This window comes from Lactuca sativa, chromosome 5, assembly GCF_002870075.4.
Source record: "Lactuca sativa cultivar Salinas chromosome 5, Lsat_Salinas_v11, whole genome shotgun sequence".
NCBI lineage: Eukaryota > Viridiplantae > Streptophyta > Magnoliopsida > Asterales > Asteraceae > Lactuca > Lactuca sativa.
This window is the reverse complement of record NC_056627.2, coordinates 339018734-339090822: the sequence shown is the minus strand read 5'-3', so window position 1 is coordinate 339090822 and position 72089 is coordinate 339018734. Positions and strand designations below refer to the sequence as shown.

Genomic DNA, 72089 nt, shown 5'->3' with positions numbered 1-72089 from the left:
TGCAAAGGGCTTCTCTCAAATTCCTGGAGTGGATTATGATGAGACCTTTTCTCCAGTAGCCAAGATTAAGTCTATTCGGGTTCTGTTAGCCATAGCTGCATTTCATGATTATGAAATATGGCAGATGGATGTCAAAACCGCTTTCCTTAATGGGAAATTGGCTGAAGATGTTTACATGAGTCAGCCAGAGGGTTTTGTCAGCAACGAGTACCCTAATAGAGTGTGTAAGCTTGAGAAATCCATTTATGGATTGAAGCAAGCACCTCGCAGATGGAATCTTTGCTTTGATGAAAAGGTCAAGGAATTTGGCTTTTCTAGGAGTGAAGATGAATCTTGTGTGTATGTCAAGGCTAGTGGGAGTATAGTTAGCTTTTTGGTATTGTATGTGGATGACATACTACTCATAGGAAACGACATTCCAACCCTGCAGGAAGTAAAATCCTGGCTTGGGAAGTGTTTCGCTATGAAGGACCTTGGTGAAGCTGCCTATATTCTAGGGATAAGGATCTTGAGAGATCGGAGTAAAAGACTAATTGGACTTAGTCAGAGTACCTACTTGGATAAGGTGCTGAAGAGATTCAGCATGCAGGATTCCAAGAAAGGAGAGTTACCCATCCAGAGTAACACCAGATTGAGTAAGATACAAAGCCCTAGCACTGAGGCTGAGATAGCAGAAATGAGTCGAACACCTTACGCTTCGGCTGTAGGATCGATCATGTATGCTATGACGTGTACTCGACCCGATGTAGCTTTTGCCTTGAGCATGGTTAGCAGGTATCAGGCGAACCCTGGCAAGGCACACTGGACTACGGTAAAGAATATCCTCAAGTATCTACGGAGGACTAAGGACTGGGTTCTTACCCTCGGTGGGAGTGATGACTTGAGAGTTGTAGGGTATAGTGATGCTAGCTTCCAGACTGATAGGGATAATTTCCGCTCTCAGTCGGGCTGGGTCTTTACCCTAAACGGAGGAGCAATTTCTTGGAAGAGTTCCAAGCAAGAGACAGTGGCAGATTCTACTTGTGAATCAGAGTATATTGCAGCTAGCGAAGCAGCAAAGGAGGCTATATGGCTGAAGAACTTCATTGGAGACCTTGGAGTTGTACCAGCTATTAAAGAGCCAATGGAAATTTTCTGTGATAGTGAAAGTGCTGTTGCCTTAGCCAAGGAACCAAGGGATCATGGGAGATCCAGACACATCGACAGAAAATACCATTTCATCAGACATCGGATCGAAGAAGGACTCCTCGTGGCAAAGAGGGTATCATCGGATGAGAACCCAGCAGATCCCCTCACGAAGGGACTGACTCGGGTTAAGCATCTTCAGTATGCTCGGAGCATAGGGCTGAAGGATGATATTAGATTTAGTAGTTAGATAACCCAGAAGTTTGTAAAGTGTAATTGACATTAGATGATGAATAAAAGGAGTTTTATTTATGAGTAAAGTGTTGCTATCTCTTGTCGATCGTTTACTATATTTCTTTTGCATGTTTTGACTTCCAGAATAATTTTGTTTGGTATAACATATTATTCAAACCTCCACAGTCGGTCATATGTTGGAAGTAGATATGAATCAAGACTGTCATGTTTGGTTGTAAAGGTCTTGGACAAGGCTACAACAATCATGAGTGCTCATAATTTCTGAGCATTGGACTCAACCCACGCTCACTGGAATCACTTCATGGAATTCTATCTCGAGTGATCGTGAGACAGTAATATCATATAAGTCTTCAAACCTAGAGATATGATTTGTTACTTACGAGTTGGTTATGCATTGATCGTACGAAAACGCATTGGTAACTCGATGTTATAAAACGTACTTTTGTGTGTAATTCAATGAGTGGTAGAACAAACATATGAGTCAAAGTTTATCTGTTCCTTCTTGGATTAGAAGCTGATATCTGGGCCCCTCGATGATTTTGTTTTGACCCATGTACCGGGCCCGGTCAGAACTAAGTTGATGTGTTCAATTAAGTTCTATGTCAAACGAATCGGAAATCGGGAAACAAATGTTGGACAATAAGCAAGACAATGTTCCATGTATTTGTCCGGCTGATATCTAGAACGGAGGATTATATGATCACTTATCTTAAATGGCGTACTATCATCTTCTCAGTTCCGAGAAACCTTGAAAGAGCTACGATTGCCGGTCGGTTCCTGAAGTACTAGAGATATAGTTATTAGACTTATCCAAGTGGGAGACTGTTGGATAAGGTGTCTAAGTCCATAACTATTTCGGGCTTGTACTTGACCCGACCCGGCATGGTCCATTTGGGTTGCATGGCACCATGCAATTGGATAGACTAAATGAGAGAAATAACACTTGGAGATTATTAATATATTATAAGTTCTAATATATTAATAATATTATTTGATTAGTTGATCAAAGAATTAATTTGGAATTAATTAAGTGATCAAAGGATAACTAATTAAATATATGGGTTGATTATGTAAATCATCTATATCTTGTATAGTGGGCTAAGAGGCTCCATGGATTATCAAGTTGGGTTCTACCCATAGGATACTCCATGGATGCTCCATGGGAGTTACAAACCCATGGGTCATGGAAATGAAGAGTCATGACACATTAGGGTTTACATGGTGTAACCCTAGATGTGTCAACACTATATAAGAGACCCATTCTCCACAAAATTGGCTACACAAGTTGAACACTAAGAAACTAGAGGGCTTGGCCGATTTTGAGAAGTGTGTATTATCTCAAGAGTTTTTCCAAGAGCTTTTGGTGTTGTGTGAAGCATTTGAGGCATCACACTTGGGGTGCTAGGCTCACAAGGTTTCAAGGAACACAAGCAACAACAAGGTAAGTTATTCTATCTATGATTCAAGTTAAAATTGTTCCCCATGTATGCTAGATAGGAATATAACCTTGGAATTCAACTTTGCATGATAATTAGACAAACATAGATCCAAGGTTATTAGGGTTGCATGTACACTTAGGAAGTGTTAGAATGCTCAAAACCCATCAGTAACTCCTAGTTCTTAGTATGTATTTCATTAAAGATTTATTCATTTTTATAGAAAGTTGACGAGTTGGAGGCCACAAACTCGTCGAGTAGGAATGGAAATTAGACACGGGTTGTAAAGTCTACTCGACGAGTTGAGAGCCTCAACTCGACGAGTAGGATGGCAGGGGTGAAACCCTAATTTCGGGGTTTTGCACCCTATTTAAGCATCATAATCCCCTCATGCTAGCCTTATTTCCAGCCTCCAAGTCCCAAACCCTAAATCCAGAAACCCTAATGCATTTGTGAGCTTGTGACCCATTTTTGAGTGAAGATTTGTGTGTGTTGAAGCTTGTGAAGGAAGGAGAAGCTTGGGGATTCAAGAAGAAGCTAGTAAATCCAGAGACTCCTTTTCATTCTCATCATTTCCTGGTAAGCAAGTCTCAAACTTGCTTAGTAACTTCTTATATCTTCTTATTATCATTTTATTGGGTTTTTGGTCCAAGAAGCATGACCTTTGGGAAATGGACGTCCCAAGTGAGTATACCATCAGATCTGGAACCATGGAGGGCTTTCATGGCATAAAAGTGCAAACTTTATGGCCATTGATGCCCCATGCAAGCTATAGGATGTCAATTTCGCCTTTTAAGCTCCAAAAGGCCATGCATGGAGAGAAAAGGTTGAAGCTTTACGTGTTCATGTAGTGTCTAGGGTCCAGATCTCAGTTTGTATGCTTTAGCTTGAAGTATTGATGGATTTTAGACGAAGATCTAGGTCCTAAAGAGTTAGGGTTTGAACTAAACTCATTAAGTAAAGGTATTAACAGGTAAAGTTGGAAACATTACCCTTAAAAGGACATTTTCAGTAAGTATGTGAAGTATGAAGCTTAGATTTGAAGATTAGGGGCTTAATCCATTGAGATGAAGCAACGGACTGAAGAACTCGTCGAGTTCATAGAGGAACTTGAAAAGTTGAGTCGATTTGTCCCGATTATGTAAAGGGTAGAACTCGATGAGTCTGAGGAGGGACTCGATGAGTTGACTCGCTTTATCACGACTACGAGTAGCATGGAAACTCGGTGAGTCAGAGGGATGACTCGACGAGTTGAGTCAACTCGGGGTGTTGACTTCGACTTTGACTAGACGTTGACTTTGACATTGACCTTGATTTTGACCAAGGTTGACCCGTGAAGGGATCTTGAGTATAAAATGGTATTTAAGGGGTTATTTCTATATAGGGTGTGAGTAGAGCCGGTTGCAGGAGCAGAGACGTTTCAGCTATTTCACCCGACATTTGAGGTGAGTTTCCTCTTGGTTTGAATGGGTCGAAGGCACCAAGGCTGGCCCGTCTATGTTTTGATTAATAGTTAAGTGTGGGCGAGGCTCGTATCTCATAGATAGCCGAGTGTGGGCGAGGCCCGTATCTCATAGCATTATTTGAGTATGGATGTAGGACTGATTGATAGATGTGATTATACTTGTTTTCTGTGTGATACTTGTATGTATGCTTAATAGCTGAGTGTTGGCGGGGCCCTATCTCATAATTAGCCGAGTGTGGGTGGGGCCTGTATCTCGTAGTTAGCCGAGTGTTGGCGGGGCCCGTATCTCGTAGTTAGCGAAGTGTGGGCAGGGCCCATATCTCCTAGTTAGCGGAGTGTGGGCGGGGCCCGTATCTCCTTGAGTGTGGGTGAGGCTCGTATCTCCTAGCAGCATAATTATGTGTATGGTATGTGGTAGATTGGGGAGACTCACTAAGCTTCATGCTTACAGTTTTTAGTTTTGGTTTCAGGTACTTCCGATATCAAAGGGAAGAGCTCGGGATGATTGCAATGCACACACCATTTATTTATCCTGGGATGTTTATAGTATGATATATTTGACAGATGTTTATGATATTTTGAGATTCACGACTTATGACTTTTATGTGATATTTGATAACTATGGTTTTCTTAATGATTTAAAATGAAATTTTTAGACCGTATTTTTGGGATGTTTCAGGCCAGCATTGGTGCCTTCGACTCACGAGTACAATGAGGCAAAACTTACCTGAAATGAAGAAAGCTAAAAAACTAAGACACGTTTCCCTTTCAGCACTGTGTGCTCCCGTGAATCCGATAATCACGAAAACCAAGTAACACCTTAATTAACAATCCAAAACCCTAAAGTTTGACCTAAAGTCAAACTTAGTCAAAAGTCAAAGTCCATGGCAACTGCATACGCCTAGCATACTCCTCGTACGCCTAACATAATCCTCATACGCCCAGCATACACGACCTGGTCTTATTTCTCCATTAAGTACTTTATCACTTAAGGCCTTTTGTCTAGAGCTTAGATCTAGTCTCAAAACATCGACTGAAGTCATAAATTTTCCACCTTTATGACTTTCCATGGCTAGAAAAGGTCCAAAAGCCAAAACCCTACCTTATTAATCCCTTAAGACATCATAACTCTTGCATGGAAGGGATAGAAAGACCAAGTTCACATTTTTATGGTTCCTAATAGTTTCATAATGGATAAAGTTTCCAACTTTATCCATTAGAATGGTCCCAATAAAGAATATCTAGTCTTTAAGTCTCAAAGGGAGCAAAAGTGCATATTTTTCGACTTAATCCATTAAGTCCAGGTCTCCAACCTTCAGATCTGAATCAATATGATGTTTAGATGGATAAATATTCCAACTTTATCCATAACAAGGTCACAAAATTTCAAGATCTAAAGTTTATGCACTTAAACTGACCAAAAGCTCATAACGCCCAAAACAAGTTAGATTTAACAAATGCATCATCAAGATTCAAACTTTATACCACTAGAAGAAATCAAGGTGAACAAGGTATGGATGTACAAGCTCCAATGCAAACAACGCTTCTCCAATAAGCTCCTTCTTCTCCAAGAACACTCCAAAGCACTTAAAAACAAATTCTTTTGCTCACAAGGCTCAAACTAAGGTTAGGGTTTCAAGGGAGGATGTTGAAGGGGTGGAGGCTGAGAATGGAAAGGTTTTGGGGGAGTTAAGGAGCTTAAATATGGCTTTAAACACTCAAATTAAGGTTTTGCATCTGATCGCGTACGCCTGGTATGCCCAGAGTACTAGGTTAGGCCTCCGTGATTGACCATGTCTAGTACACCTAACGTACTAGACTAAACCCAAACCTCCCTATCTTTGAACCGTCATAACTTTTTTGTTCTAACTCTGATTTTGACGATCTTTATATTCACAGAAAGGTGTTGAAAAGTTGCACAATATTATCTAAATATCTTGGACTAAAAACTTCTCGAACAAAAATGCATATTTCATGCAAGAACCCGACATATCATTTTTCCCTTTCTATCCTTCGACCCAAAACTCAATTCAAGGGTTAATTCTCTTAACTATCATTACCTACTTCCATAAGGACTAAACTTTTCCTCCTTAAGGCCCAAAGCCTTACACAATCAAATTTCGGCCAACCGCCTAGAAATGGCAATAAACAGGATGTTACAATTCTCCCCCACTTAAATTAGATTTCGTCCTCAAAATCAGCTATCACTTCCACTTTATGATGCAACCCCTCACATCAACCAAACTAACCGAAACATAAACAGAAAATACATATGAATACCAACACTGAAATCAGAGTAAAATTTTTATTTTTGAAAAACAACCTAATGACCACAATTGTTTACAAAACATTGTTTCAAAAATGATAGTTAGTAATCAGAGTATCCTAAAATCCAAATAACATAAAATTCGAAGGATGTGCACGATCACGCCTTCACCTCGCCATAATCATCTGAAGTACCTGAATTAATAAACTAAAATTGTAAGCCAAAACTTTTCATTTTTAAATTAATAAGATAGTACATCATCTCATTTTAATAAACCAAGGTAATAAAAGCTTTATTAATACATCATCATTATTAGAGTAATTCACAAAATGCGGAAACATGTGGTGTGTGCTCTACAATCATCCCGAGCTCTTCCATTTGAAAACTGAAGTATCTGAAACATAAACTAGAACCGTAAGCACAAAGCTTAGTGAGTTCCCCAAGATACCACATACCATACATACATAAATCAAATACTTGGCCCCCGCTGTCCATCAGGCCACACCTGGTATCGAGTCCCACTAGGCCTCGGGCTCCGCCCGGCAACAAGCCCCGCTAGGATTACAGATCTTTCAATCACCAGACCCCGCCTAACATCAGGCCCCACCCGTTACACACATAATCATATAACCATATAATCATATAAACATATAATCTTACTAGCATATGCAATAATCATATAGACCATAACATACCATTCAATCATCGAGCTCCACCCGACATCGGACCTTGTTTAGAAAGCATGAGAACACACACTAACAACTAGCCTACAATATACTTATCAGGCCCATCTGGCATCAGGCCTTACCGGAAAGCATACCATCACATAACACATGCAACAGTCACGCAGACATCTAGCATACAAACATATAAACCATGGGCCAACATTGGTTTCTTCGACCCACTAAACTCAGTGAGGAGACTCACCTCGCACTACCAAATCTCATAGAAATAATGTGTGGTTGCTGGCCCACAAGAATCCCCGTGCTATCAATCACAAGTTTATCATCCATCAATAACCGGATCCAGCCCACACTAGGTGTCCAAACTAGGGAAAAAGACATTTTTACCCTCTTCATAACTTGGCCCAAAGCCAAGGCCCAATTCAAAAATTCAAAATCCCAAATTCCAATTAAACACCTAAGGCCCAAATATAGCCCAATTTTCCAAATTAAGCCCAACCCTTTCATGGGCCTTAAACCAAGGTGCAAAAACATTCCTAGTCCAAAACACTTGAATTTTGAAGGCCCAAAAAGGCCCAAAGCATCAAGCCCACAAGAATGGCCCAAACTGAAGCCTAACGATCTGAGGCCTACTCTGCTAAGTACGCAGGGTGTACTCAGCATATACGTGCAGCGTACTTGCCTTAGGGTGTGTACACTAAGAGTACCTGCTTCTACACCCAGTGTACCCTCGCATATAGCCAACTTCCATTTTAAGCTCTTATTCCAAAAAGACTTTACACCAAAACCTAGATCTAACTTCCATGGACTGATTAATCACATAAAGTTACCAACTTTACGTTCGTGCATGGCTAAATGAAGTTCTTAAGCTTTAAAAGGACTTAACATATGACTGAATGCATGCATAAGACCCAATAACCTATAAAGTTGGCACCTTTATGCATAAGGAACTCCCAATAAACTTAGATCCAAAAGAATAAGTCCTTCAAACATCCTAACTCATCAATCAACCCAAAGAGGGAACCAAAGGCATGAAAATCAAGACAGGAATATATCTAAGCAATAGAAAGTCAAGATTTGAACTTCATACCTCTAGGAGCTTGCAAAGTGATGAATGATTCTTGATCTCTAAATTCCCCACACAGCTATGAACCTTCCTCCTTCTGCAATCTCTTCAAAATGAGCAAAAACAGTCACCAAATCCTCCTCAATAGCTCAAATGCACATTAATGGAGGCTACGGGGCGATTTCTAGGGTTTTGGGGCTTAGAGGCTATTAAGGAGGCCAGCCTTAAAGAGTTTAGGTGCTTAAATAGGGTACAACACCCTAAATTAGAGTTTCCACTAACTCCTTGTACGCCTTACGTAATCCTTGTACACCCAGCGTACAAGGTCACGCATCCACGATCAATCCTTCCTAGTACACTAAGCGTATACCAGTGTACGCCTCGCGTACCGACCCTCGAACTAGTAGGCCCTGCGTACCCCTAGCTACGCCCCGTGTACTAGGGTCTCCCTTAAACCCTAATATAATTTGAAGGTCGTAACTTCCTCAATATAAATCTGATTCCGACAATCCTTATATCCATGAAAAGGTAATGAGAAGCTCTACGCTTTTATCAACTCATACTTGCCATAAAATTTCCTGAACAAAATCTAATTTCCATAAAAGCCCGAGCTGACACTTTACCAAATCATCCCTTGGCTTTAAAACACAAACCGAACACCCGTATCATCTGAATTACGTCACCTACAGGGCTCTCCAACCCAAAGTTGAACGAATCCTTTCTCAGCCTAAAATAATCCCCTGCAAAATAACCATGCAGAATAATCACATCTACACATCCTGACATTTGAAATCTCGAATTGGTCTGACTCCCTGACAGAACGCCCATATTGAACCATTGCTAATTCCATTCTACTTATCCCCCAACCAACTACTCAACTTCTGACAACCGAGGGTTCTTACTATAAAACAAAATTACTGACCAAACGCTACTTCCGAAAATCTCTTTCATGACCAAAGGGATTAGATATTCCCTTGAAAGAAGGCTCATCCCGATGATAACAATTTCCATGAATACAAAGAACAACGCGAGACAACTGGGAGATACACCTTCAAGTGTTGAACAATACACTACTTCCTTTAACTGCCAAACAAACATATTGTTGCTGAAATTCCAAAACCCCACACTTTCCTGACCCCCACACAGATAGAACCAAACAAAAACTCAATCACAAGAGCCTGATCTACCATCAAAACTGTAACCATCCTTTAACCCTGAACCCTTTACCTGATACCCTTGGCATACACATTCCTTGATTCATAACCTACTGAAATAACGACCTTGCACAAAGACACCCATGATTTCCCGCGTGATCTCCCACCAAGAACCAACTCGGTACCCAATCCATAATCCGAGATCCAAAGATTTACATTTGTATTCCACCCGAAACTTTCTAATTCACGGAAACCCCTCACTAATCTGGCGTATAGAGATTCCTAATCCATCTCTGAGACTACCACTCTCGCACTTGGTCCAGCCACCAGGTTCTAAGAGTCCAAATGACAAGACTACCCAACCCAAACATCCCTCTGCACCACTCATTGACCACACACTCAATCCTACAACCCAAGATACAATACCTTGACCCAACAGTCTATACCAGGTCTCACTTGCATTGTCATACACACACGGGCCTTGCCCACGGGTCCCACCCAAACTATACCACGGAGCGGCCTTGTCCACGAGTCCCACCCATCTAGAGAAGCACAGGCCCGACTCTGCCTCATGCCCCAATGCTTGTCAACCTAAAACAGAAAATTGCTCCTCGAAAATCTTGTATGTCGTGCCCAAGTCACGAGCTAATCCTCCTCTAAACTCTTGTCCACCTCAACGATAGGCTACCTCGACTGGTGAATGCTACAATACCATCACAATCTTACGACACTTCTAACCAACCATGGTTACCACCCATGGTTTCATCACACCCAAACCATCTCAACCCCAATTATCCTGAATCGAACCCGCATTCGACCAAAATCAATCAGGTGTTCGGGTCTTGCTTCGAACCCGAAAGTCTTCATCAGACAAGAACAGGCAGCGAGGCTCTAGCACAACCCTCGACCTAGCTCCATCCGCAAGCCTACTTTGCATAACAAAGAAGACGCCGACCAGCTGTTGGAAGTTTCCTGAACTCCCACTCACACAACCTCTATCCAAACGGTCGCTTGGGTCATCTCTCTTCCTAGCCAGGATGTGAAACTTGCCCTAGTTCCACACCTGATTCAACTCCCAAAAATTTTGATCGATTCTTCCCCACGTAAATTAGAGGAAGCTCTCTCATCCAATAAATTTGATGGATTCCCAACCCATCAAACCTCATATGGCATGAACCGCTTATGACATTCGCTTACCAATACTAGCATTCTGTTACTATCCAATCTCAATGATCGTCGAACTTCTAAAATCCCAAAGAATATTCCTTACAGTTTTAGCAAGTCCTATAGTTCCAATCACATCCCATGATACCACACCAATTCCTTAAGTTCTTATGTTGAAAACTAACACCATAAAACTTGCTCTGAACTAGCGAATCTTTACCCCAACTTCCATACTCAAAGAATTATTGAATTCAAACCATCTACCACCCATTAGAAATATTGAGTTTCCCCCTGGCACTTCTAATGGCCAAACAGCTCCTTCAACTATCACCACCATCTTCCTACTACCGCTCCTCCCCTATCAACGATAGTGTTTGAACCCAAAATTTATTCCATAGACGACTGCCGATCCCACCAAATCAAAAGATAAAACAACTGAACCCTGACTTCACTCGAGAACTAAAACACTAACCCTGACCAAAGATTCTCCCAACAATACCCCCGAATTGATCCCATCAAGAACCGGAATAGCAGCCGAACACACTGAAACCCGCTCAACAAAATATGACCCACTAATGATTCATTAAAGACTCTCGGCATGCAGAATGGCATATAAAGTTCCTTGATAATATAGCCTAAGCAATAGCATAGATCCAAACCCGAGATATTGCTTACCCAAACCAAAGCAAAATTCCAAAGCAATATAAATAACCAAGAAGAAAGCAGACGATAACATACCCGTAAAAGTACCTATTGGAATTCTTGACCTCCTCCTCCTAGGTTACCTTGACCATCCTATTAACCGCCTGAAAATTCGAGGTATGACCCTCAAACCTGACGACCAATCTATTAATGATGCACCCATAGATGTCGGGTAACTTCTCGCATAAGGCTCGAGAAACCTCCTTGGAAATCCAATCATAGAGACAACCCTCCTGAGGAAATGGTGTAAAACCTACCTCCAATCCCAATTGGCAAGAACTAACAATAATATCCTCCTTTCCAAGAGCTCATCGCCATACAGAAAAACAACATGAAAAATGATCAGAACATGCCCAATAATCCTCATCCCATAGACTCCTAGATTCTTTGAAACTTCTCCTGATTCGAGTATGGATCATGTGCTTTCAATAGTACGGGCCCAATACTACCTTCCACACCTATCCATACTTTCCTCAAGAATCATCCCTAATCCTCTAAGTCACCTCCTTAAATTGATACCCAAATATTCGCTAAACAATGCATCTAACCCCACCGAAACACCTCATAGGCTTCCCTAGTTTCCCAACCTCACCCTGCCATCAGCTGCTGAAGAACTTTCCATAATGTCAGTTACGTACTTCATGAATACAATCACATGCAACAAAGCTCAGATAATCCTTCAAGTAAGGACCCATCCCTACAACGGTTAGACTCATACAAGAGTTGCGCAATAAGGTCAAATCCATCACTCTGAGATTATTCAAACTTTATTACATGTGACTTAACATATTCACTTAACAGCTAAATTACATCACTTAAGAGTTCCACAAATCATAAAGCCAGCAACATTCGTGTAGTAACATTCTAATCCATAGAATAACCAAGGACATCCAATCGCACATAATACAACTCATGCTAGGAACTTCCACTCTCGCTGCCGATTGCCTTACGCATACGAATTAGACCCAAACTAGCATCTCATGCTTCCGAGGCTACAAGCCATCATATATCAAGCCAATCTATCATTGACTAATTAGAACTAGCATGCAAGTCTAAAACCTCTTATAATAGGCATACAAGGCATCTCTACTAGCATTCTATCAAGTAAAAACTAAGCAGATCCTTAGCTCTAACTAGCACGTGATTCACAGATTCATAAATCAAATCAAATCAGATAACATGAATGGGTATTTTGGGAAAACTTACTTGAGTTGGGTAGATTGCATGCACCACACATTTTTTTTGTTTTAGAAAATTTGTTTTCTTTTTTAAATCATTTTTCTTTCATTTTTGAAAAAACTTACCAAATCCTTAGTTTAAGTTCAGACACACTTAAGAGTATGTATGAATCCCTCAAACCAAGGCTTTGATAACAACTTTAAACATCTCAAAAATAAGATCCAAAACTTTTCATTTTTAAATTACTAAGATAGTACATCATCTTATTTCATAAAGCAAAGTAATAAAAAGGTTTATTAATATATCATCGTTATTCGAGCAAGTCACGGAATGCGAAAAAATGTGGTGTGTGCTCTGCAATCATCCCGAGCTCTTCCATTTGAAAACCTAAGTACCTAAAACATAAACTGAAAACCATAAGCACAAAGCTTAGTGAGTTCCCCAAGATACCACATACCATACATACATAAATCATAGATTGGGCCCCCGACATCCATCAAGCCAAGCCCAGTATTGAGTCCCATTTGGCCTCGGCCTCCGCCCGACATCGAGCCCCGCTCGGATTACATATATGTCAATCACCAGGCCCCACCTGACATTAGACCCAGCCCGTTACACACAATCATATAACCATCTAATCATATAAACCAATAATCTTACTAGCACATGCAATAATCACAAAGACCATAACATACCATACATTCATCGAGCCCCGCCTGACATCAATAAGAACACATACTGATAACTAGCCTACAATATACTCATCAGGCCTCGCCTGTTATCGGGCCTTGTCTGGTAAGCATACCATAACATAAAACCTGCGAGAGTCACATAGACATCTAACATACTAACATATAAACCATGGGCCGACATTGGTGCCTTCGACCTTCTAAACGCAAGGAGGAGACTCACCTGGCACTGTAAAATCTCACAGAAATAATCTCTTTTGCAAGAATCCCCTCACTATCAATCACAAGTTAATCATCCATCAATAATCGGATCCGACCCACACTAAGTGTCCAAACTAGGGTAAAAGACCTTTTTACCCTCTTCATAACTTGGCCCAAAGCCAAGGCCCAATTCAAAAATCCAAAAGCCCAAATTCCAATTAAACACCCAAGGCCCAAATATGGCCTAATTTTCCAAATTGGGCCCAACCCTTTCATGGGCCTTAAACCAAGGTGCAAAAACATTCCTAGTCCAAAACACTTGAATTTTGAAGGCCCAAAAAGGCCCAAAGCATCAAGGCCTACAAGAATGGCCCAAACCGAAGCCTAAAGATCTGAGGCCTACTCTGCTAAGTACACAGGGCGTACACAGCTCATACGTGCAGCGTACTTGCCTTAGGGCATGTACACTAAGAGTACCTGCTTCTACACCCAGCGTACGCTCGCATATAGCCAACTTCCATTTTAAGCTCTTATTCCATAAAGACATTACACCAGAACCTAGATCTAACTTCATGGACTGATTAATCACATAAAGTTACCAACTTTATGTTCATGCTTGGCTAAATGAAGCTCTTAAGCTTTAAAAGGACTTAACATATGACTGAATGCATGCATAAGACCCAATAACCCATAAAGTTGGCACCTTTATGTGTGAGGAATTCCCAATAAACTTATATCCAAAAGAATAAGTCCTTCAAACATCCTAATGCATCAATCAACCCAAAGAGGGACCCCAAAGGCATGAAAATCAAGACAAGAATATATCTAAGAACTAGAAAGTCAAGATTTGAACTTGATACCTCTAGGAGCTTGCAAAGTGATGAATGATTCTGGATCTCTAAGTTCCCCACCAAGCTATGAACCTTCCTCCTTCTTCAATCTCTTCAAAATGAGCAAAAACTGTCACCAATCCTCCTGAATAGATCAAATGCACATTAATGGAGGCTACGGGGCGATTTCTAGGGTTTTGGGGCTTAGAGGCTGGTAAGGAGGCCAGCCCTAAAGACTTTAGGTGCTTAAATAGGGTACAACACCCTAAATTAGAGTATCCACTAACTCCTCGTACGCCTCGCGTAATCCTTGTAGGCCCAACGTACAGATCACGCATCCACGATCAGTCCTTCCTAGTACACTAAGCGTATACCAGTGTACGACTTGCATACCGAACCTTGCACCAGTAGGCCCTGCGTACCCCCTAATTACGCCCCATGTACTAGGGTCTCCCTTAAACCCTAATATACTCCAAAGGCCATAACTTCCACAATATAAATCTGATTCCGACGATCCTTATATCTATGAAAAGGTAACGAGAAGCTCTACGGTTTTATCAACTCATACATGCCATAAAATTTCTGGAAAAAAATCTAATTTCCAAAAAAGCCCAATATGACACTTTACCAAATTACCCCTTGGCTCTAAACACAAACTGAACACCCAGATCATCTAAATTACATCACCCACATCCAAATGGGAAACGATTCGGGACTATGTGTTACAGAGTTGTTGCCTATAATTATGTAAAATTTATGTGTTAGTAACATTGAGAGACAAATATAACTAAAAATGTGAATCAGTCATTTCCATGAATGTGTGAATAAATTTTATACCCTTAAAACTAGCATTTGTGAGAATATGTTGTAGATACCTGAAATTGTTTTAATAATGAGATTTAATTGTAAAGAGTACAATTGTAATGGTAGAGTTAAAGGTTGCAAGATACTTTAGTATATCATGACGCGATGGAGTAGACTCGTCTCACGTCTGGTATGTGTGAACGAGTGAAATAACTTATTATTTCTAATATTTTTATGTATTATGTAACTACAGTATATAGGAATTGTATATGAGATGAACTTTTTCTGATTAATATAAGTAATAAATTTATGGTGTTAAATAGAGTTGAAAAGGATATATTAAATGTGTAACGCCAGTAGATCAGGGCTAGTCAATTTAGAGACGATAAGCATCAAAAATGATGTTTTGATGGAAGATTATTTTGAAGAAATAATCTTAACTAAGTTATAGTATATGTTACAAGGATTTCGTACATATAAAGAACGCCAAAATCTGAGTTATAGCGAAGAAGTTATGACCTGTCGAAGTTTCGCGACATAACCTACACGACGCTGAATGACGTAAAAAGTGAATTTATGTTAGAGCGATATTTAGCCTTAGCGATCTTAACGAAATTCGTAGATTTCATTAAACCGCGAGCGTGCATAAAAAGAACGCCCAAATCTGACTTCGTATGAGGAAGTTATGATTTTTCTGAAGTTTCGACTTAGTAGTATGCAGCCCGAATCCTTGATTTTAGATCGAGTGATTTTTAGCCGAAACAATCTAAATGAGAATCGAAGATCTCATCGATATTAGTGAAACGATAAAAAGATAGGCGAAAATGGACGTCAGATGAAGAAGTTATGAATTTATAACGGAGTTTTCCTGTCCCGGCCTACTAAAAATAATCTAAAAGTAATATATTTACAATATATTAAAGATAAAATAAAAATTAGCCAACGGAGTCTAAACGATAGTTGTAGAGCATATTCTCACCTACGCGTCGATATAAAGAACGTCGAAAACAGAGTCCGTATGCGAAAGTTATGAATTTATGAAGTTCGGGGCGCGAAACCCCAAAACTGTCAGCCACCACGACGTGGCACGTGCTCTGGAGTCTGCCAGACCCACTTGCAATGACGCATGCAATGACGACCCAGCCACCACGACGTGGTAAACCGTACCACGACGTGGCAAGGGCAAATTTTTCCTTATAAATATATTTGAAGGGCCAGCCTAGTTTGGGTTGCTCCAGTTCCTCTCTCTCACTCACGATACCCACTATAGCCATCCTGAAGTACCCCTGAAGCCCCGGTTTCATCCCGAGACCCGAATCAAGTTCCGAAGCCTGAAGATCCTGAGAAGAAAAGAGTTTCCAAGCCGAAGCTCTGCCCGCGAGAAGCACGATGTGTGAAGTGATCCTGGTTTCACCGAAGAGCTACTACTCTTAGAGCCGTAGTGTTGTCCGATCATCTTCTGATCAAGTGAGTGTATAGTCCCTTTCATAAACACGAGTATAATGCAAGTATTGTTTGAATATATTAAGTATATGATTGGGTGAGTGTATAGTTACTTTCTTCTAACACCTAAATATTAAGTATTTGCTATGAAATACGCGCTATGTGTTTATATATTGTTTGTCTATTTGAGATGGGCATAGAATTGATGTTTTATACAGGTGTTAAATGATTTAAACTGCGTAAGTATTTGTATCTACGAAAATGTTGGGTAGAACATGGGTAGATGGGATAGTTGGTGACTATGGAGTTAGTGCCTATTGTATAAACCTTGGTGACTATGGAGTTAGCTCCTATTGTATAAACCTTGGTGACTATGGAGTTAGCGCCTGTTGTATAAACCTTGGTGACTATGGAGTTAGCGCCTATTGTATAAACCTTGGTGACTATGGAGTTAGCATCCACTGTTAAGTGAACCTTGGTGACTATGGAGTTAGCGCCTGATAGCTATGGATTTAGTATCTCAAAGATAAACGTTGGTAACTATGGACTTAGTACCAGATAGATAAATTTGGCAGCAATGGACTTTGTGCCAATTCCTTAGGTCAATCCTTAGGAATGAATGAATGAAGGATAGTTGATTCTTAGGGTAAACCCTTAAAATATAAAGGAGATAAGGGGATGGGTATTTGGGTTGATTGATTGATGATTGAATATACTAAATGCATTATTGTGGGTTGAAAACAATATATGCTCATCAGGATCCCAACCCTGACCCACTCAATTTTTTCTTTGTATCACAGGTATCGATACGAAGACATATTTCACAGAGAGATTTAAAGGAGATATAAATCATTAGTGTAATTGAATGTATGTTCTGTTTATGCTTATGTGTCTGTATTGGAACATGACATCCCGATGTTTTATTATTAAATGAAAGTACATGCTCTTTGAGAAATGTTTTGATAAATTTTATTTTATCAAATTTTATTTTGGGAACAAATTCCGCAACTCTTTTAATCAATGGGTTACTCTGATTTTATAAAACAAAGCATAAACAAATCGGTCTTTTTTGGCCGTGAAATTGGGGATGTCACAGCTGGTATCAGAGCATTAGTTTAAGCGAACTAGGAATTTTGTAGGAAAATTTCTAAACTTAAACTTCGAATGCTAAGTAATGATTGTGAGGAGTGTGTCTAAAATATGTTAGGTAATACACCTAAATTGACACAAGCACTAGTTTATTTTAGGAATGATGCCTAAAATGCTTTTATGTGCTAAATGTTATATGTTTTCCATATATGATATTATTTGTTCGGATCAATGGTCTGTTGCCGACCGGATCTAGAAACCTTATGTGTGTAGGATTCTAAGTGTACGTCTACGATATTAGAACTAGCATGTAAACGTTTCGGAGTGCTAAGGAGATTTATATGTCTATCGTAAATAAAGCTTTCCTATCTTAACATTCTCGCCCAGTACACCGAATGTATGCTTGGATGTACAAGAGGTCATGGTGAAGACTCGTAGATAAATTGAGTAAATGGAAGAAATAAAAAGGCTTATGATAGTGAATAACGCATATCAGAAGATATTGTAAGAGTGGTATCTTGCCTTTGGAATATGTCTTATAATAATACCTTTAGAGGAGTACGGTATTTCTGAAGTACACCTGCGATTAGTAGGATGATGGAATGATTGGTGTAATTCTCGAAGTTGTCCCATCAGATGAACTTTCCACCACCAACCAAGTTGAAACAATATTGATGACTGGAGATACGCATGGAAGAAATCCTAGTAGAGTCTAGGAAAAATTTTATGATTATTCGGACACATTTGTATGTGTTAAGTTGATTTGTGATTTTAGGACTTGGGAACTACGAGACAATACTTGGGACGAGTATGAGTAGGTGTGAATGGTAGTAGAGATCTATACTACCGGAAGCACAAGACTCACGCTTGGATCAGGTAAAGTCACAAGATTACCAAAAAGCTAGTGATTGGTCTCGTTTTATTCAAGTATGTCGTTACCATTGTTTCGGTAATGACTAATGAGATGATTGTTATTCCGACCCTAGTGGTCATATCAAATTGAGTTCGACTACGATGAGTTTGTTACGTGGTTCATGGAACCAAGTTCGATGTAACATCTGACCTAAGTCAAAAGATTGAAATCAATGCGATCGATAGCATCGCGCTCATTGTTAAGGAAGCTTGTAGCTAGAAATGCTACATGTAAAAAATGTGATTATATCACATTAGAATACGAAGGAAGGTATATTCCATTTTGGAATTTGACTCTAAGAGACTTGAGTCTAAGCGTTGCATCATATGATGAGAGGTCATTAGAACATGACGCATCGGGCTGTTACAATAGATAAAGGAAAGTATTTATCCTAAGAAGAAGAAGGGGTCCTCAATAAGGACTTATTTGGTAACTCGAAGGTACGATTGAAAGTCGAACATAGTACGAAGAGTAGCTGCAAGATTGAGCATCACAGTGATTACTTAGGATGGAAGGATTACTTATGGAATCATAATACAAGCCCTATTTCGTTGATGATTCTGGGACGTAATCATCCTAAGGGGGAGATAATTGTAACGCCCGTAGATCAGGGCTAGTCAATTTAGAGATGATAAGCGTCAAAAATGACTTTTTGATGGAAGATTATTTTGAATAAATAATCTTAACTAAGTTATAGTATATGTTACAAGGATTACGTACATATAAAAAACGCCAAAATCCGAGTTATAGCGAAGAAGTTATGACCTGTCGAAGTTTCGAGACAGAACCGACACGACGCTGAATGACGTAAAAAATGAATTTACGTTAGAGCGATATTTATCCTTAGCGATCTAAACGAAAGTCGTAGAGTTCATTAAACCGAGAGCGTGCATAAAAAGAACGCCCAAATCTGACTTCGTATGAGGAAGTTATGATTTTTCCGAAGTTTCGACTTAGCAGTATGTAGCCCGAATCCTCGATTTGAGATAGAGTGATTTTTAGCCAAAACAATCTAAATGATAATCGAAGATCTCATCGATAGTAGTGAAACGATAAAAAGATAGGTGAAAATGGATGTCATATGAAGAAGTTATGAATTTATAACGGAGTTTTTCTGTCCCGGCCTACTAAAAATAATATAAAAGTAATATATTTATAATATATTAAAAATAAAATCAAAATTAGCCAATGGAGTTTAAATGAGAGTTGTAGAGCATATTCTCACCTACACGTCGATATAAAGAACGTCAAAAACAGAGTTCGTATGCGAAAGTTATGAATTTATCAAGTTCGGGGTGCGAAACCCCAAAACTGTCAGCCACCACGACGTGGTAAAAGTACCACGACGTGGCACGTGCTTTGGAGTTTGCCAGACCCACTTGCAATGACGCATGCAGTGACGACCCAGCCACCAAGACGTGGTAAACCATACCACGACGTGGCAAGGGAAATTTTTGCCCTATAAATAGATTTGAAGGGCTAGCTGAGTTTGGGTTGCTCCAGCTCCTCTCTCTCTCACTCCCGATACCCTTTATAGCCATCCCGAAGTACCCCCAAAGCCCCGGTTTCATCCCGAGACCCGAATCAAGTCCTGAGGCCCGACAATCCCAAGAAGAAAAGAGTTTCCAAGCCGAAGCTCTGCCCGCGAGAAGCCCAGTGTGTGAAGTGATCCCGGTTTCACCGAAGAGCTACTACTCTTAGAGCTGTAGTGCTGTCCGATCATCGTCTGATCAAGTGAGTGTATAGTCCCTTTCATAAACACGAGTATAATACAAGTATTTTTTTAGTTTATTAAGTATATGATTGGGTGAGTGTATAGTTACTTTCTTCTAACACATAAATATTAAGTATTTGCTATGAAATATGTGTTATGTGTTTTTATATATTGTTGTTTATATAGGTGAGTGTGTAGTTACTTTCTTCTAACACATAAATACAAAGTATTTGCTATGAAATATATGCTATGTGTTTATATATTGTTTGTCTATTTGAGATGGGCATAGAATTGATGTTTTATACAGGTGTTAAATGATTTAAACGGCGTAAGTATTTGTATCTACAAAAATGTTGGGTAGAACATGGGTAGATGGGATAGTTGGTGACTATGGAGTTAGCGCCTATTGTATAAACCTTGGTGACTATGGAGTTAGCGTCTATTGTATAAACCTTGGTGACTATGGAGTTAGCGCTTATTTTATAAACCTTGGTGACTATGGAGTTAACGCCTAATGTATAAACCTTGGTGACTATGGAGTTAGCGCCTATTGTATAAACCTTGGTTACTATGGAGTTAACGACTATTGTATAAACCTTGGTGACTATGGAGTTAACGCCCACCATTAAGTGAACCTTTGTGACTACGGAGTTAGCGCCTGATAGCTATGGATTTAGTATCTCAAAGATAAACATTGGTAACTATGGACTTAGTACCGAATAGATAAACTTTGGCAGCAATGGACTTTGTGCCGATTCCTTAGGTCAATCCTTAGGAATGAATGAATGAAGGATAGTTGATTCTTAGGGTAAACCCTTAAGAAATAAAGGAGATACGGGGATGGATATTTGGGTTGATTGAGTGATGATTGAATATATTAAATGCATTATTGTGGGTTGAAAACCCTATATGCTCACCAGGCTCCCAAGCCTGACCCACTCAGTTTTCTTTGTATCACAGGTATCGATATGAAGACATATTTCACAAAGAGATTTAATGGAGATATAAATCATTAGTGTAATTGAATGTAAGTTCTGTTTATGCTTATGTGTCTGTATCGGAACATGACATCCCAAGGTTTTATTATTAAATGAAAATACATTCTCTTTGAGAAATGTTTTGACAAATTTTATTTTATCAAATTTTATTTTAGGAACAAATTCCGCAACTCTTTTAATCAATGGGTTACTCTGATTTTATAAAACAAAGCATAAACAAATCGGTCTTTTCTGGCGTGAAATTGGGGATGTCACAAAATGCGACACGACGACACTTTAAGAGAGAAATATTGATTTGTGATTGCCAGGATTACTTTCCCTAGAAATTAAAGTCGATCACTACCAAAGAGTTAGATGAAAAGAATAGTAAATATAAGACACAAGAGGTGTCTAAACATAAAAAATGTGAGTTGTTTAAACTCATAAGTGACATGAGAAATGTTTGAGAAAGAGTAAATAAAATAGAGTGTGGGAAACACAACTAGAGTAGTAAATAAAATGAGTAATATGACATGAGAAAATGAGAATGAGAAGGGAGTCATGAATATGGGAAGAAGATGAGGTTTTGGTTGAATATAAAGAGAAATTAGTTAAAATTTGTGTAAGTTAAATGATAAGAGTATGAAATCATTAGAGGATTGATATCATTATTAGGAATCAAAGAGTTATTCGATTATCATATAATACATTATTATATAATACAAAGTTAAGTTAAGAGTTGATATTTTATTTGAATGATATCTTTTATAATTATTGTGAGCATTATAAAAAATATATTGTATTGAGTTCTTTTAAAAATAAAAGTTTAAGTTATACCTTTATTGAGAATCATATAATGAGTTAAGAGGAGTGAGAAATCATAGCCTAAAGTTATAGCTAATAGTAAGAGAAATACTATGAGTTGAGAATAACCAAATGTTATAACTGATTGTGAATAGTATTAAGAGGAATACTACCAGTTGAGAATAGTTAGGAGTTGTGTCTGATAGTAAGTAACTGTTGGATAAGATGTCTAAGTCCATAACTATTTCTGGTATGTACTTGACCCGACCCGGCATGGTCCATTTGCGTTGCATGGCACCATGCAATTGGATAGACTAAATGAGAGAAATAACACTTGGAGATTATTAATATATTATAAGTCCTAATATATTAATAATATTATTTGATTAGTTTGATCAATAATTAATTTAGAATTAATTAAGTGATCAAAAGAGAACTAATTAAATATATGGGTTGATTATGTAAATCATCCATATCTTGTATAGTGGGCTAAGAGGCTCCATGGATTATCAAGTTGGGTTCTAGCCATAGGATGCTCCATGGATGCTCCATGGGAGTTACAAACCCATGGGTCATGGAAATGAAGAGTCATGACACATTAGGGTTTACATGGTGTAACCCTAGATGTGTCAACACTATATAAGAATCATATTCTCCACCAAAATCGGCAACACTAAGAAACAAGAGGGCTTGGCCGATTTTTAGAAGTGTGTATTATCTCAAGAGTCTTTCCAAGAGCATTTGGTGTTGTGTGAAGCATTTGAGGCATCACACTTGGGGTTCTAGGCTCACAAGGTTTCAAGGAACACAAGCAACAACAAGGTAAGTTATTCTATCTATTATTCAAGTTAAAATTGTTCCCCATGTATGCTAGATAGGAATATAGCCTTGGAATTCAACTTAGCATGATAATTAGACAAACATAGATCCAAGGTTAGCATGATAATTAGATAATTCAACTTAGGAGGTGTTAGAATGCTCAAAACCCATCAGTGGTATCAGAGCCTAGGCTTGTTTGTTTGTTATTTCTGCTTAAAAGTTGAAGAAAGTCGAAAATCTTGCTGTCTGACTGATGGACTCGGCGAGTCCATGGGGAGGACTCGTCGAGTTCACTTGTATCTTCAACCTACTCGGCGAGTAGGTTTATGCACTCGGCGAGTTGGGTCGACAGAGTGCAGAATTTCGACTTCAGTTGCTGGAAATGGATTAGAAACATTACCCTAAATTGTTTTGGTACTTGAAAACTTGTTTTAGAAGGTGTAATGTCTTTTCTAACTCATTTACAACAACTAGTTATCAAAATTACAAAGATTAAATGTGATTTTGATTCTTGAAGGTGTTCATATTCATATTCTTGTTCTTATGATGTTTAGATGATCATAGGAATTATTTGTAACCTCTGTGGTAGTTTAATTCTTGATCATAATGTGTTTTAATGGAGTCCATAACTTGTCCTCAAGTTATGGAAAACCTAAAGGCTCTTGGATTAAAAACCATTAAAAGAACACAAGAGTTAGGAAAAATGAAAAGTCCTCATTTTATTACTCTATTAAACTCATAAGTTACAGGAAATAAAAAGTTTTGAAAGTTTACAAAACTTGCCCTCAAGTTTTGGAACAAGTAAAGTTAAGTTAAAACTTTAGTTCCAACCCTTAGAATTTTAAAAGTTAAAATTCAACCCTTATACTTATATTATTATGATTTAATAATTATATATATATATATATATATATATATATATATATATATATGTGTGTGTGTGTGTGTATAAGAACAAAGTCGTCTTACCGCTAGTACGCCTCATTCACGAAGCCGGTCTATAAGGTGGGTATAAGGTTGTTGCCTATAAAATGATGACTTAATGGGTGTCCACTCTCACCCACCGCTTTCTTGACCGGTGGAGGGTCGTTAGCCGAACGGGTAAGACAAGGACTTATTAATTCTCATTCAAAGTATGATGAATATTATAAAGTAACTAAATGTTTTATTAAATTCCCAATCTTAGTTACTTTAGGAAAAATGTGAATAAGGTGCTATTCCATGAAATTACACTTTACACTTTGATTAAGTCGTTGGTGGAGCGTGTGTGGTTAACCGACACACTAACTTAGACTTAACAAGGTAGGTAAAGGGTGACTTAGGGTTTATTATAGTATCGATGGAGCGTGTGTGGTTTACCGGCACATCGATTGAGTGATAAACTTTAAGGGTACCAAGTGATTTGCATGGTTACTTCACACCTCGTTTTGTGATCCTCGGTATCCCAGTCACAAAACTTGGAGGGCACACTCGAGATTGAAACATGCCTTTGAAAAGTTCATTGAATCTCAAAGAATCTAGGAATTTCTAAGAACCGTTCAAAACCTAATACTAAAATATTGCGGTTTTCGTGGTGGAAATTGGTGAATCGTCATTCACCTACCTTTCAAATATGATATAGCTTAGATTACGGCATACCTCTTCTAAGTTATATTATATTGTGATTGGATCGTAGCCTTAATATTACATTTGGGTGTTTTATTCAGGACTCTCTTATATCTAAACTAACCTTGTTCTCTTTTCTTCAGATGTCTTTCAACAATGCTTCTGGCTCTAATCCTAATAGCTCCTTTACCCTTATGAACTTGTGTGGGAAAGTCACCTTTGATGGATCCAACTTCAATGAGTGGATCAGAAACATCACGATGATTACCCGCTACGAGGACAAAGAATATGTCCTTGACAAGGAGCTTAAGGAGAATGATGAGACCACTGCAACTCCTCAGGAGATCGCTGACTTTCGGGCACATGAAAGGGATGCTACGAAAGTGGCTTGCATCATGATGGCCATGATGACAGCGGAACTCCAAAAGTCTTATGAGGATTTCTACCCTTATGAAATGCACCAAGATTTTATGGAAAGATACCATCAAAGTGCAAGACAAGAGAGGTATGAAATCATTTGCTCCATGATAACAACCATGATGAAGGACGGGGAATCCGTCACGAGCCACATGCAGAAAATGCAAAGGTATGTGGATCGTTTGCTGAAGCTTAATGTGAACTTCCCGGAGGATCTTGCAATAGATATCATTTTGCACTCCTTACCATCGTGCTATGATCAATTCCGCATGACATATCACATGAACAAGGAAGAAGTCACCCTCAGCAAACTTCAGGGACTTCTCAAGACCGCAGAAACAGGTCTTAAGGGGAAGTCGGTTGCTATCACTCCTACTCAAAACTCTACTCCGGTTTTGGCAATCGGGAAAAGTCGAGGGAGGAAGAGAAAGAGATCTTCGAAGGGTACCAAGGCTCGGACCCTTGATGGCTCTTCTTCAAGTGGAACCAAGAAAGGTTTCATTACTCCTTCTTCTGACCCAAAAGAGGCTGAATGCTTCTATTGCCATGAAAAGGCCCATTGGAAGCGGAACTGCCCAAAGTACCAGCAGGATGTGAAGGATGGGAAAGTCAAACCCAACCATGCAGGTATTTACACTATCATTTCTAATAACTCACCCCATTCTAATTCTTGGGTCCTTGATACCGGTTGTGGTATTCATATTTGTTGTGACTTGCAGGGACTAAGAAGAAGTGAGGATGTGGAGCAAGGAAGAATAAACTTGATCATGGGGAATAGGAAAGCTTTACATGTTACCAAGATTGGAGTTTATACTTTATCGCTAAGTAGTGGGTTTAGTTTAGATTTGAATAAATGTTGTTACTCGCCAGGAATGGCAAGAAATATTATTTCCTTTCATGCTTTGTACAAACAAGGGTTTACCTTTTCGTTTAATAATGAAGTTGGTTCTATTGATGCTTTCTTTAATAATGTTCTTTATTTTAAAGCATTACCTTGTGATGGTGTGTATGAAGCTGTGTCTGTTGTAGATAACTTAGGAAATAATGTTTTGTGTATTGATTCTACTACGAATAATAACTTGGATAAAGCATCATTATGGCATTGTCGCCTTGGACATATAAGCAAGAAACGCATAGGCCAACTCCAAAAGGATGGAGTCTTGGAGTCGTTTGACCTAAAGTCAGATGATAGTTGCGAATCATGCTTACTTGGAAAAATGACAAAGTCACCCTTCACAGGCTCGTGTGAAAGGGGTGAAGGTTTGTTGGACCTTATACACACGGATGTGTGTGGACCATTCAAACATGCCACAAGGGATGCTAATCGTTATTATTTGACTTTTACTGATGATTACAGTAGATATGGATATGTCTACTTAATCAAGCATAAGTCAGAGACTTTCGAAAGGTTTAAGGAATTTAAACAGGAAGTCGAGAATCAATTGGGCAGGAACATTAAGATGCTTCGATCCGATCGAGGAGGTGAGTATCTTAGTTCAGAGTTCCTCGACTATCTTAGGGAATGTGGGATTGTCTCACAATTGACACCTCCCAGACACCACGGTTGAATGGTGTGGCTGAGAGGCGTAATCGAACCTTGTTAGATATGGTTCGTTCCATGATGAGTCGAGCTTCGCTACCAATCTCATTCTGGGGGTATGCCTTAGAGACTGCCGCCCATATTCTTAATCTAGTCCCTACAAAGAAAGTTGCTAAAACTCCTCACGAGATGTGGACTGGTAAAGTACCTAAAATAGACCACATCAAGATTTGGGGTTGCGAGGCTTTCGTGAGACGCGAGACTCATGATAAGCTCGAACCTCGAAGCGAGAGGTGTATTTTGATCGGTTACCCACAGCGATCCTTTGGTTACCTCTTCTACAGACCTAGTGACAATGTGGTCTTTGTAGAAAGAAGAGGAGTCTTTCGAGAAAGAGAGTTTATAAGCCAAGGAGACAGTGGGAGGCAAATTGATCTTGAAGAAATCCAAGAATCAAGTGGTGAAGGAACTTCAAACTCTAGCCCTCAACTTGAGGAGGAAACTCCTGTTGAGACAATTGACAAATCTGTACCTCTGAGGCGTTCCACGAGAGTTAGGAGTGCACCTGAGCATTACTATGGATTCCATATTACTGCAGAAGGTGAGACACTTATTAGTGATGGGACACTAGTAAGTCAAGATGACCCTAACAGCTACGAGGAAGCCATGGCAGGCCCCGAGTCTGCTAAATGGAAAGAGGCTATGGATAGCGAGATACAATCCATGTATGACAATCAAGTTTGGAACATGGTTGAAAATGTACCAGGTCGTAATACAGTAGGGTGCAAATGGGTCTTCAAGAAGAAGACTGACATGGATGGTAAAGTACACACTTATAAGGCTAGACTGGTTGCAAAGGGCTTCTCTCAAATTCCTGGAGTGGATTATGATGAGACCTTTTCTCCGGTAGCCAAGATTAAGTCTATTCGGGTTCTGTTAGCCATAGCTGCATTTCATGACTATGAAATATGGCAGATGGATGTCAAAACCGCTTTTCTTAATGGAAAGTTGGCTGAAGATGTTTACATGAGTCAGCCAGAAGGTTTTGTCAGCAACGAGTACCCCAATAGAGTGTGTAAGCTTGAGAAATCCATTTATGGATTAAAGCAAGCACCTCGCAGATGGAATCTTTGCTTTGATGAGAAGGTCAAGGAATTTGGCTTTACTAGGAGTGAAGATGAATCTTGTGTGTATGTCAAGGCTAGTGGGAGTATAGTTAGCTTTTTGGTATTGTATGTGGATGACATACTACTCATAGGAAACGACATTCCAACCCTGCAGGAAGTAAAGTCCTGGCTTGGGAAGTGTTTCGCTATGAAGGACCTTGGTGAAGTTGCCTATATTTTAGGGATAAGGATCTTGAGAGATCGGAGTAAAAGACTAATTGGACTTAATCAGAGTACCTACTTGGATAAGGTGCTGAAGAGATTCCGCATGCAGGATTCCAAGAAAGGAGAGTTACCCATCCAGAGTAACACCAGATTGAGTAAGACACAAAGCCCTAGCACTGAGGCTGAGATAGCAGAAATGAGTCGAACACCTTATGCTTCGGCTGTAGGATCGATCATGTATGCTATGACGTGTACTCGACCCGATGTAGCCTTTGCCCTGAGTATGGTTAGAAGGTATCAGGCGAACCCTGGCAAGGCACACTGGACTGTGGTAAAGAATATCCTCAAGTACCTGCGAAGGACTAAGGACTAGGTCCTTACCTTCGGTGGGAGTGATGACTTGAGAGTTGTAGGGTATAGTGATGCTAGCTTCCATACTGATAGGGATAATTTCCGCTCTCAGTCGGGCTGGGTCTTTACCCTAAACGGAGGAGAAATTTCTTGGAAGAGTTCCAAGCAAGAGACAGTGGCAGATTCTACTTGTGAATCAGAGTATATTGCAGCTAGCAAGGCAGCAAAGGAGGCGATATGGCTGAAGAACTTCATTGGAGACCTTGGAGTTGTACCAGCTATTAAAGAGCCAATGGAAATCTTCTGTGATAGTGAAAGTGTTGTTGCCTTAGCCAAGGAACCAAGGGATCACGGGAGATCCAGACACATCGAAAGAAAATACCATTTCATCAGACATCGGATCGAAGAAGGACTCCTCGTGGCAAAAAGGGTATCATCAGATGAGAATCCGGCAGATCCCCTCACAAAGGGACTGACTCGGGTTAAGCATCTTCAGCATGCTCGGAGCATAGGGCTGAAGGATGATATTAGATTTAGTAGTTAGATAACCTCGAAATTTGTAAAGTGTAATTGACATTTGATGATGAATAAAAAAGTTTTATTTATGAGTAAGGTGTTGCTATCTCTTGTCGATCATTTACTATATTTCTTTTGCATGTTTTGACTTCCAGAATAATTTTTGTTTGGTATAACATATTATTCAAACCTCCACAGTCAGTCATATGTCGGAAGTAGGTATGAATCAAGACTATCATGTTTGGTTGTAGAGGTCTTGGACAAGTCTACAGCAATCATGAGTGCTCATAAGTTCTGAGCATTGGACTCAACCCACGCTCACTGGAATCACTTCATGGAATTCTATCTCGAGTGATCGTGAGACGGTAATATCGTATAAGTCTTCAAACCTAGAGATATGATTTGTTACTTACAAGTTGGTTATGCATTGATTGTACGAAAAAAGCATTGGTAACTCGATGTTATAAAACGTGCTCTTGTGTGTAATTCAATGAGTGGTAGAACAAACATATGAGTCGAAGTTTATCTGTTCCTTCTTGGATTAGAAGCTGATATCTGGGCCCCTCGATGATTTTGTTTTGACCTATGTACCTGGCCCGGTCAGAACTAAGTTGATGTGTTCAATTAAGTTCTATGTCAAACAAATCGGAAATCAAGAAACAAATGCTGGACAATAAGCAAGACAATGTTCCATGTATTTGTCCGGCTGATATCTAGAACGGAGGATTATATGATCACTTATCTTAAATGGCGTATCATCATCTTCTCAGTTCCGAGAAACCTTGAAAGAGCTACGATTGTCGGTCGGTTCCTGAAGTACTAGAGATATAGTTATTAGACTTATCCAAGTGGGAGACTGTTGGATAAGGTGTCTAAGTCCATAACTATTTCTGGTATGTACTTGACCCGACCCGGCATGGTCCATTTGGGTTGCATGGCACCATGCAAATGGATAGACTAAATGAGAGAAATAACACTTGGAGATTATTAATATATTATAAGTCCTAATATATTAATAATATTATTTGATTAGTTTGATCAATAATTAATTTAGAATTAATTAAGTGATCAAAAGAGAACTAATTAAATATATGGGTTGATTATGTAAATCATCCATATCTTGTATAGTGGGCTAAGAGGCTCCATGGATTATCAAGTTGGGTTCTAGCCATAGGATGCTCCATGGATGCTCCATGGGAGTTACAAACCCATGGGTCATGGAAATGAAGAGTCATGACACATTAGGGTTTACATGGTGTAACCCTAGATGTGTCAACACTATATAAGAATCATATTCTCCACCAAAATCGGCAACACTAAGAAACAAGAGGGCTTGGCCGATTTTTAGAAGTGTGTATTATCTCAAGAGTCTTTCCAAGAGCATTTGGTGTTGTGTGAAGCATTTGAGGCATCACACTTGGGGTGCTAGGCTCACAAGGTTTCAAGGAACACAAGCAACAACAAGGTAAGTTATTCTATCTATTATTCAAGTTAAAATTGTTCCCCATGTATGCTAGATAGGAATATAGCCTTGGAATTCAACTTAGCATGATAATTAGACAAACATAGATCCAAGGTTATTAGGGTTGCATGTACACTTAGGAAGTGTTAGAATGCTCAAAACCCATCAGTAACATACTATCAGTAAGGATGGTTAGATTCAGAGAGAGAACATACATTATAAAAGTCTAATGATAATAGAGAATAAAATATTAAACCATTAGATATATGAGTAGAGCTTAAGAGTTGTTGCAATTATGTGTTAGTTGATTTAATTGCATTGTAATGTTAATTACTTTTAATATTTGTCTTTGAGATATTGACAATTGCTTTAACAATCAATATGAATTTTAAATGTATATTGTTCTTTAATGACCGTCTGGAGATTTATCAACACGTTTGAAATACATATAAATATTATGCACTATAACAAATGGTGAGAGATTCAAACACTACTTTAGTAGGAGACAATAATCGACGTGATAAGTTAAGGTATGACATAATTAAGTTACTATTACGATAGAGATAAATGACTAATGAGTTGTTGGAGAAATTTTAAGATAAACTAATTTAAAATACCTACGAGTATTATATGGAATAAGAAAAGAGTAAGAGTGTTTGAGACACTTGAACATTTAATTTCAATGAGACAAAAGTCTTGTAATAAAATGAGATTGTGACTTGAGAATCTGAAAAGAGACTTATGTGGAGATATCCTTACTTACTTAATGAGATTATGAGGATGGAATCTTCTTAAGGGGGAGAGAACTTGTAACACCTATTTTTCATAACATGTAGTATTTCAAACGAAGTAAATTGCTGTGAGATGAGTAAGTGAAATAAAGCATAGAGTTGCTTTAAAATTAACATTTTTTGTTTAGCAAAATGGAGTTGAAAAAGTGATAGATCTTTTAAATATGAATGTGTGGATATAAAAATCATCAAAAACGGAGTTCGTATGAAAAAGTTATGGTTGTTTAAAGTTGGAATGAAAGTACGATGCTATTTTGAGAAAGTCAATGTAAGTCAAAGTCAACAGTCAACTCTATGATTACCATAAAGTGGTGGTGTATTTACCACAATGTAGAAATAAATGAATCACCGAAACACATGTCAACCAAAGAACGACATGTGGCAATATGACCACCACGACATGGTAGAAGATTCACCACAACGTGGTATGAGGCAAGTCATTGGGATACGTATCGAGAGAGTGTGACATGTGGCGAAAATGGGGTTCACTTGATCACCAAGATGTGACACATATACAGTTATGACGTGGCGATGCCCATGATGTGTACAAAAGTACCTACTAGTTTAAATTTATAACCTAACTAACTTAACTAACTAAAATGCACCTAGGCAATGTACCTACTCAGATTGTAATGTAGTTTAAGTAACTCGGGATCGAACACAGGGAACGGTTTTAATTAATTAATTAATCTACCTACTATTAAGTTAACCTAGAATTCTAGCAAAGTAATGGTTTTTATCTAATGTTGCAAGTTTAGATGAACTTAACTAATCAACAACTATCAAATTAATAAAACACTTATGTTAGTTTAAATCCACTTTCCATCAATGGTTTATATATTAATTATGACAATTTCTGTTGGTTGCCAATTAAGATATTATTAGCAATTCAATTCCAAATTTACTAATATTCAATTAATTTATATAGAGCTATGTATGGTCACACATAATTTAACACAGAATCAATTTATTAAATAGAATTAAAGCTATGTAAGATTGAGTTGACAAACACAATTATGTTCATAATATGAGTTCTCTAGCACAACTAAATTCAATAATTAGCTCTAATAATCTAATGTTCACTAAATGACTAGGTTTTCAAATTCATGCAGATTAATGGTCACTAACTACATAGAATAAGAAGTTTAAGCAATCTAATTATCAAATCAAGCATTCTAGATATAATCAATCAAACACAAGACATTAACCAACAAGAAAAGTATAAATTACTATAAGCAAACCATGAGTTCCAGCTTCATCTAGCTAACAGATGTAGCTAGATTTAGCTACTAATTCTAACAAATGAACACAAACAAGTTATAATAAAAAACATTGTAAAATACCACAACTAGAAAGTAATTATGAACTTATTCATCTTCTTTTGTATTAGAACCAATTTCCTGACCTTCTAACCTTCTGAATATCGAATTCTGGAAACCTTGTTTCACCAGCCAACCTCTTAAACCCGTAGAGATCAAGAATATTTATAGTTGTCATAAAATTACATTCCACATCGTGGACATGGACGAATCCTTATCGGGCAAGGATTTCGACTTTGCGGCACTCATCTTCCAGAATATTCCTTTCCACATCGTGTATACAGCTTTTCTCGTGGGTTTTATCTTCTTTAATCTTCCAAGCCTCCAAAGTTTCTTCTTTTTCCACTTTTAGTCCTTCTTCTTCAAAATGACTTTTTTGGCTGCAAAATACAATTTAATGTTATAAGTACCATTATTCCATGCAAATAACCAAAAATATGTATAAAAATGTATTCAAATATTGCCCAAAAGTATGTATAAATACGGCAATATCAGCCCAAAGTATAAATACAAGCATTTCGTGTCATTTGAGAGATTTTGGCATGCCCGATCGGAGATGTTGCTCAGGAGATTATAATCAAGAAGATATGTCGTTGAACAGGAGATATGGGGTTGAGTTATTGGATTTACGGTGGTATATTTTATCCTATAATTATATGATATTTTGTAGAGAATATTATACCCGAGTATGCGTTACAGGATTTATTGATATGGTGCTATTACGAACCCGACAATTTGTTAAATGTTAATCTAGTCATTCTAGGTTAAATACCCTAATTTACTCAGATTTTTCGATTATATTAACGACTTGTGGGGTAAAGTCGTTAGTAAACTGTATTTGAAAACGTGATTAGTTTGGGAGACAAATATTTACTAAGTATGGTTAGTGATCAAGTAATTGAACATTGTGGTGAATATACCGATGCGATTAAACAAGTTCTGATAAATTTGATATATTGTCCAAATAGGATCGGACAAGTGATGAATTAGAAAGCAATGTTGAGGTGGAGGCCATAATAATAGTTGGTATTCACTAACTAACCAAGTGAGTACCATTACCTCTCTTTAGACTAATGATATCTAGATATGTGATAATTGGAGTATTAATATTCATAGTTGAGTATAATATATGAATTGTTATTTGTTAATATTATATGAGTTGAGTAATTGTAAAAATTAAAAATTATAGTACTTTATTACTATTTTAGTAAATAGATGAGTATGATTGAGATACACAGTGAAGTATAATATTCATAATGAGTACATTCGAAATAATAAAGATAGTATTAAAAGATGCATTATTAACACTACTAGAATACAGGCCTTTAATGACACACAGTGATTTACGATACGCAAAAGCGTATGTCCTAAAAATAATGTCATCTCTTCCAAAATTTGAAGGATTTAGGATACACATTTTTGCGTGCCCTTAAAATTAGTGCCATAAAAAAACACGGAGGGCACTCAGCATAAAAGGCATGTCGTCTAAGCATGTCATTTTATAAAATTTTCATCAAACACACGTTCTCCATCTTTAATAGCTAAGGGGGAAATCAAATCCCAAAAAATTAAAACCCCCACCTTATTCTTATCTTCTAACAGCCGAAAAGCCCGTCTCTTTTCCATGACCTAATGAATGAAGCTCTATAAATTCCATAGCCGTTTTGAAATCTATAGATACGCTTTGAATTAGATCTAACCATACCTTTGCCCAAAATTCTTCAGATATGGTCCATCTTCATATTTTATCTTTGCATATGGCCCGTCTTCACATAATCAATAAAGATACTAGGGCTTTGAACCAGACCTCACATAATTCTTAGAGCTCACAGCAACTTCTCACGTTTACAAGCCCTCAAAACTATGTGTCTCTATTCTATTTCTTCCTCTCACATCGACGATTGAAGGCCATATCTATTTCTTCTCTTCTGCTTGATGGAATTTATTAAAGAAACATGAAATAATCTTATTCCATTTGTTTTCATGTTCTCTTCCGACGACCATTTTAAGTTGGTCAAAAACCCTTCCCGACGGTAAAAAAAACCCTTCAGGTGGACACCTTAAGTTGTCGCTGCCTTAAGCATCGCCTCCACCTCCGCCTTAAGCAGCGCCTCCACCACCCACCAAGTTTGTCATCGTCTTCATCTAGGAGTTGTTCAGTTGGGATTTCGGGTGTTAGGGAATCATCATAGTCTATTTCTCTGTCCCATTATTCATTGGGATTTAGTGGGATTTCAAGAATTGTCTTGTAAAAAACTTATTTTTCACTTTTGATTCGCTTGTTTGGACATCAACTTTTTTTGTTGTTCTTTGCGTACTTGCATACAATCAGAAGAAAATGTGTACGTATTCAATAATAGTAAAAAATGATCCCAAAAATCTTCATAGCTCTCAATACGTAAATGAAACATATTATATTTCCTTATATACTTTATTGTGTTTCATCCATCTTATTCTTCCCCATAGGTCAGAAAAAACAATTGATAAACAAATTCACAAAGTTTGTTCTTTTAGTATTTTCTTTTCTTGAATCCCTAGTATAAACTGATGGATTGTTTCTACATGAAACGGTAAACCAAAAGGCAATACTAAATTAAATGGCCTTGAGAATGTCATCCATAGGTCAAGTTCAAGTATACTTTATAAATACTCATATATCATACTCATTTAAACAAGCAGATGATAGATCTTTTGTATGTAGTAGAATTCATGGAGGATATGGGCATCACAAATCATACATTATATGACTAACTTATTGCGAGAATGAATGTTATTTCAACAACACCGCCAAGACATCATTTCCTATGGCTTCACCTTTGTTTTCATGTACATTAGAGATTTCCATGATGTTAATTTCATGGCATAGAGCCTTGAGTTGGTTGGTAAGTTGGTTCGACGTCAAGCAGCAATGATCTTGCAACCATCTTTGGCTAAGTCGATACATAACTCCCTACCAATACCTAAGGATGCACCGGTAACAATCATAATCTTGCATCAAAGGTCTAGCCATGGTTCAGACACGCTTGTTGCAATTTGTGTAGAAACCGTCGTTGATCTTTAAACTTTGATAACTTTTTTCCCAGTTTTAAATGAACTAATAACAAAAACAGGAAACTACAGATTTTATAAGCTAGCTAGCCATTGCTAATGTACATGTTTAGTCCAAAACTTTCATGTGGTTGTATATTTTCAAATGAAAAGTTAACTTTATATCCTTTTGATCATGAATTTAATAATAAGTGTGAATTGTTGGGTAAATCTTAATATCCAATCATGTATACTGCAGAATAAATCTTGGTCGTTTGATTTCCTGATTTTTAAATGTCGTACAACTGCAAATTAAATGGTTTGTTGTTTACAGGCATGTTGTTACCACCATTGTCATGGCCCTATTCGCCATTGATTAGTTAAATGACTTGAATGGCCTTTGGCAATGTGAAAATTTTGGAATCATGTCTACAGAAGTTTTCTAAAATCAATAGGTTGTAATGATGATATGGGGCAAATATGTAATTCTGACAACAAAGTTTTGGCAAGAAACAAAAATTTTCATCTTTTCATTTGATTTTGGAAGTAAAGTAGTATGGTTTCATAGGAACAAAATATGTATTCTTTTTTCATTAACAATAAATACTAGAGAGTTGATGATTACTTACTATAATATGTTGTTTCATGTCAAGTTGCGTACATGACTCCTGTTTCTTCAAATGTTGTCAACTTACAAAATCCCAAAGAAATTCATAATTTGGTTACCCCTAACCCTACACTCCCTCCTGTAGCAGCCAAAATTACCAGTAAGCCCTTCATCAATAAACAGGATAACACTGTTGCATCACAATACTTAATTAGCTTCATTTTCTTTATCTTTATGAATTGTTACTTTACATAACAATATTTAACTAGCTTCATTTTCTTTCATTTTAGGCAACGAGTCTGTTGATTCAAACAAAGAGTTGAAATATGTTACATATGTAAATGGAGGTATCCATAAAATCTTATCATCTGTATTCAGTGCTCAAGTGAAAAATTACCGTTTTAACCCTCCATTTATTTTGTTTATGCAGTGGTGGTTATCTATGGAAGGACTCAAAGCCTCGTTGAGAGATTTGAAAAGAGAGAAAAGTTGAACACTGATTAATCACAATTGCCCAGGTATTAACCAACACATATACACCTGCCCTAATAGTGAACCCCGATACCCGAGACTAAAACACCCCACCCTCTGAACCTGAAACCAAAACATTCACCATGTCCGGAAAAAGACCTGATGTGACTAAAATACCCACAAAGGCCTTTGCATCTAAAACCTTCACCATCCCTGAAAAAAGACTCGATGTGACCCAAATGCCCATAAAGACACTTGAAGTTGTAACCTTCACCATGCCTGAAAAGATATCGATGTGACCAAAATACCCATAAAGGCACCTGAAGCTAAAACCTATACCATGTCTGTTGTGACTAAAATTCCCCTAAAGGAACCTGAAGCTGAAACCTTTACCATTCCCGATGTGACTAAGATGCCCCTAAAGGCATCTGAAGCTGAAACCTTTAACATGACCGATGTGACTAAAATGCCCCTAAAGGCACCTGAAGCTGAAACCTTTATCAGACCGGAAAAGATACTTGATGTTTTTTCAAAAAGATTTTCTTATTTCCTATTAATTTATTCAGGTTTCAGCACTATTAGTTATTTATGAATGCAACAATGAAGGATCAAGTTTAGTATTGTGGGAAATAGTTGAAGCATTATGTAGACATGTGTCAGATGATTCTCCTATGGTCAGGCATATATGTCTAAGCGTACTTGTCCAATTCATACATCTTACAATTCTTATTTACATTTATTAAATTTATTAAATTATAAAATTACTTTTTTCTTGGAGTCTAAATTTTTATAAATGTAACAAATTCTTTAGTCATCACCAAATGGCGTGGAGCATGTTCTACTTTGTTAGTGTGTGCGTCTTTGAAATCTTCAAGTGAAGTCTTAAATATAAAAGTAGTACAAATAAACTAAATATCTGATATCAGTCTTTTCAAACGAATGAACTTATAATAATCTATTTGAACTGGTTCATAGAGCTTGTGGTCATAATCTCTATGTCCGGTTCATATCTCCCAACTCAGTATGTCTACTTTTCTTTATGAATAGCAATGCTTCATGATTTATTTATTTATTTATTTATTTATTTATTTTAGAACAGTTAGCAATGCTTCATTTACATTTCAGTGTCTTGATCAAAATTAATGTGTTCTTCCATGATCAACATGCAGTAGACAAGAGTCGTGAAAATAACTTGACCCACAAGCTTGTATAGGTTGTGTTTGGTTCTTTTTAAAAGGTATGATAACTAGTCCCTAAAACATCATTATTATTACTTCATGGCTTGTAGAGGGCGTGTTTGGTTCTTTTCATTTGTGGTATTTTTAGATTTTAAGGTTTTTTATTGTGTGATTAATATTTTTTTTTTGTTTCAGCTAATGCTTCAAGCCCTTACTTGCCATCCACGCCCGGTGGACAATCGCCCATGACACCAAGTTCAACACTTTTTACTTGGGGTACCACTTGGCAAACCAATGACATAAAGGATTTTTTTACATGATATGAAGAAGGCTTCCCTTAATAGCAATGTAGTATCAGGTTATATATTTAAGGAAAACCCCTTAATAACAATGTACTATCTGATCACCTTAATATCAGTGTATTACAACTTTTTGATAACTTGATTGACATGACATTGGATGAAATTGATTGTTTTGGTATAAATTTATTTCCATATGTTGTATTATGTGTAAATGAATACCGTAAAGTGTTGGATTAGGTGTCTAAGCCCATAACTATAATTGGTATGTACTTGAATTGATAGCAGCACAGTCCTTTTGGGTTGCCCTCAAACCTAGCAACCGGATAAGGAAATTATGAAAGGAGAGATATTAATTTATTATAAGATTAATAAATTAATATAAATGAATTTATTAATATGTTAAAAGATTAATATATTAATAAGAAATCATTTTGTTTAATTAATTGTTAGCCATAAATTAATCAGAATTAATTTTGGGGTTAAAAGAATTAATTATAAAGTGCAGGGACTAGTTTGCAATTATCTAATAGTTGAGTGGAAGGCTCCAGAACCTCCTTGGAAGGAGGTGGACGAAATCTATAGGGGAAACCCTAAGGATTTCGTCCAAGGGGGCTTGGATAAGGCCTTTGGCTTTGCTTAGGCCCTAAGCAAGGAGCATTAGGGTTTTTCCTAAACCCTAGATCCCTCAACTATATAAGAAGCCTCCTGGTTCACATTTTGGTCACTCTTTCTTTGGAAGAAACCCTTAGAGCCGAAAATTGCATACTCCCTCTCTCTCCTTCTACTTTCCTTCTTGCTAGTTTGGGTGTGATTCCATTAGAGGCATTACACTTGGGGTGCTAAGCTTCCAAGAAGATCAAGATCAAGATCAAGGGAATTATTAATTGTTTACTATAACAATTGAAAGGTATGTAATTACTAAACCCTAGTTTGTAAATTTTGATTATAGCCTCTATCATCTAGGGTTCTTGTTTTGCAATTCAAAGTTGTATGTTCAATAGATAAAACATAGATCCAAAGTAGGTTGCATGTGAACTTAGGAATTGTTTTTCTAGTTTATTTGTTTTACCTAAAACCCATCAGTGGTATCAGAGCCATTGTTGTTCTAAATTGAATTGCTATAATAGTTGAATTGCAAATTAGGGTTTATAGCCATTAAACCCTAAAGGCCAAAATTTTCGATTTTAGGGTTTTGGTGCAAAGGGTTTTCGAAAACCCTAGCCTCCATGAGCCCTAGTCGAAATTAGGGTTAGGGTTTCCAAAACCCTAGCCTCCTCCCCTTGTAATTTCGAAATATGCTCCCCCTTTTAAGGTTTCTTTGTTTTGGATAATAGTTGCCTTATTGGATAATTGAGATAAATAAGGAAATTATCCTATCCCCGTATTTTCGAAATCTAGAAGGGATATGGATTAAGATTAAATTAAGTGTTTGATTCAATTAGATAATCCTTACTAGATTTAATTAATTAATTAAAAGTTAATTTATAGACAAATATTAAATCTAGTTATTTGGTTGAGAAAATTAAGGAAATTATCCTATCCCCATATTTTTGAAATCTAGAAGGGATATGGATTAGGATTAAGTTAATTGTTTAATTTAATTAGATAATCCTTAAAAGATTTAATAAATTAATTAAAAGTTAATTAATAGATAAATATTAAATCTAATTAATTGGTTTACTTAAATTTAAAATTTAATAGTTTAAATTTCGAAAAATTTATATAAACCCTTCGAGTTTTAAAATGTTTTAAAACACACCTTATATGTATATTATAATTAAAAGTTAAATATTATATATGTATAAGAATATGGTCAGTCAAATCGCTAGTATGCCTCATTCACGAAGCTAATCTATAAGGGGGGTATAAGGAAACTGCCTATAAAATGGTAGTTGAATGGGTGTCCACTCTCACCCACCGCTTCCTTGATTAGTGGAGGGTCGTTAGCAGAACGGATTTGATAGGACAACTACATCTCATTAAAAGTATAATGTTATTAAAGAAAGTACTAGAACACTATTTTTCAAAATCCCAACTCTAGTTACTTTAGGAAAAATGTGAAAAGTATGCTAATCCATGAAATTGCACATTATGCTTTATTGGTCGTTAGTGGAGCGTGTGTGGTTAACCGGCACACTAAAAGGCACTAATAAAGAGTAGTAATGGTTATCTTATAATTGTCATTTTGATGGAGCGTGTGTGGTTTACCGGCACATCAATGGTTAATGATAAAGACAATGAGGTTACCGAGCACATTTGCATGGTTATTCACATCTTGTTTGTGATCCTCGGCATCCCAGTCACAAATAGAAGAGCATAATCCGAGATTAAAACATGTCATTGAATAGTTTCAATGTATCTCAAAAGATCTAGGAGTTTCCAATACATTTAAAACTTAACCTTCTTTTTCGTTTTTCGTGGTGGAAATTGGTAAATCGTCATTTACCTACCTTCAAATATTCTGCAAATTGGATTACGGCATCCCTCTTCCAATTTGTGGAATGTTGTGTTGGATCCTAGCCTCGATGTTTCTTTTGGGTGTTACATCAAGGATTCTTATCAACTAACTTGAATTTTCTCCCGGTTTTGTAGATGTCTGAATCTAACCATGGTCTTCCCGAATCTAAAGAAAAAAATATTCCTGCTCAAAGTCTGTTCCACTATGAAGGTGAAAGATCAATCCCTACCATGTGGACTAACTTGATTCCACTTCCTCCACCTCCTCCCGTTGTTCTCCCAAACCTACAAGTTCGAAGGCTTGAAAAGTTCAAGCTCACTCAAGCCCTTTTGGCAAGTAAACACGAAGATGGGAAACCTGTGTGTGCACACGTCTTAGAGATGAAGTCACACATTGATAGGTTAAGCATGTTTGGTGTCGAGATTTCAAGTGAGTTGACTGTTGACTGGGTTCTTCAGTCGCTTCCTGAATCATATAGTGAGTTCGTTAGAGAGTACTATATGATGGATCACGACGTGACCCTCATTGATCTCACCTATTTGCTTATAGCTGCTGAATCAGCAATGATTTGGCGTGCTGATCAAGCAAATTTGTTTGGTGAATCAAACTCCCAAACTTCAATGGACATTGAAAATGATGACATTGGAGATCCAGAAAAGGTAAACTCTGAGATAGTTCCTTGTGTCACTCCAAAAGAGTCCATTTGCTTTTATTGCCAAGAGAAGGGGCATTGGAGACGAAGCTGCCCTATCTACCTGAGAGATCTAAGAGATGGGAGAGTCTAGTGTTATGACTCCTCCTTGGGTATAAAATCCACTATCTAACTCCATCAAGTTCCTATTCATTGACTCTTAATACATAATGTGATAAGATTACATTTGAATGTTTTGCAGGATGAGAGAAAAGAGAGGAAGCTTGATGGAAAAGCAAGATGAGTCTGATCACGAAGAAATGGATCACTGTCGCATGGATTCGAAGATCAGATTTTGAGCTTAGAAAGTTATGATAGATTTGTTAGGAATAAATACATAGTTTTTCAGTTGATTTTGCATTGTAAGGACAAGTTTTCCGCTGTTTTTATGAATAAAATAAAATTTTTGGTTTGAATAATTTTATATATCCTTGCAATGAAGTTGTTATGAAAAATTGATGTATTGTTATCAATAATGGATTTGATTCTTAATTATGTCATTTGTGGAAATGTCGAGAATTTGCCAAATGAGGAAAGATTCTCATCGCCCAAGCGTCAATTGGACAGAAACTTGGAGTCATGCAACTTGATTGCGTGATGAATGAGAAACTTCATATTTGGAAATTAGACTAATTCTTTGACAAAGTGTCAAGAGAAGGACTAGGAGGTCAAGTACACTAGGTTGTACATTGATCAAGTTCACCACGAGAGTGATAAAGATATTCGTCATGATTTACTACAGTTTAGTGAATATGGTTATGCTTATAAGATTAAATATAATTCTGAGTTGATTGAAAGAATTTCAATCAATGGCAGAACGAATAAGAAGAATCAAGTAGGCAGAAAGATAAAAGTATCTCTATTCTAAGAAGAAGGGAGAGTAACTTTTATTGTGTTTTATGATAAGTCTTAATGATTAGGAACCATATCTCAATTGATCCTCTAAGTAAGTCTTAGTACATTTGCATGTCTAAGAAGAGGAATCGAGAATTGTGGAAATGGTTAAAATCAAGAAGTCAATCATACTTCGTTCCAACATCAAGTCTTAGAGTTACACTCCAAGATTGTGAATTGAGTGACAAGTCTCAAGAAGGTTTATAACACTCATCAAATGTGGAATTTGGAAAAGTTTTCTTATTCTTGCACATTTAAAATTTGTAAGTTGTGATGTCTTGGATAAGACAAAGACCAACTAGGACAAATTTTGTGAAGTGTTTTGTCTTGATAAGAACCACACTAACTCTTGAATATTTGTTTTGTCGAGGAAAGTTTCCTGACAAGAGAATCGTATATGTCAAGAGGTCAGTGGGAGTTTTAATGATCTTGAAAAGGGTTTCAAGAACTAATCAAGAATAAACCTTATCGATCATCACTAGCACACGACTTGAGGTTTATAGCCTATCGTGGATGACATACTCCTTTTCTATGCCATTCCAATTGAATTAATTATGCAAGTGAGTTCTATGAGTTCTCATGTGAATGCATAAAGACATAGCACCTTGATCAATGGAAAGTACATTGATAAGTAAGGATGAGTTGATAAACCACTTGGAAGACATGGTGGGCACTCGTGTTACCATGAGGCAAGAAATCGAGATTGAGAAAGTTCAGTCTATATGAGTATGGATTTGTCACAAACATTGGTTTTGACAAATTCACATGGATAGGAACTTATACACCACAAAATCTAAGTGTCATAAGATTACCTCCTTCATGAAAATGACTGTGAGGAAATGCTTTCACTAAGAGAGATTTTAAGAAGATAGCAATTGTGGAAATTGTATTCTCAAATTCGATTATGGTTACGGCATCCCTTTCCATAGTTCGAATTATGAGATTTGACAATTAGTCTGAACATTTGGGACTTAGTGACATAAGTTCTGAATTTGTCTAGACACACATATGAGCTTTCTAAGGCAAAGGTGTATGATTTTAAGAAGCTTTGATAAAGGCTTATCAAAGCATTAAGTATTAGAAATATGAACTTAAGGAATTCAATAAGCATTGTTCTCTGGAAGTTTAATTGTTTTCTAAATACATGTCAAAGCTAGTGGGAGCATAAGTGTTATGCTGGTAAATAATAATAATAATAATAATAATCATCATGTTAGTGGGAGCATGATTATTATGGTAAAGTATTGCGAGTTAGCAATATTAATTATAGAAAACAAAGATTCACTTTGCAAAGTTGTAATGTTTCAAAAATTGTTTTGCTATAATTAAGGGAGAGAATATTATACTTCATTTCAAAATTCTAAAGCTTAGATCGAGAAATGTTAATAAATTTAGTCAAGGATATATAGTGCATTCTCAAATTCGATTATGATCACGGCATCCCTCTTCATAGATCGAATTGTGGGAACAGGACACATAAAATATTATGGCAAAAGGATGATAAAGTATCACTTCTTTATGTGAGACATTATGCATCATGTCCAATACGCTTCGGGTATAGGATCGATTGCATATGCTGTAATATTTTACCATTCTAAAATTTTCCAAATGCCTAGGGCATTAAGAGGGAAAAAGGAACTAGAATCGGTTTTGACTAAAATAATTAAACAACTATCAAAGGAAAATATGAGGTTCACTGAGGATTTGTCGTTTGTGAGTAGTTAGAAGTATAGTACTGAATGGGCTATATTGACATTATTATGAATAGATAAGATTCTATTAAGAATAAGCTGTCATATGGCAAATATGGAAATGTCTCCATATTAGGAGTTGGATGTTGAGAGTCTGTGTCTAGATTAGAAACTTTTATGCAAGAAGGATATTCAAAGGAATGTACTTTGAATGTGAGACTTCACGTCTGTGGAATTATCTTGTAACAATTTCCGATAGATTACTTTGTAATTTCATTGTCCAAAGTCTTGGTGACTTTTGTGCTATGACTTTGCGAAAGGATCGTTGCATAAAATGTTAGAATCTAGCATATTCTCGTAGTTGCAAGAACCTTGTGTTCTAACACTAATAATAGGGATTGGGAATTGTGAAATGAGCATCATTGGAAAGGTTTTTCAATTGATTTATTTCACAAAGTATGGACCATAGGAAACCAAAGTGTGCATGCTTGGAGCATGGGACAATTGTGGTTATAATTCAAGTAATAAGTTGATTTTCTGAAACTATAAGCAATGAATAATGAGTAATCAATATGGTGTTTAAATAAAAGTGTTTTTATTTACGCTCAAAAGCTTTGGGGCCATATAGGATTAATATTATTATTGCGTTTCACTTTGCATGTTTTGACTTCCCGAATAATAAGATTATTCAAACTCCACAGCCGCTCGTACTTTTGGAAGTAAGTAGTGAATCAAGACTGTCATGAACTGGATTGTAGATTGTCTAAGGATAGACATGGCAATAGATTTGCTGCAACGTTCATGAGTACTCAGAAATTGAGATTTGAGAAATTGGATAAACCCACGCTCAGAGTATTACTTCATGGAATTCATCACGAGTAATACTGAGATGATAATATCTATGATCTTGAAACAGAGATATATGAGTTGTAATTTGCAAGTCGGCTATACATTGGTGATACGAGAACGCATCAGTAACTTGGTGTTATAAAACGTATTGTCATGTATGGTTTGATGAGTAAAAGATACAAGCATATGATTCAATGTTTATTCGTTCCTTTTGCCTTAACCGAAAAAGCAATATTTGTGGGCCCCTCGATGATTTGGTGTTGACTTATGTGCTGGGCCCAGCCAGGACTAATTGATGTGTTCGATTAGAAGTCCTATATCATCACAAATCAGAAATCGGGAAACATAGATTCTGGACTAAGAGATTGATTGTATTCCATGTCTTATGTCTGGGGATATCTTGCAGAACGAAGGATTATATGATCACTTATCTTAGGACTCGTAACTGACTGGGTCAGAGTTCGGCAGCAGCTTTTTGGAAGCTACAATTTGCTGGTCAAATTTAGAAGGCATACTAGCAATTATAGTTACAGACTTATCCAAGTGGGAGACTGTTGGATTAGGTGTCTAAGCCCATAACTATAATTGGTATGTACTTGAATTGATAGCAGCACAGTCCTTTTGGGTTGCCCTCAAACCTAGCAACCGGACAAGGAAATTATGAAAGGAGAGATATTAATTTATTATAAGATTAATAAATTAATATAAATGAATTTATTAATATGTTAAAAGATTAATATATTAATAAGAAATCATTTTGTTTAATTAATTGTTAGCCATAAATTAATCAAAATTAATTTTAGGGTTAAAAGAATTAATTATAAAGTGTAGGGACTAGTTTGCAATTATCTAATAGTTGAGTGGAAGGCTCCAGAACCTCCTTGGAAGGAGGTGGACGAAATCTATAGGGGAAACCCTAAGGATTTCGTCCAAGGGGGCTTGGATAAGGCCTTTGGCTTTGCTTAGGCCCTAAGCAAGGAGCATTAGGGTTTTTCCTAAACCCTAGATCCCTCAACTATATAAGGAGCCTCCTGGTTCACATTTTGGTCACTCTTTCTTTGGAAGAAACCCTTAGGGCCGAAAATTGCATACTCCCTCTCTCTCCTTCTACTTTCCTTCTTGCTAGTTTGGGTGTGATTCCATTAGAGGCATTACACTTGGGGTGCTAAGCTTCCAAGAAGATCAAGATCAAGATCAAGGGAATTATTAATTGTTTACTATAACAATTGAAAGGTATGTAATTACTAAACCCTAGTTTGTAAATTTTGATTGTAGCCTCTATCATCTAGGGTTCTTGTTTTGCAATTCAAAGTTGTATGTTCAATAGATAAAACATAAATCCAAAGTAGGTTGCATGTGAACTTAGGAATTGTTTTTCTAGTTTATTTGTTTTACCTAAAACCCATCATAAAGGCACGTCATAAATGGATGCTGAATTTTATGACATCTAAATGTGTGTCATCTTCATTTATGACAAGGGCTTTAATGATATGCAATACGTGTCGTAAATGCACGTCGTAATTTGTGTGTCGTCTTCCTTTATGACAGGGCCGTCCTTGACACACAATGTGTGTCGTAAATATGCGTCGTAAGTTTATGACACACAAAAGCGTTTCGACTTCCTTTATGAGAGAGCCTTCATTGACATACATTTGCGTGTCATTTGTGGTTTTTACAACTCGCAATGCGTTTCATTAAAGGGTATTTTGTAGTGGTGTAAACTACTATGTTTGAGACATGTAGTTGTATATTACTATTGGAGTTAATGAGTAAGAATTACTGAAAGGAAGAGAGATAAAGATAGAGATACAGAGAGAGAGAGAGAGAGAGAGAAAGAGAGATGAATAGATAGATAGAAAGAGAAAGAGGAAGAGAGATATAGATACATAGAAAAGAGATAGAGGTAAAAATACGGGAAGAGGTAAATAGATAGAGGTGTAGAAAGAAATAGTGTATGAATAATAAGAGAGAGAGAGAGAGAGAGAGAGAGAGAGAGAGTAAGTAAGTAAGTAAGTAAGTATATAAAGATAGAAAGAAAATAGAGTAGTAGTACAGAGATAAAGAGATATAGAGCATGAACATAGAGATAGTGAAAGATAGTATGTGTAGAGAGGGAGAGTGAAAGAGAGAGAGAGAGGGGGGAGGGAGAGAGAGAGAGAGAGAGAGAGAGAGAGAGAGAGAGTAGAAAAAGAAAATAAGAATAAGTATAGAAAATGTAAAGAATGACAAAAAGAATGAGTATCTTGTGAAAGTTTAATGACAGATTGAGTAGTTGTAAATCCATTAGTATTGTATTTAGAGAAAATGGTTGAGTTACGATTATTATGTGGATTGAAATAATGATTACTCACTAAGTTCTTTGTAGCTTATCATTTTTGTGATATGTGTTTTGCAGGTAAATTTATATAAGCAAAGAAAGAAGAAAAAATATTGTAATATCCGATTCAGATGATTGAATTTTTTTTTTGAATCGTTCATATTGATAACTATTTGTATTGGCATGTTAATATAAGCGTACACCAATGTATTTTATTAAATAAAAAGTGAATTTTTTTGGGTATACCTTGTGTAAAAAAAGTCAAGTGTTACATTTTTGTACAAAAAATAAATAAATAAGTGACCTTTTAAAATAAACATGACAAGCTCGTTAGGCTAACTGGAAAAGAAGTGACACAGATATTGTTTGGCGTTGAGGATTTGAACAATTGAAAATCGAGATAGAATAATAGAAAATAAATGTGATGTTTCAGTTTTCAGCATCAAACTAATGTGTCACATGTGTTTCGTCTTCAAGAATCAAGATCGCTCACTGTGATGTGACATATCGGACAATTAATAATGGACTAATTGAGATTTGAGATGTATTAAATTTGGATTAATTTTGAAGAATATGAACCCTTTAGAATTAAATCCATTAAAACTTAGCTTAACAAAATGAGAAATTAAATATCCAATAAACTTGCAAAACTCACATTACATACAATTTGCATAAAACACGTGTAAAGTATCATTTTTACGCGCAATTCATTTTTTAGTAAATCATATGAAATCACACTTTTTTTATATAGAATATAATTCCAAACAACCTTCGGTTTCGAACTTGTATTGTCAATTTGTCATTACACAAATCACCAAATATAACCATATAAGTCCAAAATATTTTAAATTACACTAGTAGAATGCAAACTCACGATATCCCTATATTCTTGTAGAAACCTTAAATTGGTCTTTTTAGACTTGTAATTTTCTATATCATATAAATGCTTTTCTCAAAAAACATATGTTTTAAATGTTATCTATCACACTTAACCGAGCACTATAATCCAATCATTTAAAAGAGTTCCTACATATTAAATACATTCTATGCGTCATAAAGATATCAATTTAATGTCATTTATATGTTTTTTCCTTAGTCATACACCATTACTTATCATCCATTAACGGTAGTGCATGAGATCATTTAGTGTGGACTTATATTTTTCTTATGTTAGATGTCCTTAACAGAAGCACTGTTCATATTTTCAAATAAAAAATTGATTGTCTATAATTTTTAGGAATTAATTCGTACATAATATATTTTTTTCATATATAACAATTAATGTTTTATAAATTTATACAATATAACATTTTAATGCATAAATTATTATGTGTAGAGAAAACTATTATGTACCTATAGCTATCATAATTCTAAATCAAAATGTTTTATTGTACTTTTATAAGACTTGGATATTATTGTAATTTAAGCAGCAATCAAAAAAGTGGTTTAAAAACAAAACCAAATTATAACACAAACCATCAAACTTAAACTTAGCTGTAGATGAAATTCATCAATATAGTCGTGATAGAATCAATATAGTCGTGATAGATAAGGCATCATACCATATTAACATTTATAATTGTTTGTAACTACTTTTAATCTTAATCATTGTTTTCTTTTGTTAAACTTATTAAAATCATTATTCTATAATTTGTTTAAATAATTTAGTTTATTTACAATTCATTCTTAAAAATTCTTTAAACATCATACAAGCGTTTTTTTTTTTGAAGTAGAAAGCGTCAAATTTATTAGACGGTGGCAATAACGTCTGCATGTTCACAACCCCGTTTATCCAATAAAATATAGCCATGTCAGCAAATAGAAAGATGCAAGTGGACCCCACTATCGACCCTAAAACATTCTCACTAGTTTTCTGACTCTGTCTCTTAATTAAATAAAATTCATAAAAAAGTTAAAAATAACAAATAAAATATATTACGCTGAATATTATTTTATTAAACTACAAAAGAAATTTTATGTCGAATAAAAATCAATTTTTATAATTTATAAACTTTCAAATTTGTAACTAATTCTATGGTAAAAAAAAGTCAAATATTTAATGAGTGGAGTTATTAATGGCAACTTACCTTTGTTAAAATGTAAAATTTAAACCCCGTATTAATTATTCATAAAACCGTTAGAGGTATTATCTTTAGCAACAGACAATTGCCCTAAAAAAATGGAACAAATTTTCTAAAAGTTCCAAAATAAAGAAAAATAAAACCCACCGAATTTTTATTTTTTATTTTCAAAAAGAAAAAGAAAACAATTTCTCCCCATTGTCTTGTCTTATATTGAGAGCTCTGTTCTATAAAAGACTCAACACCCTTCTCTCTCCAAACTCCCCCCCACAAGATTTTGCTTTCTTTTCACACAATCACCACGGAAGAAAGAGAGAACGAGACAAAAAATGGAAGAATTTTCATCTTTATGGAGTTATCAAGAGGTGGGTTATGATTCATCACTCATTCTTTGTTTGATGTTTAGTTCTTGAGTATATACCGTTGTTTTTCGCGATAAATACTGGTTTTTCCGCCATTGTTGAGTTTTACTGACTACAAATTGAGCTCAAAATCCGACGTTTCACTTCTGGGGTTTAACCAATTTGTGGATTACTTGCATTGATTATCAATTTAATTGAATTTTGAAATGGGCGTTTCGTTAATTAGGGAGTTATTTCAATGGGTTTTTTAAGATGGTGATCTTCTGATCTTCAGATTCTGATTAAACCATATATTAAATTCAGATTTCAAGGTATCTCTTCTCGGGTTTTGACAATATGTTATATGATTGTGCTTATGGTTCATTTGGATTCCCTTTTGAAGTAAAATTTAGTCAAATTAATAGTTTTTCGATGATTTTTGGAGTAAATTTTAGTCAAATTAACAGAATTTACTCGCTCTCTGTTCTTCAGAAACCCTGTGAAACCATTTTACACAAAAAGGGACATTTTTCTTTAGATTCTTCTTGAAATTCTCAATTGTGAGATCCTTGTTGATTTTTGGTCTCATTAATGTGGTTTAATTGTATCTTTATGTGCAAAAAGATTTATTGCATTCTCTGTTTATCAGAAACATTCATGCAATAATTATTTGTACGATACATATTTGCATCACTCTGTACATTTTTACTGTCAATTTCTGATTTCCTTTTATGAATTTGGTTATATATTTATTTACGGTCCTTTTTTAGCTATAAAAAAAGTGTCTTTTCTGTCCACTTTTTCTTGGCTTTTTGAAAACTTTTACATTCTCCATCATATTATTGTTCATGTAGTGATAAAATATGATATATAGTCCTTATGCCAATAGAAGTCTTTGATGTTGATTTCTCTTAACCATTTATTGTTATTAAACACGATAAATATTATAATCAAAATGTCATTTTTACCACATCAAGATTGTTGGTTGATCGGTATATTGTCTGCCTTTAGGTGTTTATGGGCCCTTGGGATCCGATCATCGGTCCCATTTACCGTATAAAAGTCACTTTTGACTTGTCACACTTAATTTAACAGTATCTCATTTTATTCTAATTTGTGTGTAATCGATTTTATGTGGTAATCTTAAAACAATATTTGAATTTTTGACTAATCGATATCTTGAAATTCTTGAAATTGCAGAACGTCGATGAACTCAAACAAAAACTTTTGTACAGGACACTTGAATTGGAAGCAGTAAAAGCCGAAACGGATGAAAAAATGAAAAGAAACACGGAATCGATGAAACAAGTGTTACAACTTTTAAAGATTGCTTATGAAGAAAGAGATGAAGCAAAAGATCAACTTCAAAAGCTACTAATCAAGATTATGCCAACAAATGATCAACAAATCTTCAATCCCGCAAACCCTTCAATCCCTAATTGTTTCATCAACGATCAAATTCAACATCATCAAGGCCCATTGATGATACCCGCTAAAGCAAATTCAAGTATCACCGAATCAAATAGCCTCTCGGATGCATACAATCATAGCTCATCTCCCGTTGACTCTTTTTTTGACCCAATTCCATCACCCGAATTCTCTAACATCAATGTTGAAACCCCATTTGTTCAAGATTATAACGTACCAAAAGTGGATCAAGCTACTTTGATGATGGAGAGGATGATTAGAGGCAAGAGTTTGCCACAAAAGGGGAACTTACTGCAAACAGTTTTGGAAGCGGGCCCGCTTCTGCAGACACTGCTTGTAGCAGGCCCGCTTCCAAGGTGGCGGAATCCGCCACCATTGCAAGCTTTTCACATCCCACCAATGGTGGTTTCATCAGATCATATTCCTACAACTCAAAAACAGGATGTGGGGAGTCCTTTTAAGTTATTGATGAAAGAATCGCAACCGTATGCTGAAATGGGGTGCGGGAGTTCTTCTCAGATGATGGCGGTTTCCGGTGGTGGTGGTGGCGGCAGCGGTGGTGGTGTTTTGAGTTTTGGTGATGTTAATTTTGGTAGTAATTTTCAAGGGAGTATGATAGGTTGCCCTGGTGCTAGTAGTTTTGGCACAATTGGAAAGAGGCAAAGGTTACATTAAGTTCTGAAATTTTTATTTTTACTTTTTGTAAAGGGTTTTTGATATATAATATGATGGGGTGTATATGGTGAATTGGTGATATCCTGTTTTTGGGATTTTGATTTCATGAAGCTGATTTTATTATATCGTTTTAGTATAATTTTCATTTATGTCAATTTCATACTTTTTGTCAAGTTGTAACATCATTCGACATGAGAATCTTAAAAACGATCTAAAGATTGTCTCCTGTGTTTTAACAATATAAAATCTCACTGGAAATTGTATGATTGGAGGGTCATCAAGAAATCTAGGGTTATTACTACATTCATTCTTGGTTATTTTATAAGTGTCAAAAATGGCACCAAACAAATAACATTTCGAGAAGAGTCACAAAATTGTATGATTGTACTTAAATTATCTCGTATACTTTTTTGTATAAATATGTCAATTTGAATAGTATTGTGGATACATGTGTGTGAAATTCAAAATCATATGGGATTATCTCGTATACTTTTTTGTACAAATATATCAATTTGAATAGTATTGCGGATACATGTGTGTGAAATTCAAAATCATATCTGATTATAGTCCGAACAAAATGGTAGTCAGTTTCATAACTTTGTATCTGACACATCTGATGAGTCATTTTTATATGTTTTCGGACTAATTAAAGGGATATCAGATCCATATATATGACCCATCTTTGTTCTTTTTGTTTCAAAGTACCTTCTATTTTCATCTGTAATCGGTGTCAATACTGGAACTCGACCAACAATTGCCAAACCGTAACCCTTGAGACCAGTAAACTTGGCCGGATTATTAGTCATTAGCTGCATTGTCTGAACTCCAATGTCTCTTAACATCTACAAAAAAATAAATAAATAAATAAATCATTATCCAATACAACACAATGGTGTTTGTATCAGACACACATACGTCTAACAAACATATTGTGCCTAACACGTAATACATATCAAACATAATGTGTCTAAGTGGACACAATATATGTGATATGTAACAGACACATTGTACACATTTACAATGTGTCTGTCTGATACAGAGAGTCTAACCACCTGAGCGCCGATTCCATATTCTCGTGCATCGGGAGCAAAACCGAGCTCGAGATTCGCTTCTACAGTATCATGACCTTGATCTTGCAAATTATACGCTTTTAACTTATGTCCCAACCCGATACCTCTTCCTTCATGTCCCCGAAGATAAATTAGGGCTCCTCGACCCGATTCCTCAATTATCTGCATGGCCAATTCCAATTGTTTCCCACAATCACACCGACCCGACCCAAATATGTCCCCGGTCAAACATTCTGAGTGAACCCGTACTAACACATCGTGCCCGTTTCCAATGTCGCCCTGTTTACAAAAGATCCGAACCATTAGACCCGAAATTGATTTAGGGTTTTGAAAATTGTTGACTTTTGTACCTTGACTATGGCTATATGCTCTGTTCCATCTAGTTTTGATCGATAACAATAAGCTTCAAACAAACCCCACTTCGTTGGTAGCCTAGAAATCGCAACTCTTTCAACTAATCTTTCCCTCTTCCTTCTATACCTGCAATTCGAATCACGTTTACCAATGGATTCAATCAGTCGATAAAACATGAACGATTACCTGATCAAATCGGTGATCAGAACAAGAGGGATGTTGTGATCAAGTGCTAGTTTTTGTAAGCGATTCAATTGGGCGATAGAACCATCTTCTGGATTCACGATGGTTGAAAGAACAGAAACTGGATCCAAACCAGCGAGTTTGACAAGATCAACGGACGCCTCCGTGTGCCCTGATCGTCGGAGAACACCGCCGTTTCGGTACTTTAATGGAAACACATGGCCGGGTCTTCTGAAACTTTCAGGGCCGGAGGAACGGGATGCTAAAGCAAGAATCGTTTTTGCTCTATCGGAAGCAGATACTCCGGTTGCTGTGTCGATTGCGTCCTTATAAAGAAAGTGAATTGTTAGTAATTTTGGAAATGAACAAGACACATTGATGTTTCGAAATGGTTATGGAAGAATAGTAGAATACCACTGTGATTGTGAATGATGGTGCTGAAGATTTGTGTTCGTTTTCCGGTGACATTAGAGGGAGGTTTAATCTTTCGAGATCGTTAGTTGTCATGCCGACGGAGATGATCCCGGAGCCGTGTCTGATCACGAATCCGATGGTTTCTGGAGTTGCAAATGATGCTGCCAAGACGAAGTTTCCTTCGATATCGCCATTTTCGTCGTCGACAACGATCACAAACTTTTAAAGATTTGATTTCAATAGTAATAAATAAGTCCAAATGTATGGTAATCAGAAGTGAAGTGTAATTATGGTGATGAGGATGTTTGTTTACCAACCTTTCCTTCCCGGAGAGTGGTAAGAGCGTCCTCGACGGAGGAGAAGCCGTCGGAGGGGCAATCGGGATCACCCTCGGCATCGCTAACAAAGAAATTAACGGTGTCAGGGGTTATCTCAGCATCGACTGTCATAAAAGCGTCTGAAATTTCCGGCGTAGGGAACAGTTCTCCGGCGTCTGAAGCTGAAACACCGAAACCCAAACCGTTCTCACTGCCGCCGTCGTCGTTCCCGAGTGCCCAGCAAGTGAAAGTGAGTGTCTTGTGGGCGGAAAGCGGTGGTGGCTTGGGAGGTGCGTAGGTTGATGTGTGTCTTGTGGTGGTGGTGAATGGTGGGAATAGTGGGTGGTAGAAGATGACGGAATCCATGGTGGTAGGCGGTGGAAAGAAGCACCTCTTGTTGTGGATGCGATTTGTAACGTGGCTTTGTGTTCTGTTTTCTTTATCCAAAACAGGGGAGTTGCTCTTGAAGTGACACCCGAATTTAAATTACACTATTTGTTTTTTTTTTTTTTTTTTTTTTTTTTTTTTTTTAACCGGTAAATCTAATCTATTCCTAAACTAACAACACTTATTCCACTTATGTCCGCGACGGGACTTGAACCCTCGACCTCAAAGAGGGAGGGCAACACCTGATACCGCTGGGCTAGAAGCCCTTTGGTAATTACACTATTTGTTATATCAAATTTTCTTTATCCATATCTATTATTCATAATATTAAGTTATTATTAATGATTGTTTTTTTCAAAAAATTGATGTTACGAAGCAAAATGAATAGGCATCAAATAATCGATTATAGTTCTAATATGTAATTTCGTAAATGAATAGGCATAAATTATCGATTATAGTTCTAATATGTTATGTGCCATGAACCTTTGAATAAAATCAGAATATGGTGTTGTTATTTTTAGAAATAAGTTACAAATTATGCTTCTGAAAAATTTATTTGATTTGATGAAATGAAAAGAAAATTCAGTAAACAAAAATAATATAATAAAATCACTCATTACATCTAATTTTTGTGCAACGGTAAATTGTAGAAATACCGAAAACGAACAAAAACGTAGTAGTGCTAGCTAAATCCCAGCCCAATAAATGTCCTGGTGGGCCTCGTTGAGGCATGGTTTGGTCCAAGCCCAATCTGGTTTTTATATTTTTCTCTTGGGCAATTAATCAAAACACCAGTTAATAACTAATAAGTAATAACCATACATTCCACTTCCAGCAGCAACAAATTAATTTTATTTCGGCTATTATTTTCTTCGTGGAGATTAACATCATTTTGGCGGATGTCAAATAATTTATTTTCAGTTAATAGTTTCCTTATAGATGTTTCCAAAGAAATGAAGGGTTGTAGCGATCAAGTGATTCCCATTTGACCAAATAGCGTTTTAAATAATTTTATATTTTATTAATTAGGTTTAAACATGTGCAAACTATAATTTTTTTTTGAACCGGATAACAAATTAAAATAATATTGATACTTTAATGATTTTGAAAGAGTTATTAATTTCTTTTGTATATTTTAGATGACTTTGTGTGCAATTTTATAATCGTTTATTCAAATTAATTAAAATGTTTTGAAGATAGGAGTGGCGTTCTTTATGTGTAGATTAATGAGAAAAATGATTTTATTGTATAATAAAAAAATAAATAGAATAGAAAATGGAAACACAATTAACCATGGAAATGCAATTGTTATATGAAAAAAATTAAGATATTGTAAGACACATGTATGAATACAAAATAAATTACAAATGAAAATCAAGAATAAAATATGTTTTGTTATTAATAAATAAAAGATATTATAAGAAATAAAATTCTACAAGATGCTTCTAAAACTTATGCAAACTACAACATCATAAATATGTGAATTTGATTGGAGTTGTAGATGATTTTTCAAATTAGTAAATAATAGACATATTACAAAGCTTCTAATTTTGGTCCTCACAACTTTGATGATGTTTTTTTTGTATATTTTTCTAATTATGTGTACCATCAGTAAAAAAAAAAAGAGTAGCCCTATGGCGGAAGGAACCCAAATTTCTCCATTCGGTCCCCCCAAAACCTTATGTTATATAATTATGAATTTTGTTAATTTTGTTTGAAATAATCATTAGAATAAATTGGTTCCGTATTATAATAAATTAATTAAAAAAAATACCAAAAATAATGAATGGAAGATGAAAAAGGAAGAAGGTTATATGTTTGCTTCCTAAAACAAATCAAAAACACAAGAAGATGATGGGATGTAGGATGATATTTTTAACCAAATAACCGAATCAAAACCGGAACTGAACTGAAACTGGTTGAAACCGGTTAGTGGTATTCGGTCTGATTCTCAGTTATTAGTTTATAATTTATTCGGTTTCCGGTTCGGATCGGTTCGTTCTAGTTCCAAACACCTTCTTAGATAACATATTTATTAGTAGAATAAAACCAAACCGGTTACTGATATTTGATCCGTTTTTTTTTTCTTACTTTACGGCTTACTCGGTTTCGGTCCAGTTCCAGACTCGGTTTCAGTGAAACTGGTTTACATGCCTAGTAGGATGGAGATGAACACAAGTTTCTGGGTTACCTATTAGCTTCCTACAACAAATCGAAATTGCTATAAGGATCAAGAACATAAAGTAAAAAAAAAAAATCAAAGATATATCAAACTTACTTGAGCTCTTAATGCGATAAACATGAATGTAAAAAGGGAATGCTACGAGGATCAAGAAAATAAAGAAAGTTTCAAAATGATATGAGGATGAAGGAAACTTATGATATGGTTTGAGGTAAAAAGAAAATAAGGAATAGAAGAAGGTGATAGATAAAAAAAGGAATGCTATTGAATTTCTTGATATCCTCTTTAGCCATAAAGTAAGGCTTTTATTAGTCTTACAAGCACTAAAAACAATGAGAACCCCATTTGAAAATACTTATGTACACCCTTAGGATTATAATGTCATATAGGTTTTATGGTTTAGCGGTTACTGAAAATGAAAGGTGGAAGGAGAGGGCAATTACTCATTGTAGGAGGTGTGGAGGGGGTGGTTACCCATCGTGGGAGGTAAGGGTTAGGGTAGTTATCGATTATGAAATGCAGGGGGGGGGGGGGGGTGGTTTATCGAAAGTATGAGGTGGTGTAGACGTGTAGTGGGTGGTTATGAAGTTGCACTAGTAACAAAAAGAAACATCATGTAGCTCCACTTTGAAGCTTTCAAAAGACAAATCAATTTATCAATGAACCTCGACCAATAAAACAAAAAAAACTTTGGGTCCTTAGAATGGATCCAACTTCAAAGGGAAGAGTAACAATAATTTAAGGTACAATTAACATCAAATTAAAACGATAGTGATAAAGTAAAGCAACGGGAGAAAGCATATCTTCAACCTTAACAAAGGATACAAAATGAACATTAGGCCAAAGTTTTGAAATACAACCAAAGCAAAAGTAACAACAAAAATTAAAGGTGCAACACGCTACTCGATAGTCGTGCGACTCCATTAAATTAGGTAACAAACTAACAAAATGTTCCCAACATGGGAACATGGCCTAATACACCAACCTACTAACCTGTACGATTAAAAACAATACCAAAAAGCACTACAAGACAACTTTTTACAATCGATGAATCACATTTGTGATGTGTTTTGCAACCTAAAAAACTAGCTTTTATATGATAAGCTAGTTGATATTTGATAAATAATAACATTTGGTAAAAAATAGTTGATAAGCTAATTGACAAATAAAAGTATATTTAAAAACTTGTGTAAACGAATATATAATGTTATATTTGGAAAACTTGTGTAATAAGTTCCAAGAGCTTATGACTAAGTTATCTCAATATATATATATATATATATATATATATATATATATATATATATATATATATATATATATATATATATATTAAAAATCAGCTTATAAGCTACTTTAATAATCTCACCAAACTGAATATCGTGATAAAGCAATAAACTAAAAATATAAACTAGCTTATACGTGACACATACAACTTTTCAAATAAACTAACTTATCGTCAGGGCTGGTTTTGAAAGGGGCAAAGTGGACATCTGTACATGACCCAATTTTTTAGGGAGACCATTTTTATATGTATTATTTTGAACCCAAAGCGATAGTCTAGATCCCTACTAATCGACTAGTCCATCACGCACCAGAAACCAGAAGCGACAGATCACATGTTGAAGATACACGATCAAGCATTGATTATAAAATTTATTGACTATTCCAGTAGTAACAGTGTCATATGCATAAATGAGCTTTTCGAAATTAAAGTTTTTGAAACCATACTTACGCTCCACAATGGTCCAATAAAGACTTAGCGATTTGGGAATGATATCTATCGATAACGAAATCTTAGAGAGTATAGACTATGGAGAGTTGATCAACCAATTTGATATCAAGAATGTTATGAGATTTCATGGGTCCCAGTTAGTTGTTACGATATGTCATTACTAGTTAAAATACTATGATTTTACTATGTTATTGCTATAAAGTTTATTGTCGTTTTTTAAAAAAACTTTAGTTTATATAATTTAATTCGTTATACGTTAGGGCCTAAAAACTTTTTTTTTTCTGATTCGTCCTGGACATTTGAATCCTCAAGATCGGCCCTGTTTACCGTCACAATCAAATCCCACGTACTCCGACAACATACGCAACTAGATATTGAATATACCAAAACGCTTTCACCGACAAGACAAAAGGCAAATTATCAATGAAGGCATAACTTTGAAAGGAAAAGACGCACACCAAACTCAAACTATAAACAACCGTGCAAAAGATGTACATTCGAAAACATAAGCTAACAAATCCAAACACAACACGTACGAATCCCACCAAAATCCCCAACCAAATACATAGCAATTCATAATGAACATATTTTAGTTGTTGAAGATATTAGACATAAAACCCATGCTGTTCAAAAAAAAAAAAAAAAAAAAAAAAAAACCCAAATTTTCGTTTTCAATTTTCGAATATTTGTTTACTACAAAAAAATGAATAAATACAAAAACATTGATTATAGTCATATAGTCATGTAGACGACCCTATAAAATAAGCGTAAGAGAGACGGAAAGGCGTGCTTCCCATCATCTTCCAGACAAAAAGTAGTCCGCTTTCCCACAAAACTAAAATTTAAAAGGGTTTGAGAAATAAATACAGAAACTCGCCGGTGAAAACAAGGAGAGGAACTCGCCGGAGAAACCGCTAATCTTCTCATCGATGATCCCGTCATCTTACTACACATATATTAAATTCAAAAGCTTGCCCTTCACTCGATGGTTCTGGGTTTCTGATTGATCCTAGGGTTTATCTAACATCTTTGTTTTTCTGTATTTCAATTGGTCGTAGATATACACCTACACTGCCTTCGAAACCGGCGGTGGTCGGGGTTTTGCTAATGGATGGTAGTATGACTGACCCACCGCTAGTAGATGCCAAGGAGAACAAATTCTTAAAGGGTACTTTCGCTGTTGTCGGAATTATGTCTACTCTCGTCATCTATGGTGTCTTACAGGTACGTTTTGTTTAACCAAAAGTTACATTTCTGTAATCGTTTGTATACATGTGAAGACGAGCTGAGTTATGTGGAGAATTTGTTGTAAAGTTAAATCGAGTACGCGAAGGTTAAATCAAGCTAATTGCAACTAGATTTACGATTGATTTTGTTCAATCCGAAGAGAAAAAACTCAAGAAATTAGGGGAAACGAGGTTTTGGATGTAATACACAGCTGCAATAATGATTGTTACAGTTGGCATTTTTGAACATACAAAAAGTCGAATCCTTTGCTTTAAACTCATTGATTTGAATAAAAGTTTATGCCAATCTTATTTCCATGTTTTTCTTCTGTCAAGATGTTTCATTTGGTAGATTGAATGATCTTGATTTGAAAAAAAGGGGCAACAGAATTGAAAAAAGAGATGATCATGATCCAACACTTTGTGTAGTGATTCATTGTTAACACCTGTTCTTGAATCTTCATCTGCAGGAGAAGATTATGAGAGTTCCATATGGTCCAAACCATGAATTCTTCAAACATTCGTTATTTCTTGTTTTCTGTAACCGAATTACCACTTCTGCAGTATCTGCAGTTTTCTTACTTGTAAGTTATGAACATTCTTCAACAAATGCAACATTTCATAAAATTTCTTTCACCACATTATACATTCTTTTTATCTTATCTATCTTTTTATTTCCATCACAGACAAGTAAAAAAGCTTTGGATCCTGTTGCTCCAGTTTACAAGTACTGTATTGTATCAATATCTAACATACTAACTACAACATGTCAATATGAGGTCATATGTTCTTTTCATTCTTAATTCTTATTATCACTAACAAATCTTTCTTTGTGTTTATGCTTACATTTTAACATTCTTGTTTTAACTTATATCTTCAGGCTCTTAAATATGTTAGCTTTCCTGTTCAGACCCTGGCTAAGTGTGCCAAAATGATACCAGTAATGGTAAGTTTCAAAAGTACAATACTACCCTTCAAAAGAAAATAAAAAATAATTTTACAGATAGCTAATACTTCTTTTTACATGATATATTTTTTTTGTTTGTAGATTTGGGGAACATTAATTATGCAAAAGAAGTACAAAGGGCCAGATTATTTTTTGGCTGTACTAGTTACCCTTGGGTGTTCACTATTTATTCTATTCCCAGTAATTACCATTCTACCCCTACTTGTCATTTTGAAAAAATTGGGAGAACATCAACAAATGCTAATGAATTTATTCTACCCTTTTTGTAGGGAGCAAGTGAGTTAACTCCTTACCACAAAGGAAGGGAAAGCACAGTGTGGGGAGTGTCCCTGATGATTGGTTATCTTGGGTAGGGGTAGTTTGGTAATTTTACATTTATTTCATCAATCATTTTCCTAATTAATCATTGCTACCTCAATAAATAGATAGATAATCAGTTGGTTAGAAGGTGAGGGTAGTTGGGTAATCTTACATTTATGTTGATAATTAATTTATATGTAGCTACTTTCTACCTTATTGTTATCTGAACTTAATTAACCTTAAATGATCAGAAAAATCATCATTATAATTAAAAACATATCAGTTTTGTAGAAACATTGATATATTTTTAATTTATATTTTTTTTTTATTTCTCAGTTTTGATGGGTTTACTAGCACATTTCAAGATAAATTATTTAAAGGATATGATATGGGAATTTATAATCAAATTTTCTACACTACACTCTGTTCTTGCATACTCAGCTTAACTGGTAAGTAACTAATAAAATCTCGAAAACATTTTTTTTTTTAATTTTTACACGAGATTATTGGATTATTATTATTATTATTATTATTTTTATTTTTCCATTTTGGTAGGTTTAATCTTGCAGGGAAATCTTCTCATGGCAATGGATTTTGTTTCTCGCCACAAGGATTGTTTCTTTGATGTTGCATTGCTTTCAACTGTAAGCCATTTTTACCAAGGGCAATTTTGTAAAAAACACTAAAGTTGCACCTCTCAAGTGTCAAAATGTGGACTTTTTTTGGACACCATTTTTTTTAATCTCATAATATGTTAATTTTTTTTTAATTGCAGGTTGCAACAGCAAGTCAATTCTTTATCTCTTACACAATTCGCACATTTGGAGCTCTTACATTTGCCACTATAATGACCACTAGACAAGTAAATAAAAAAAATATATAATTAATTAATTATTTATCTTCCTTCATATTTATACTCTCCATTAACTTTTTTTTTTTTAATAAAATTTTGTAGTTAGTGAGCATTCTGCTATCCTGTGTGTGGTTTGGCCACCCCCTTAGTGTGGAACAATGCATTGGAGCTGTAAGCATCCATTTACACCTTTTTTTAGATGACAAGGGCATTTATGTCTTTTGTGTAAATGAGACTCCCACCTTGCTTCACATTTTTTGGGGAACAAAAGCTGAATTTTTTGTCTTATTGACATGATATGATATGATATCATATGACATATGATTTTGACATGACTAGGCAATCTTTTTCTAGACTGAAAAGGGCATTTATGTCTTTTTCACCTTTTTGGATGTGACAAAAATTTGAAAATTTTGATCCATTGACATAGCAAGAGAAAACAAGACAAAACATGACAACCTTTCTATTGCTATTTTTGATGCTTATGATGAGAAGGGCATTTATGTCCAGTGTATACCAAATACAGTATAATCTACATCATAATAGAGGGGCATAATAAGGTCAAAACATGTTACTAAATAAATAATTTTTTTTTCAGGTTATTGTTTTTGGGTCTCTTTATGCGAGGGGTTTCTTGAAAAAAGCCCCCGAGAAACCCTTGCCCTCATTACACAAGTCAGATGAAGAAGAAGCAAGTGTTCCATTGAAGGTGATTGCCTAAATACAAAAGGGCATTTTTGTCAGAATTTGGTAAAAAGATTTTTTAGATACGGATATGGTTGACCATTATACATCCGATTTTAGCAAATGCTACCAACAGAAAGACTTTTTTTTAGACCATAGAGATTTAAGTGCACGTTCTAATTATCTTCTGGTTTTCTTTGTTTTTTTTGTTTAAAAGTTTTTACTTCTAAGGTAGATATGGACACATGAGACTTGAAAACGTGTTGATTATTTTAATTTCTGACTTAATTACTTTGAGATTATAATGGGGCGATAAAATAATGCCCTTGAATTCTCTTAGTTTCGTTGTTAACTTAGAAGAAACTATTGTAGTATTTAGTTAACAAAGCCCTTAAATTTGATCAAAATATATTCCAAGTTTTTAGGGACACAGTATGTTTGGCAAAATTAGTCGGAAGTTGGAAATTGGAAGCCGGAAGTTGGGAAGCTGGTAGCTGAATCTGAATCTGTACCTTTTATTTGTGTAGAAGTGTTCAACAAGAGTAGTTATACGCTTTTAAAATGTTTAAAACAAAGGCTTTAAGCAATGCGTAATAAGTACACCACTACACTTTGAAAGCATTGTACCTTTTTCTAATAAGAAAAACGAAAGTTATATGCTAAATTGCTAATTGGGTAGAAATTGAAGAGGTGCCATCAATTATGTCCATGCAATTACATGTACCTAATAAGTAAAAAGAAAATAGGTAACATATACATTGTCGATATATATATAAAAATGAAATACTTGAAAAACATTATGTAAGAAATAGATGTAGTTTGTCAAATTTAAATGTAAGTGTTCATCTTTAGTAAAACCAAAAAAGTCCTTAGAAATTCCATAACTATGGAATCAAGCTCGAAGATCATAAGTAAGCAAGTTATTGTTATAGGTCATTTATTGTAAAACTAGTTATGAGGTCTATATGATATACGAGTTGGATAAAACAAAAAGCTTAAATATGAATGTTTAAACAAAAATTTAAAATTTGGATTTAAAAGGAAACATATTAAATACTATGAGTTGTAATATACTAATATTGTAATTTATTGGTTGTTTTCAATTAAGACAATTATTAATTAAGGTGTAAATATGATTTGTTAATTAAGAAAAAGATTAAAAAAAATGAGAAAATGACAAATGGAAAGAACATTTCTTCAAAAATACCAAAAAATGACATGTATCCAAGTTAATGAGAGAGTGAAATGTGGCAAAATTATTTTCATTTATTAGGGATGATGTTTTCCAACCCTATGTAAAGGTTTGTCCTAAATACCTTCGATTACCTTGAATTGCAAATATTTGTTTTTTTTAGCCTTGTATTTTGAAAGAAAATATACTAAAGGGCATTTGACTTGGTGGTATCAAATCTATTATACTTTAAAGTACAATGCTTTAATAAAATAATAAAATTAAAATTAAAAAACAATAAGACGTTAATTGAATAAATTAATGGAAAATTACAGTAGCAGATTTTTAAATGAATTGACCAGATAAAAAAATGACTTGCATTATTTATTACTTTAAACAATACATAGATATTCATTTTTTTTAAAGACTACATGGATTTCATTCCTTTGTTATTGTGGACTGGATTTATAGAGAACGCTTTCTTTGTCACATTAACATATACTTTGTTTTTTAGTAACATACTTTGTGGATAAAGCTATTTTTAGCAACATACTTATGAAATATTGTTTTCAGCAAGATACTTTATGGAGTAAGGTTCTTTTTAGCAACATTCTTTATGGAATATTGTTTTTTAGCAACAAATTTCATATAATAAGATTTTTTTTGCAACATACTTTTAGAATAACTTTTTTTAGCAATATACTTTATGGAATGATGTTTTTAACAACATACGTCATGGATTAAGGTTATTTTAGCAACGTATTTTGAAATTATGTTTTTTAGCAGCATGTTTTATGAAATAACATGCTTTATGAAAATAAGGTTGTTTTTAGTAATGTACTTTCTAAAATAATTCTGTATCTTTTAGCATCATATTTTATGAAATATAGTTCTTTTAAGCAACACACTTTATGGAATAATTGTAACATTCTAAGAGTAAATAGATATGGATTTAAGATTCTAATCTATTTAATTCGGCTTTTTGAAATTGTGAGACCATAAGTTATTTAGCCCAAGACAACCAGACCAGGTTTTAGCCCAATTTTCATTAAAACAAGATTAAATAAAATGTTTTGGGAAATTCGAAATTTTATTTTTGGATTTATAAAGTAAATGAGGAATTTAAGAATTTAATAAAAATAAGAAAGTAAAATACAAAATTTTGTATTTATATTGTAATTTTTGATTTTTTTGATAATAATAAAGGCAAAATTACACAAAAGGTCCATATGGTTTCCTGGATTCGCAAGTTTTGTTCCTAAGTTTTTTTTCGTTACATAGATGGTCCATATGGCTTTAATTTCTTACATGGTTGGTCCCTAACCCATATATATTAACTTTTATATCTATTTTATTTTATTTTACCATTTTTAACAAAAGTTATATAAAAAAGAAGAACAAAATTAAATAAAAACAAAATTTTATAAATGGTCCATGTAGTTTCCTAAATCTAAGATTCATTGCATATAGTCCTTTTGGCTATGTCATTTTTCGTTTGGTTAATGTGTTCTTTTGCAAATCAAATTAGGACAAATGTAACTTTTAACTTTTGACACTCATTTGCAAATCACACCTTGAAAAGTACTTTATGAGGGAATTTTGAATCTTTTTTAGCAAGTCTTTGAGCATGAACACATATGATGCACGTGTGTTTTTCACGTTACATCTGATTTACCAAGAACACAAAACCCAAGGACACGAAATGATTTCTGGAAAATTGCATCTCTCTCTCTCTCTCTCTCTCTCTCTCTCTCTCTCTCTCTCTCTCTCTCTCTCTCTCTCTCTCTCTCTCTCTCTCTCTCTCTCTCTCTCTCTCTCTCAAATAACATTCACTATGAAACACACAAACAAGCAGACAAAAACACAATTTCAGTTCTAGAACACACACTCCGAACACACGAACTCATTTTTTTATGTATTTGTTCTTTAGAAATCATTTTATGGGTTTTCAGTTTTCAGGTTTGTTTTTCAAAGAAATTGGGTTTATGTGTGCTTTTGTGTTCTAAAAATCGAGATCTCATGTGTGTTCTTGGTTTGTATGTGTTCTTGTGATTAGATCTTCTAAAAGTTTATGTTTGAACGGAGAAGATGACCGGAATCTTATTGGAGCTGTCATGGACACAAAAAACCAATTAATAGCTGGCCATAATTATATTTTATGAACAAGGTTAAATTTGATGGTGGTATGAAAGATATAAATAACTCGGTATATATACATAATAAAATTTATTTATAAATCATTAACCTTAAAAAAATTGTTGAGTAAAAAAGTTCTAGTAATACTCTAAAGAAAGGCTTTGAGAAATTCATATAGAAGACGATGTTCAAATATCACGATACGAATCTTTGTAATTCCAACCTTTTATATTTATATTTGATATATTATATTAAATAATCTTTCGTTTTAGTATTTTATACATGCTTAAAAATTGAAATACCTAACCAATAATGGTGACGGACAACGTGATGTCAACTAATGTTTTTAAAACTAAAATATGATCACAACATATTTATGAAATATGTCAATGGTTATAAAAACAAAAAAAAAACATGCTAAAAAAAGAATAATGTTATTTTATGTATAGATGCAAATAATCATTAATAATAAAAAGTCAAATATATATATATATATAGAGTTAGGTTCAAATGTTTTCAACAAGTATTGTGTGCCTAAATGCACCAATCACAATTTAGCAAATTATTAATTAATTTTTTTAATCCATAAGGGTAATTATGTAATCTTTCATTTTAATTCCTTATTTATTCTGAATCTTATCCCTTTATATTAGGCAATGTTTTATGATTGATTTAGTTATCTTTAATGTAATTTTCTCTATATAATCGATTTTAACGTCCAATCCACAAACACATATCACAATTCTCGAATACATAACCTGCCGATCAATTTGTGTTACTCATTCGATGGATGTTCATACTGGAAATCGGAACCAGGTATTGCTACATATTTACAAGCATCTATCAACGATAATCCTGATTTTGTTTCAAACGTCCCCCACACACCCTTTTACTGTTTTTATATATACAGATGTATTAAATCTGATAATCTTCCAGGAAAACGATGATCAAAATCCCGGGAAGGATTTGGGTAATGTCAATGATCCCAAGAATCCGGTGAATCAAGTTGTGAAGAAAATAAGAAGATGTAAAACATGCTTTGGAGTTGGTCATGATAGCAGGAATTGTCCTTCTGGATTGAAGAAATCATAGAACTACAAGAACTTCATCAAATTGGTAGTTTTTAGATATTATTTAGTTTGATTTCAGTAAAATAAAAGTAATTTTTGATGAATTATATGGTATTATCAAGTTTCAGTTCAGTGTAATAAAGTGGTCGTTTGATGAATTCTATGTGTCTTTCTTTAAGTATTATGGTTTAAATTAATAAGATGTTCGTGTTCTCTGCTATATTTATGTGTTATATGATCATACAGGTTATCTTTCCAACAGAATATCAGAGCAGATTCGAGTTAACAAAAATTATGAATGCGTGCATTGATTCGAGTTAACAAAAATTGATATGTTTTATAAGTCATACTTGCTATAGTATTCTGATAGAATTATTTCATTCCGATAACATGCAGAGTTTTGTAATGCATATTTATATAACATTCTAATAGAATACTTTCGTCAATAAAATATTCTGCAACTTTTCTTTAAAAAAATACTCCCTCCGTCCCAAATTAATTGTCCACTTTTGACTTTTGAAGTCTTTTATCTTCAACTTTGACCTTAAATATTTTTATTTGTGTTATATATTAATTGATGAAACTTATAACAACAAAAAAACATTTAAAATACAATCCATTCATATATTCTAGATCAAGTATTGTCTATCAAAAGAAAAATTATTTAAGGTCAAAGTTGAAGACTAAAGACTTGAAAAGTCAAATGTGGACAATTAATTTGGGACGGTGGTAATACATAATAATATTGTTAAGTAGTTAATATAATGTACTGTTGGAATTTTTTATATTTGGAATGTGAATATAGTATCGTATGAATATTTTTTCCTTTATCATGTTTTTAAAAAAAATCAAATCGGAATCATTTATTTTTATCAATGATCCATAATATCAAGGCTTTTAATTTGCATAAAATCCGTTTTCATCCCTATCTAGTTTGTATTACATTTTTAAATATTTTAATTTTTTAACTAACAAAGCATATACAAACACTCTCGGAATTTCTTAGCAATGGGCGATCAAGAACCAGATGTCAATAATCATATTTATGAGGAACATTATTTGGCTAGTGATGATGACAATGGAATTGAAGATTTCGATTTTCCTGATAATGATACACTATATAATGACAGATTTCAAACAGGAGAAAGCAGTAATCCTAATTTAGGTTAGTTTTTTGATATTTTGTTTAATTTTTCATTCTATTTTCAGATTCTATATTGTAACAAACATGTTTAATGGTAAATGTTAATACTTTCATTGCTGAACATACAAAGGACGCAAATAATGATGAAGACGAAAATCACTTCATTGATGAAGATATAGAGGTTAATATTGATTACAGTGAAGGTAATAAATTCAATTCAGGATACTAAAGTTGTTACAGAAAAAAGTTAATGCTTTCAGAATAATATTTATATAATTCTTTCAGAATGATTATGTATTTTCTATTTTAAACAGGACAACCACATGTTACTCATGAAGATACAGAGTTTAATATTGATTTCAGTGAAGGTACCAATTTCAATTCAGTACATTTTAATTTTTACAGAAAAAATAAAATTGTGTCAAAATAAAAGTTATATAATTCTTTCATAATAATTTTGTATTTGCTATGTTTAAGCAGGACAACCACATGTTACTCATGATTATGTTTCTCCTGGTGGCACCTTGTATTGGACTCCGATTGTTTTAAACGACATCAAACCAAAAGTTTCATCAAAATTTAATTTATATGGTGAAGCAGAAACAATGTATAGAAAATATGCATTAGAATCTGGTTTTGATGTCAGGCTTGGAAGAGTCCAAAAAATGAAAAATGGGATTATTACAAATAGACATCTTGTGTGCAATCGGGAAGGTAATCCGAATACTAGTAAACTAGATACTCTAGATATTCAGCATAAAAAGACTCAAAGAAGGAAAGATTTATTTAAGAGGAATTGTAAAGCGAAAGTTGTTTTAGAAATAATTCCTGGTACTCTTACATATGTCGTGAGTGATTTTGTAGAGCGACATAATCATGAGTTGTTTAGAAAAGGCAATATGCACTTATCTCGTTCAAAAAGAAAACTTGATTATTCCCAAGAAATTTTCATTCATAATTTTTCAAAACAAAACATTGGTCCTGTAAAAGCACACAGATTGTATAGTGCTCTTCAGGTTGGTCCTTTGGTTCGAGGTGGATTGGTTATTGATTTCAAGAATGCTAGGAGGAATCTTAATTGTTACATAGGTGGGAGGGACGCAAAATTCCTTGTTGACAATATGAATGACAGGAAGAAAAATGTCCCATCATTTACTTTTGAGTATAAAGTGTCGAACAAGAGATTGAATTCTTTATTCTGGGCTGACGAAACAGCAAAGTATAATTACAATTCATTCGGAGACGTTGTATCAATCGATGCCACATTCAGCATGAATAAGTATTTATAACCTTTAATACTTTTCAATAAGAATCATTATTTCCAGTTATGTAAACTAATATTTTATTTTTTAAATAGGTATGATATGGTTTTTGTTCCGTTTATTGGCATCGATAATCACAAAAAATGTGTAACATTTGGTGCTGGTCTTTTAAGTAAAGAAGATGGAGTTTCTTATGAATGGTTGCTTAGAGCTTTTTTGAAAGCTTTTAGAAAACAACCTCAATTGGTTTTATCTGATCAAGATCCAGCTTTGAAAAAAGCTATAGATAAGGTTTTCCCATTGGCACATCATAGGTTATGTATGTGGCATATAACGAAGAAGTTGCCAAATAAGGTATGCATAAAAAGAATATTATTCTTATTTTTTTGGTATGATTCTACAATTATTTTCTCATATTCTACCAGAATGTTTTGTTTTAAACAAAATCAATTGCATTAACTCTTAATTTTTCTTATCATTCTTCAATGATTTTTTAAAATTATGCATTCATTATCTCATATTCTACCAAAATCAATTCATTCTAACAAAACCAGTGTCTTTAACTCTTACTTTTTGTTATGATTATACAATTATATCATATTCTGACAGAATCAATTAGTTTAACTCTTACTTTTGTTATGGTTCTACAATTATTTTTTTCATATTCTACCTTCATGATATCATATTCTAACAGAATGAATTTATACAGATTTTATCAATTGAAGATGCAACAACCAATCAAAAATTTCGAAAGCGTTTTCACTCTATAATTTGGAATTCTAAGCTGGAACCACATGAATTCGAGAATGTGTGGCGTCAGATGTTGGAGGAGTTTAAAATTACTGATAACACTTGGATGAATACAATGTATGGATTGCGAAAATCTTGGATCCCCGCATTTTTCAAGCACATTCCAATGTCTGATCTTATGCGAACTACATCGTTGTCTGAAAGTCAGAATTGGTCATTTCAAACCACGACATTAACCGGTTCTTATCTTGTCATGTTTATGATGACATTTGAATCAGTTATGGAACGACAACGACATAACCAAATTCTCAATGATTTTAATACTGCCACCACTATTCCTAAATTCATTACCCGTACTCCGTATGAACCTCATGCTTCAAATGTATATACACAAAAGATTTTTTATCAGGTTCAGAAGGAGATATCAAGATCTGAAGATAATTGTTTCCAAAAGAATGTGATATCTTCCAACGGTGTTGACACGATTATTGTTATCGAGAAAACAAAGAACATAACTATTAGGCAAACAAATGATGTCGATGTTGATGACAAAGATGAGGAATACAATTACGATTGTCTTATAAGGGATATTGAATACACGGTATGTTTTTTTTCACATTAATTGTCATTTTATCATTTGCATTTAAACACTAAAAATTTACAACTTAAACATTCTCACTAATCATCTTATATTTTCCAGGTCACACACTCAACCAAAGATGGTTCGTTCAAATGTACTTGTATGCATTTTGAACATTTAGGTATCTTATGTAGACACATATTCTGTGTGTTTAAGTTTTATGGCATCGAACAAATTCCTGAAAAGTACATTTTGAAACGTTGGCGTAGGGATGTCATTCCAACAGAATTACTGAAAAGACGCTTCAATAATTCTTTTGACGATTCTACTTCCGACATGACTGCTATTGATATTTTTTTTCAACTGTTGACCGTTGTGCGTCTTTTTTGAGCCATGATGCAGCAAAGTTAAAGTTAGGTTATACCTCGACGAACAGAATAAGTTGAAAAAAAATTCGTAGACGACTGTCCAAATCATGATCTACCGACCAGAGCAGATCATTTCAAGAAGCTTTTAGGTGTGGTTGGTCCTGATGTAGAATCTGATGTTAATGACATTCAGAATCCTACAGATATTCGTAACAAAGGCTACGGTAGTCGTGGGAAAAGATTAAAATCTACAAAAGAGATGATTGAGAAGGAAATCTCGAAACCTAAGAGAAAATGTGCTACATGTGAACAGATGGTTCATCATGACAAAAGAAATTGTCCTCTAAAGAACACCAAGAAATAAGTTCCTTTTTTTTGGGTTTATTAGAATGACATTTGATTTAATTCTATCGATTCACACTCATTGTTATCTTTTATGTCGTTCAATAAAGTATTCACTTTGATTACTATTGATGATGACATTGTCAATCAACATAACAATATTTATCTTTTCTTATTACTTAAAAATACTCATAAAACATAATACAAAAATTCATTCCATCGACTGTATAAATTCATTATTTTCAAAAATTTTAATACAAAATTTCCATCGATTGTATAATTTACAACAACATATACAACTTCTTTCAATCATTTTAAGATTGATTTTAATGTTAACAAAAATGTTTTATTATTTACTGTAGTATACAAACGATATATGCAATTTGTATACAAGAATTCATTATATTTTTATTCTATTTCAAAATGACTACATATTACATAAACATATTCATTCCAACAAAATTTTATATATACACATACATTTACACACACATACTTACTTTTAAACAGGGTACATTTTAATGCCAAAAGATACTTACTTTTAAACAAGGTACAATTTAATGAAAAAAGATCCAATCGTCATCCACATCCAATTAACATAAAATTAAATCAATATAACGTATTCTACCAGAATCATAACAAATACTACCTTGCATCATCATCATATAATCTGTAAAAAAACATTCTAGTCACAATAGTCACAAAACATTATTAACCACAACATTGAATTATATTAACAAGATTATTAGAAACAAAAATACATCAACACATGCATTAGTAATGTTAATTTGAATTATATGAAAACTACATTACTATCAAGAACCTTTGATTTTCACAATGCACAACATCATCATCCCATAATTTAAACAACGCATCAAGACACCCATTATACGAAAATTAACATTCCATTATAACATATAAGCTTAAATACTGATAACATTACTTCATAACTTCTGATAGACAATCTACTTTTTCAAACATCTAACATAAGGCAGAGTCATGTTTCAACATTCAAAAAAACAAGTTCAGCTCATGACATATCAAAGTTTATCTTACAACTTATTAAATACCACGCCAAATTCTTACCTACGACCCTTTGTTTTTCTTTTTTTCTTCCTGTTATCAGCTGACTCTCTTAGAAGCATATCTTGTTCCAAAATATCAAGCTTATGAAACGCTTCAAAATCTTTAACTATCATAGTCTTGAACTTATTGAAATCAGATGTCAACAATCTTGCCATGTATTTCGTCCTTAGCTTAATTGTAGCTCTCACATCAGCAGGCATTTTACCTGTAAGACCACACTCCCAACGCCCTTCATTTTCCCCCATGTAAGTATCCATATGCCTCATGAGGTATATTCCACATTCTGTTCCAGCTTTTTCGACTAGCCAAGATATGTTCATCACACGTGCCGCTTTAAAAGTTGATGTTTTTGCCATTGGATGATGTTGTGATGTCAAGTAGTTGCAAA

The 72089-nt window shown here is 35.1% G+C and overlaps 4 protein-coding genes across 5 annotated transcripts; 3 read left to right on the top strand and 1 right to left on the bottom strand.

Moving 5' to 3' along the window:
* Window positions 1-48888: 48888 nt before the first annotated feature.
* Window positions 48889-51243, top strand: LOC111921057 (uncharacterized). The gene is made up of 2 exons (XM_023916648.3): window positions 48889-49041; window positions 50218-51243. Exons 1-2 carry the CDS (start codon window positions 49006-49008, stop codon window positions 51118-51120), a joined length of 939 nt encoding a protein of 312 aa, XP_023772416.1. The 5' UTR covers window positions 48889-49005; the 3' UTR covers window positions 51121-51243.
* Window positions 51244-51575: 332 nt separating this feature from the next.
* On the bottom strand, window positions 51576-53922 carry LOC111921056 (monofunctional riboflavin biosynthesis protein RIBA 3, chloroplastic). The gene is made up of 6 exons (XM_023916647.3): window positions 53459-53922; window positions 53142-53360; window positions 52731-53053; window positions 52541-52670; window positions 52173-52469; window positions 51576-51962 (listed from the first exon to the last, which is right to left on the bottom strand). Exons 1-6 carry the CDS (start codon window positions 53822-53824, stop codon window positions 51711-51713), a joined length of 1587 nt encoding a protein of 528 aa, XP_023772415.1. The 5' UTR covers window positions 53825-53922; the 3' UTR covers window positions 51576-51710.
* Window positions 53923-58536: 4614 nt separating this feature from the next.
* Window positions 58537-62456, top strand: LOC111921055 (UDP-galactose/UDP-glucose transporter 5B). 2 transcript variants are annotated; one of them, XM_023916645.3, is made up of 12 exons: window positions 58537-58986; window positions 59459-59572; window positions 59675-59767; window positions 59869-59934; window positions 60037-60135; window positions 60225-60304; window positions 60592-60704; window positions 60811-60899; window positions 61031-61117; window positions 61211-61279; window positions 61707-61817; window positions 62218-62456. In XM_023916645.3, exons 1-12 carry the CDS (start codon window positions 58870-58872, stop codon window positions 62284-62286), a joined length of 1107 nt encoding a protein of 368 aa, XP_023772413.1. In that variant the 5' UTR covers window positions 58537-58869; the 3' UTR covers window positions 62287-62456. The 2 variants fall into 2 exon arrangements, with proteins under 2 accessions (XP_023772413.1, XP_023772414.1); XM_023916646.3 differs by having other exon boundaries at window positions 62211-62456.
* A 4948-nt stretch (window positions 62457-67404) lies between these two features.
* On the top strand, window positions 67405-70637 carry LOC111921091 (protein FAR1-RELATED SEQUENCE 5-like). The gene is made up of 7 exons (XM_023916677.2): window positions 67405-67516; window positions 67628-67681; window positions 67794-68592; window positions 68671-68929; window positions 69270-69926; window positions 70026-70284; window positions 70366-70637. The coding sequence occupies exons 1-7, from the start codon at window positions 67405-67407 to the stop codon at window positions 70635-70637; spliced, it is 2412 nt and encodes an 803-aa protein (XP_023772445.2).
* The last annotated feature ends 1452 nt before the right edge of the window (window positions 70638-72089 follow it).

What these genes read in the sequence shown, in the direction of transcription:
- LOC111921057 (XM_023916648.3), top strand. Translation starts at nt 49,006, where the DNA reads ATGGAAGAATTTTCATCTTTATGGAGTTATCAAGAG. An exon ending in CTTTATGGAGTTATCAAGAG is followed by an intron (nt 49,042 to 50,217) that starts GTGGGTTATGAT and finishes TTGAAATTGCAG; the next exon opens with AACGTCGATGAACTCAAACA.
- LOC111921055 (XM_023916645.3), top strand. Translation starts at nt 58,870, where the DNA reads ATGGATGGTAGTATGACTGACCCACCGCTAGTAGATGCCAAGGAGAAC. An exon ending in TTGCATACTCAGCTTAACTG is followed by an intron (nt 60,705 to 60,810) that starts GTAAGTAACTAA and finishes CCATTTTGGTAG; the next exon opens with GTTTAATCTTGCAGGGAAAT. An exon ending in ATGTTGCATTGCTTTCAACT is followed by an intron (nt 60,900 to 61,030) that starts GTAAGCCATTTT and finishes TTTTAATTGCAG; the next exon opens with GTTGCAACAGCAAGTCAATT.
- LOC111921091 (XM_023916677.2), top strand. Translation starts at nt 67,405, where the DNA reads ATGGTAAATGTTAATACTTTCATTGCTGAACATACAAAGGACGCAAAT. An exon ending in GCCACATTCAGCATGAATAA is followed by an intron (nt 68,593 to 68,670) that starts GTATTTATAACC and finishes TTTTTTAAATAG; the next exon opens with GTATGATATGGTTTTTGTTC. An exon ending in TCAACTGTTGACCGTTGTGC is followed by an intron (nt 70,285 to 70,365) that starts GTCTTTTTTGAG and finishes AAAAATTCGTAG; the next exon opens with ACGACTGTCCAAATCATGAT.
- LOC111921056 (XM_023916647.3), bottom strand. Translation starts at nt 53,824, where the DNA reads ATGGATTCCGTCATCTTCTACCACCCACTATTCCCACCATTCACCACC. An exon ending in AGCATATAGCCATAGTCAAG is followed by an intron (nt 52,470 to 52,540) that starts GTACAAAAGTCA and finishes TTTTGTAAACAG; the next exon opens with GGCGACATTGGAAACGGGCA. An exon ending in AATATGGAATCGGCGCTCAG is followed by an intron (nt 51,963 to 52,172) that starts GTGGTTAGACTC and finishes ATTTTTTTGTAG; the next exon opens with ATGTTAAGAGACATTGGAGT.